This window comes from Nicotiana tomentosiformis, chromosome 9 (assembly GCF_000390325.3).
Source record: "Nicotiana tomentosiformis chromosome 9, ASM39032v3, whole genome shotgun sequence".
Lineage (NCBI taxonomy): Eukaryota > Viridiplantae > Streptophyta > Magnoliopsida > Solanales > Solanaceae > Nicotiana > Nicotiana tomentosiformis.
The window spans coordinates 60,503,904-60,575,992 of NC_090820.1; the positions used below are offsets into that span (position 1 = coordinate 60,503,904).

General features: G+C 39.4%; 2 protein-coding genes across 2 annotated transcripts; one reads left to right on the forward strand and one right to left on the reverse strand.

The window, feature by feature from the left end:
• Nucleotides 1–19,337: 19,337 nt before the first annotated feature.
• On the reverse strand, nt 19,338–22,063 carry LOC138898860 (uncharacterized). The gene is made up of 5 exons (XM_070184966.1): nt 21,883–22,063; nt 21,651–21,772; nt 20,455–20,937; nt 19,964–20,347; nt 19,338–19,787 (listed from the first exon to the last, which is right to left on the reverse strand). Exons 1-5 carry the CDS (start codon nt 22,061–22,063, stop codon nt 19,338–19,340), a joined length of 1,620 nt encoding a protein of 539 aa, XP_070041067.1.
• A 23,044-nt stretch (nt 22,064–45,107) lies between these two features.
• LOC138898861 (uncharacterized) lies at nt 45,108–46,636 on the forward strand. Its single transcript, XM_070184967.1, has 3 exons — nt 45,108–45,265; nt 45,349–46,072; nt 46,247–46,636. Exons 1-3 carry the CDS (start codon nt 45,108–45,110, stop codon nt 46,634–46,636), a joined length of 1,272 nt encoding a protein of 423 aa, XP_070041068.1.
• Nucleotides 46,637–72,089: the final 25,453 nt, after the last annotated feature.

The following is a 72,089-nucleotide window of genomic DNA, read 5'->3' on the forward strand; positions in this document are numbered from 1 at the left end:
GACCCAGCCGTTTCTATGCTATGAGGGGTCGCCAGAGTTCAGAGGTTTCTCCAGATGTTGTCATAGGTATATTGACTATTCAATCTCATGATGTGTATGCTTTTATTGATCCCGGTTCCACCTTTTCCTATGTCACTCCCTATGTTGCTATGGAATTTGGGATAGAACCGGAATAGCTCCATGAGCCATTCTCTGTATCTACTCTGGTTGTTGAGTCTATTATGGTCGCGCGGGTTTAAAGTGATTGTGTTGTCATGGTGCGTGGTCGAGACACCATGAACGACCTCATTGAATTGGGGATGGTCGATTTTGATGTAATAATGGGGATGGATTAGCTTTATTCATGTTTCGCTAAGCTTGACTGTCGAACCAGAACCGTTAGGTTTGAATTTCCAACTAAGTCAGTGATTGAATAGAAGGGGGATAATGTGGTGCTAAAGGGTAGGTTTATTTCTTATCTTAAGGCCACAAAGATGATTAACAAGGGGTGTATCTACCATTTAGTCCAAGTTACGGACACCGGCGCTGAGGTACCTACACTTGAGTCTGTGCCTGATGTGAATGAATTTCCGAAGGTCTTTCTGGATGAGATCCCTGGGATCCCGCCAGACAGGGAGATTGATTTTGGGATTGATGTGATTCCAGGCACATAACCTATACCCTACAGAATGGCACCAGCAGAATTTAAGGAGCTAAAGGAACAATTAAAAGATTTGTTAGAGAAAGGGTTCATCCGGCCGAGTGTGTCGCCTTGGGGCGCACCAGTTCTATTTGTAAGAAAAAAGGATGGGTTGCTAAGAATGTGTATTGACTATCGGCAGCTCAACAAGGTTACAATAAAAAATAAGTACCCACTGCCAAGGATAGATGACATGTTTGATCAATTGCAGGGTGCTAAGTACTTCTCCGAGATCGATTTATGATCCGGGTATCACCAATTGAAGATCAAGGAGCAGGATATTCCGAAAATAGCTTTCAGGACCCGGTATGGTCACTTTGAATATCTGGTAATGTCTTTTGGGCTAACAAATGCCCCCGCAGCTTTCATGGATCTTATGAATCGGGTCTTCAAACCTTTCCTCAACTCCTTCGTGATTGTGTTTATTGACGATATTCTTGTTTATTCACGGAGTCGAGAGGACCATGCCGATCTTATCAGGACAGTTTTGCAAACTCTGTATTAGCACCAGTTATATGTGAAGTTTTCGAACTGTGAATTTTGGCTTGAATCTGTTACGTTCTTGGGTAATGTTGTCTCTAGAGAAGGAATTGATGTTGACCCCTAGAAATTTCAGCCGTGAAGAATTGGCCTAGACCTACCACTCCAACAGAGATTCACAATTTCTTAGGCTTAGCTAGATATTACAGAAAGTTTGTGGAGGGGTTCTCTACTCTTGCCTCTCCGTTGACTAAATTGATGTAGAAGGCGGTTAAATTCCAATGGTCAGATGCTTGTGAAAGTAGCTTCCAAGAGTTGAAATCCAGATTAACTATGACACCGGTGTTGACTCTACCATAGGGTACAGATGGATTTGTGGTATATTGCGATGCTTCAAGGATCGGACTAGGGTGCGTATTAAGGCAACGTGGCAAGGTGATAGCACATGCTTCTAGGCAACTCAAGAATCGTGAAAAGAACTATCCAACACACGACTTAGAGCTTGCGGTGGTATTTACATTGAAGATTTGGCGTCATTATTTGTATGGGGTTGATGGTAGGCTATAATCATGTCTTTTAGTCGCTTATTACATTCCAATTTACTGCACTTTAATTGAGTTTGAGCGTTAATTGCTAGTGTTTTGCACTAATTGTATGCTTTATGCCTTGTAGGAGTGATTCCGAGCTATGTAGATGTTAAGGAACTAATTTGAGATAATGGAAAGCTTTGAAGTCTGAGTAAAAGCCCAAAGGAATAAGACAGAATCGTGTTCGGGGGTCGAGGATCACTTTTGGGCGTTAAAATTCAAGGAAGAATAATCCGCTAAGAAATGCACTGGTGCGGCGCACTGGGCGACGCACAATGCGACGCATCAATGTAAAAATCTGTCAGAAAATAGCAAACTTCAGAGAATGGGTTTTGGGGGTATGTCAGGAAAAAGCACTAATGATACACATCCTGATACGCACATTGCGACGCATGAAATACAATAAGTTTGCAACTTTTCCTATTTCGGCTAGGAAAGGGTGATTTCATTTGGGCCCGACCCTACTTGGTATAAATACATGAAAAATGATATTTTTCTAGACTTTTGACACATCTAAAGACCTAAGGAGGCTAGAGAGAAGGTGGAGAAGCCAAAGCACAAGGAATTCATCATTCAATCCTCACTCAAGAAAAGAGTTTGGATCGTTTAATGCTTTTATTTATATTTGTGATGAATTACTCCATATCTATGGAGTAGTTCTCTTTAGGGATTGATGGATTTGGTATTTTGATAATTGTTTGTGGATATTAACTCTAGTTTTTATATATTGAATTGTTTTGGATGATTTAATTATTGCATATATATTCACATGTTCATGTAATAGAGAGAGGCATAACTTGTGATGTTTTTGCATCATCGTGTTGGTTGAATTCATTGATTCTTCTTACTAATCGAAAGAAGCTAGTTGAATTATTGTTTAGACCTAGTTAGGAGGATAATCGAAAGAGGTTCTCCTAAAGACCATTCCACTACGAATTCGTACATATCTTTACCGAGCATGAACTGGTTCATATTGTGAGGTTGAGACTTAATCGAGAGAGGAATTTCTACTAAACGTTTGAACTAATAATTGAGTGAATTCGAGAGACTCACTTGAACATTAGAAGTGAACTAACGAGAGTTAAATCCCAGACAAATATCTTGTACCTATCCAATCAACCTCTATTTTCTCCTATTGATATCGTCTTTGCTTAATTTTGTTCAATTTTCATTAGTCAGTTAGATGTACAGTCTTAGTTAATTTTAGTTCTTTATCATATAATCTCAATTATTGATCATCTTGGATAGCAATCTAGCTACAAGCTACGAAAATACTATTTAACTCCAATCCATGTGGATACGATAACTTTCTATATTATCTTTGACTAGCGAGCTTATTTAGGTCTGTGTTTTGAGCTCATCAAATTTTGGCGTCGTTGCCGGGGATTGGCAATCAATAGTGTTTGAAATAGTTTGTAGTGCTAATTAAGGAATTTTATTCTTTTTGTTTTATTTTGTTTTTCCCTTTTTACGGTTGGTGTTCTTTGACTGTGCACAGGTTACAGGTTAGATTGGTCCACGACTCAATCTTCTAGGAAAGAATTTCTACCATACGAGCCAGAAATAGAAAAACATCTACAATAGCTGAAGAAGGAAAGAAATCTCACCGAGACATTAGAAAAGTTTGGGCAATCCTCAACCAAAGATATGGCTGGAAACGGTGAAGATCATGTGGACCTGGCTGCGAGAGAGGCAGCCCAACAAAGAGAAAAAGTGGCACGATATGCTGTAGAAGCATGTTTTAGAGATGCACAATGTATTTATAAAGAACAGAGGGGTCACAGACTTAATCAAAATCAACCTGTGGATACTGTCCAATTTAGAAACATAGCTCCCGGTGCTGGGAGACCACTTGGTGATTACTCTAGACCGGTCTACAATCAAGGTTTGTCAAGCATTCGACCACCTCCAGTTGCAACAAACAATTTTGAATTGAAGCAAGGGTTTCTTCAAACTCTGCAAAACTGTTGTGTTTTCAGAGGAAAGATGAACGAAGATCCATACAATCATCTAATGGACTTCGAGGAGATCATGAATACCTTTTAATATAATGGTGTTTCACAAGATGCAGTTTATCTAAGGGAATTCCCCTTCACACTGAAAGATGATGCGAAGCAGTGGCTTTAGATATTGCCTCAAGGATCAATTCGAATATGGGAGGAGATGATTAGAAAATTTCTTGACAAATATTTTTCCTTAGCTAAAACGGGCAAGTTTAGAAGAGAGATCCATAACTTCTTCCAGAAAGATAATGAAACAATTTTTGAAGCTTGGGAGAAGTTTAAGCAGATTGTCAGAAAGTAAGTTCTGAAAGAAGACGGGTGAATGGTGTTCACCCGGTTGATGCTAACACATCTATATAGGTACAACTTGATGCTATGACGAAGGAGATAAGGAAGCTGACCTTAGCCTCAATACAGAGTTAGACTTATGCAGTATGTAATATTTGTGGAAGAGGACACACTACTCACGAGTGTCAAGCCTCAACTAAGGAAGTTAATGTTGTTCGAAATTACAACTTTAATGCAATGGGTGAGAGGCACCTTTGTTTTTCATGGAGTTCACTGGGAGGTACAACAAATGCATGGCAACAAAATAATGTCAGACCCCAGGGACAAGGGGCGCCTATTTTCCGAAATCAGCAAAGGCAGTAGTTTCACCCTCAACAGCCAATTCAGTCTAGGTTAGAAGATCTAATGAAGTCCTTCATTGTCAAGACAGATGAGAAATTAGATGCTCATAGTGCAGCTATCAAAGAACTTTGCACATGGTTATGAAATTTGGAGAAGCAAGTGGGATAAATTGTTACCATATTGTCTGAGAGGATCCCAGGTACTTTGCCAGTAGACACTGAAAGGAACCCCAAAGAAACTGTAAATGTTGTAACTCTGAGAAGCGAGCAAGTTTTGGAAGAGCCCACTCCGGTCCAAAAAGAGAGTGTGCCTGAAAAAGAAATTGGGGAGTAGCCGAAAAATGAAGTTGATAAAAAGAAGACAAGAAAGAAGGGATGAATCTAATGAAGAGAGCAAACACATGACTGCTTTACCTTTTCCCCAAAAGCTTTATAGATAGAAGCTGGATAAACAATTTGAAAGGTTACTAGATATGCTGAGACAGGTTAATGTAAACTTGTCATTCACAGAGGTGCTTTCCCAAATACCAGCTTATGCAAAATTCTTGAAGGAGATCCTTACAAAGAAAAGGAAGGTTGAGGAGACATCAGTGGTCAAACTCACAGAGCATTGCAGTGCTATCTTGTAAAATAAACTCCTACAAAAATTTGGAGATCCTGGGAGTTTTACAATACCTTGCTCTTTAGGCTCTATTAAATTTGATAAATCTTTATGTGATTCTGGTGCCTTAATTAATTTAATGCCTTTGTCTATTTACAGGAAGTTGGAGAGTGAGATTGGAGAGATAAGGTCGGTACCAATATCGTTGCAGCTGGCTGACCAAACAACTATGATACCCGAGGGGATAGTGGAAGATGTTTTAGTGTGGGTGGATAAGTTTGTATTTTCTGGGGACTTTATTGTAGTAAATATGGAGGAGAATAAGGAGGTCCCTCTCATTTTAGGAATACCATTCTTAGCAACGGGTAGAGCAATATTAGACACACATGATAGAAAACCCATGCTTAGAGTGGGGGAGGAGACTGTAACTTTTGAGATGAATGTAGAAACTGGGGTTAAAAAGGAGATGCCAGTTGCAAGTGTTGAATGAAAAGTGAAGAGTTCAAAAGAAAAGTCTACAACGAGTGGAAAATATAAGTGTGGGTTGTACCCCAAAAAGACTAAGAAGAAGCTGTGTGCATGGATGTGTGCACTGGTTCGAGCGCGTGGAATGGAGCCCGACTTCGACCCAAACGCCGACTAGATATTCAGGGAAGTTTCCTCTACCTTATGCTTTTTAATTGTATGTCATGGGGACACGCCACGAGTTAAAGTGTGGGGTAGGGGATATTTATATGTTGTATGTTGTATGTATGTTAGTTTTAGTTTTTGTTTGTAAAATTGAAAATAAAAACCATAAAATATTTTAAAATTTTCGACTTTTCCCGACGATGGATATCATTCAACAGGTTTCTTAAGGGATTTAAGTCAAAATAAAAAGACAAAAGGATGTTCTTTTGTTAAGTAGTGTAATAATTCCCCCTTGATTTTTCTTTGTACCGCAGTTCTTTTCCAAGGGTTTTGTTTGAACCGGGTGTAGTTAGTTTTTGTTTTTAGAAGTAGGAAACCTTATGTTATGATTTGAATTGGAATTAATGTCTCTTGAGTTGATTATGCCTTGAGAATAGTGAGTGCCTTTAGTTGTGACACTTAGGCTCAGTTTTTGACTCTTGCATAGGCACCTTAAATTGTATAGGTTTAACTTTGCTTAACTGCTTTGACTAGAGAGTCTTGATCATCCAATCTTGAGTGAGTTATGTGCCATGTGTGTGTGAAGTTTTTGTGTTATTCTGTGCATTGCATTTGATGTCTAGAACTTGCCTCGTGTGTTTGCAAAGAGAAATAGTAGTTTTGTTCAGTCTAGGAAGTGATATAGGCATTTCTTTATTGGGCCAGTTATATGATTTTACCCACCTAATTGTTATGTATCTTAGTTAACCCTCCTATTTATTTTGCCAACCACATTACAAGCCTTACTCATTTGTTTGAATTGACCATCTATTTGAACCATTTACCTCTTGGGAGCACTTGAATTTGGTATGAACTTTGTAAAAGTTAAAGTGTGGGGTGTTGGTTGAGCTTTCGAGTGGAACTATTGAAACAAGGAAAAAAGTGCACTATTTTGAAAAAGTAAGAGCCACTTGAATTGAAAGAAAAAAGAGATTAATTGTATGATTGTGAAAAATATTCCTTGATAGCGGTTACTTATGATGTAACTGTACTTAAATAAGTTGGGAGTTAATGTATATTGATGTGAAGGTGGAGTTATTGTTTGACATAAGTGTGGGGTTTCGAAAAATGAAATGTATGTATTAAAGTGCTTAGGGAGGAGGTGTAGTCACTCTTATATCTAAATGTATCCTACCCGCCCCGCAGCTTACATTACAACCAATGAAAGTCCTATTTGATCCTTGACTGAATGGGCCCGATTAGTTGAGCAGTACACTATAGGCAAGCCTATGGTGAATCTTTTGTGGCATATGAATGTTGTTTCTGACAGTGAGTGAATTCTTTCTATCTTGAGTTTCTAATTATTCTTAACTTTTATTATGTGTGGAACTACTCTCTATTATTATGAGGGCACTTGATTCATGAAGAAAAGGCAATGTTGTTGACCTCTATATTAGAGTAAGTGAGTGAGTTGTAAATAATTCATGGTGCTTTTGAGTCAATTCTTGAGATGAAGATGTGACACTATTGTGTTTAGTCTATTTTAAATATTATTGGTGTAATGAGTAAGGAGAGTTGCTTAGTAAGGTTGTGTCTATATAAAGTGTGGTGTGATTGCTCGAGGACAAGAAATGGTTTAAGTGTGGGGTGTTGATGGTAGGCTATAATCTTGTGTTTTAGTCGCTTATTACATTCCAATTTACTGCACTTTAATTGAGTTTGAGCCTTAACTGCGATTGTTTTGCACTAATTATGTGTTTTATGCCTTGTAGGAGTGATTCTAAGCAATGTAGATGTTATGGAACTAATTCGAGCTAATTGGAGCTTTGAACTCTGAGTAAAATCCCAAAGGAATAAGCCGGAATCATGTTCGGGGGTCGAGGATCATTTCTGGGCGTCAAAATTCAAGGCAGAATAATCTGCTGAAAAATGCACTGGTGCGGCACACTGGGCGACGCACAGTGTGACGCATCAATGTAAAAATCTGTCAGAAAATAGCAAACTTCAGAGACTGGGTTTTTGGGGTCTGTCAGGAAAAAGCACTAATGCTACGCACCTTTCTACGCTCAGTGCGACGCATGAAATACAATAAGTTTGCAAGTTTTCCTATTTCGGCTAGGAAAGGGTGATTTTGTTTGGGGCCGGCCCTAATTGGTATAAATACATGGGAAAAACGGTATTTTCTGGATTGTTGACACATCTAAGACCTAAGGAGGTTAGAGAGAAGTTGGAGAATCCAAAGCACAAGGAATTCATCATTCAATCCTCACTCAAGACAAGAGTTTGGATCGTTTAATGCTTTTCTTTTATATTTGTGATGTATTACTCCATATCTATATAATAATTTTCTTTAGGAATTGATGAATTTCGTGTTTTGATGATTGTTTGTGGATATTAATTCTATTTTTTATGTATTTGGTGATTTAATTATTCCATCTATATTCACATGTTCATGTAATCGTGAGAGACATAACTTGTGAAGTTTTTGCATCATCTTGATGGTTGAATTCATTGATTCTTCTTAGTAATCGAAAGAGGCTAGTTGAATTATTGTTTAGACCTAGTTAGGAGGATAATCAAAAAAGCTTCTCCTAAAGACCAGTCCACTACGAATTCGTGCATATCTTCACCGAGCATAAATTGGTTCATATTGTGAGGTTGAGACTTAATCGAGAGAGGAGTTTCTACTAAACGTGTGAACTAATAATTGAATGAATTCTAGAGACTCACTTGAACATTAGAAGTGAATTAACGAGAGTTAAATCCTAGACAATTATCTTGCACCTATCCAATCAACCCCTATTTTCTCCTATTTATATCTTCTTTGCTTAATTTTATTCAATTGTCATTAGTCAATTAGATCTAGAGTCTTAGTTAATTTTAGTTCTTAATCATATAATCTCAATTGTTGATCATCTTTGATAGCAATCAAGCTACAATCTACGAAAATACTATTTAACTCCAATCCATGTGGATACTATAATTTTCTATACTATATTTGACTAGCGAGCATATTTAGGTGTGTGTTTTGAGCTCGTTAAATTTTGGCGCCGTTGCCGGGGATTGGCAATCAATAGTGTTTCAAATAGTTTTTATTGCTAATTCAGGAATTTCTTTAATATTAGACATTAAAAGAACTTCAATTTTTTTGGATAGCATTTACAGTTTTGTTTGGGGTCCATGTGGATATATTCACGGACCATAAGAGCCTTCAATATATTTTCAAACAGACAGAATTGAATTTGAGGCAGAGAAGATGGCTTGAGTTACTCAAGGATTATGACATCGACATCCTATATCATCCGAAGAAGGCTAATGTTGTAGCATATGCTCTTAGCCGAAAATCTATGGGCAGTTTGGCTCACATGGAGGCATATCAAAGGCCGATGGCCAAGGAGGCTCATCGGTTGGCTAGTTTGTGAGTTCGTCTTGCGTACTATAGTGAAGGAGGGGTGATTTTGCAAAATAGGGCTGAATCATCGCTTGTGGTGGAAGTCAAGGAGAAGAAATTCAACGATCCATTGTTGGTACAATTGAAGGAGGGGGTTCAAAAACATAAGACCATGGCCTTTTCTCTTGGCATGGATGATGGTACACTAAATTACCAAGGGTGACTATGTGTTCCAAATATGGATGATCTCCTGGAAAGAATCATGACCGAGGCTCACACTGCTAGGTATTCCGTGCACCCAAGCTCTACAAAGATGTATCATGATCTTAAGGAAGTCTATCGGTGGAACGATATGAAAAGGAATGTAGCAGACTATGTGGCGAGATGTCCAAATTATCCAAACACTAAAGGCTCGGTGGGTTGGCACAGAACATAGAAATTCCAATGTGGAAGTGGGAAATGATTAACATGGACTTTGTGGTAGGGCTACCTCGCACTTCTCACAAATTCGGCTCGATTTGGGTAATTGTGGATCGACTCACAAAATCATCACACTTCTTACCGGTTAAGGATACCGACAAAGCGGAACAGTATGCCCAGTTATACATCAAGGAAATAGTCAGGTTGCATGGCACTCTAGTTTTTGTTATCTCAGATCGAGGGGCACAGTTCACGGCTAATTTTTGGAAGAAATTTCAGCAAGGTTTGGGTACTCCGGTGAATCTTAGTACAGCCTTCCATCCACAGACCGACGGGCAAGCAGAGCGAACTATTCAGACGCTTGAGGATATGCTACGTACTTATGTTCTTGACTTCAAAGGTAGTTGGGATGATCATTTGCCTCTCATAGAATTTGCCTACAACAACATCTATCATGCTAGCATTCAGATGGCACCGTTCGAAGCTTTGAATGGTAGGAGATGTAGATCTCCCATTGGATGGTTTGATATTGGGGAAGCGGAATTGATAGGGCCAGACCCCATACATCAGGCTATGGAAAATGTTAAGATCATTAAGGAGCGGTTAAAAACTACTTAGAGTCATCAAAAGTCCTATTCGTATGTACGTCCAGGGATTTGGAGTTCAATGAAGATGATTGGGTGTTCCTAAAGGTTTCCCCTAAGAAGGGTGTAATGCGATTTGGTAAGAAAGGGAAATTGAGTCCGGGGTATGTCGGATCGTACAAAATCATTTAGAGGATTGGTCTGGTGGCTTACATGCTAGAACTACCTCCATAGATGTCTTTGGTGCACCCGATGTTTCACGTGTCCATGTTGAAAATGGTGGTTGGAGATCCGTCGCTTATTACTCCGGTTGAGACCATTGAGGTTAATGAAGAATTGACTTATAAAGAAATTCCAGTTGCTATCCTTGATAGGCAAGTCCGAAAATTGAGGAACAAAGAGATTACCTCCGTGAAAGTACTATGGCGGAACCAACAGGTTGAAGAGGCCACCTGGGAGGCCGAGGAAGAAGTGAAGAAGAAGTATCCTTATTTGTTTGAATAGCCATGTATTTATAAAGTTGAGTTCTATGAAAATTCTAAGAGTTACTTTCTATGAATTATGTATCATTTGTATCGTTGATGTTAAGGGTGTTCCTTTTCTGGTAATATATTGCTTATGAGGCCACAGTTGGTGTTGTTTATGTTATATTGCATCATCGGATTATGTATATGTTGTTAGAAGTGGTTTCTAGGAATCTCTTATAGGTGGTTAGGCCCAGTTATAGGGGAGACTCTGGCAAAATGTTTGGAAATTTAGGAAGTTAGCCAAAATTTGGAACTGCTGGTGTATGAAGTCACAATTGATCCACATTAGATGCTAATGACGGATTCTGAACCTTATTCAAGGACGAATGATCCTAAGCGGGGAAGGATGTGAGGCCCCGTAAATATTTTACTTAAAACCCGGGATTTCGTGGTGCCGAAGTAGACTATGTGTTGACGAATGTGGAGATTCTTCGCAGCAAGCATGCCTGCTGCGGTACGGACCTTTTGTGTTGGACAGTGCGCTGGGAAGTAGAGAAAAATTTTAGGCAGAAAAAGACATTTCTGAGGCCCACTATGCTGTTGCAGAATCACTATACGGGCCGCAGAATGAAGCAGAAACCTGGGTAAAGTTTGGGTGATATTGTGCGGTCACTATGCGATCGCAAAACCATTTCGCGGGTCGCGCATCGACCACGGAACCAACATGAAAATATTTCGGAGAGAGGTTCTGCGGCGTATTATGCGACCTCAGAACAGGTCTGCAGACCGCATAATGGTCGCAGAGTGGGGCAAAATTGCCCAGTTCCGGAAGACCATTTCACGGCCCATTTTGCGGACTGCAGAAGCGTTATGCGTTCACATATGCGACTGTAGATCTGTGACAGGACTCCTTTTTTCTAATTTTTTTACCCGACCCTATTTCGATATATTAGAGTAATGGACAACTTCTGAAGAAAAAACATATATTCTAGAGTGAGGGAGTGCCAAAGAGTGAAGGGGATTTCCTAAGCCCATCATCCATCGATTCTTGCTCAAAGTTGATGAAATTGTAAGAAGAATTCACTAGGTCTTCATCCTAGAGGTAATTGTTTTTTACTCCATAGCCCTTAATTTCATGATTTTAACTGAAAATAGGTAATAAGCCAAGTAAACTCTGGGGTGTGGGAAAATTGTTGAGCTCTTTTGGGTAAGCTTTGGGTAGTGGGATGATAGAATCCACCATAGGAGGACCTTAGAAACTTAATACACACCTAGTGTTTGATAAAATGCTCAAGTGAGCTAGAATTATGAACTCCTTCCTAATTTGTGTTCAATTTTGCAATATCTCTAAATAGATCGAAGTGGCTAGGATCTCCGGAACATTTTAGTAAATTAAAAGGGCTCGAGGCAAGGTATGTTGGCTAAACTTCTCTCTTAGAATTGAATTCCCATGATGATCTTGTAAGTCCCGAGTTGTCCATTATGAATTGACTTTTCTGAATAAGTTTGACGTCGGATGATGTATATATATATGAATATGTTCAAATGTATTCTGGAATGTTCTTATTATATTGTGCTATTCTTCGGGAGAGTATTTGAAGTATGAGTATGTATTAAAATGTTGTGACTTCAAGTCAAGTCCAAACAAAAGTGATCACATCAAATTGTATAAGAGATCATATGTGCCTAAGACCCTAATTTGATCAAGTATGTGTTTAAAGTCTTAATTTGAAAAGCCTTATTGTTGATTATCCATGATAATGATTGAAAATGGAATAGTGAGCTTGAATTATGAAGTACGACCAATGTGCCAAGAATGATATTGCATTATGGCCAATGATGTCAATAAAATAAATGACATGTAAAAGAATATGAAATGAGTGGTAAATACTTTTAATAACAATTGCTTTGGGAGTATCGATTAGCCACCGAGGAAGGGAAGATCGGAAAAACCTAACCCCAAAACTACACCTGCCGGTGTAGGAGTGATTGAGGGGTAAATCCCCGTATTAATGTGATGAGACTGTTTCCCCTTATATGGGATGGGATTGGTGTGTTGAGATGTTTTCCCCCTAAATAGGATGAGATTATTCCTAGCTAGATGTGATGTATTGTCGACCCACACGATATTGTGGTAAGACGGTTTATTCGATCGGGCTGAGATCGGATGCCATGCCACTCACATGGTGGTATTGTGAGTGTATGTCTCGGGTGAGACAACTTAGCCTGTCGGTCTGAGATTGAACTCCGTGCTAAAACACGGTGGAATATCGGTGCTAAAGATCTGCCAACATAAATTATCGAAACCTACTTGAAATTTACGTTTTCCCTAATGTGACACTTTGATACTGTTTGAGTCTCTTATTGATATCATGTTTTATTCTCTGTTTTGTGTTGCTCGTTCTATTGAGAGGGTGTTTAGTTTTACATACTAGTACTATTTAATATGTACTAACGTCCCTTTTGCCGGGGGCACAACATCTTTAATGGATGCAGGTGGTTCCATAGCAGGTGGTTCCATAGTAGGTGGTATTGATCAGTGATAGCAGCACACCCTCTCCTCAGCTGATTTGGTGAGCCCCACTTCATTTCGGGATCCTGTATCTTCTATCCTTTATACATAGCATTTAAAGGTATAGCCGGGGCCTTGTTGCCGGCACTGTCATAGTATTGTTTTGTTCCTGTTAGAGGCTCTGTAGACATAATGTGGGTTGTGTCTATTTTGGAAAATTTAAAACTAAAAATGTTGTAATTGTATCATCTATCCCACTTTAACTATTTATTAAGGATGTAACTAATGGAAATGAAATAGTGTTGTTCACATGACTTCTTACTGACTAATTAATTAAATGCATTCGTCTTTTTATTTGTGGGTGAGTTGGGTAGACGGAAATGTGCATGCTTGCTCGACCGGGGTAACTCTGTTAAGCACCGGTCGTGCTCCCCGAGGTCGGGGCATGACAACGGTACCTTTAACTACACCAATTCCTATCTAAATATTTCTCTAGGATTACGATGTCATATCTGCGAGAATGAATTCTGTATGTTGGGGTTCACTACATTTAACTTGTACGATCTGCTGATTTATCTGTATCCTCATGTTTAGCCATAATTAGGCTTCTCCTGAATCAACTACTAACTACTCGTTGGTCCATTCTCATATCTGTATTCTGCATAGTCTCTCCTGGGTTATGTCCTTTGTCTTAACTTATCCCTCACACTGGCTCCTTATATATCAAGTGTCCATTCACACTTATTTATCAATAATATCCTAGCTGGGAACCCTTACTGCCTCTCCCCGGCATCGTGCTTGCATAATGTTCTGGAGTAGTAACATATCTGTACGATCTGAATAAAAACAATTTCATTCTTTTTACCGCTTTCTTCCTTTACTATTTCGTAGTTACCTGAACCACTTAATTCCGACTTAATACCATATCACACCATCTTCCCCCTTTAGGGGAGTACTAACATTTAATGCTATGAAGATTTACCTATAAATATTTTGCCTCTTCATCTTCGGTGTCTTCTCACGTCTTCACAAACTCTTACTCACCTTGTGGTAACCCTTCTATACTAGGGATACCTAAATTTCTTACGCGCGAGGGTGACACCTAGTGTATCTAGCATACTTAGTCCCTTAAGCTTAACTCTTCTCATAGTGCTTGCTTTAGAGAAGCTTCTACTTGAATGACCTTTAAAGGTTATTCTTCTGTTGTCCATTTTATCATTGCCGGAACACGATCTTTGAAATTCTCATGATTCCAACTATTATCGAATCCATCGGTCCCTAAATCATGTTTGATTTTTTTCTTGTTTACAAGCCCATACTAATTTCTATTACTCTAGGTCTACCTTAGTCTTCTTGTAATCATGTTGGAGTCACCAACTCATTTCTCGAAATAAAGATATGACTTTTTGGCATATACTCTTTTATAGTCTCAAGGCATGTCTCCTCTTATCTTTTCCTTCACTTGATTATAGACTATGTCCTCTTGTCATATTTTGATTTGCCGTTATCACCCATTTATCACATCTTACTCATAATGCTTCATTTACTCTCTTCTTATTCTCCTGCTAATATCTCTCTCTATTACCTTATTCTGAAAATTTCAACAAAAATATTCTTTCACTTTTAGCTTCCCTTGCTCCATCTCACTGACTCTTTGGGTCCACTAACATTCTCCTTTTACTAGGGGCGGGAGTCATACTAAGGTAAATATTTATCCCTTTTAGGATTCAACTACATATCTTCTGAAATTTCTGAACATTCTAGTATTTATATCTGACTATACTATTCTAGAGTGCACCACCTAGATGTCTCACAAGGAGAACTATTACCACACTTGCAATATCCTTCGGAAATGTCAGCTAACACTAGCAAACCATCCACCATTTTTGGTTACTCTAGCCCCAGCTGGATCCTGATATCTCATCCTTCTCTTAAATTATATCTGTTAGCTCCTGTAGACATTAAATTGTGTCGAGAAAATAAAATCAAGACTGAAAAATATTGCAACAATCGTAGTATTTTATTTCGAATATTTGAGTGTACAATCTCTATAAATCCTCTGATTTTTCTCTTCAATAGTAAATAAATTCAAGGGCCTTTGAGCTTGATCTTGAATATGTAGTTGTTGCCACGAACGATGATCTTGTTCTTGAGCTTGATTGCTTGAACTTGACCTTGATTTGTTCTTCGTTCTTAAGCTTGAACTTGATTTCTTGAACTTGAACTTGATTGCTTGAAGCTTGAAACTTGTAGAGAAATTGCGGCGTTTGATCCACGAGCTCTCTCTTGCTTCTTGTTATAACTTTTGGTGTCTTTTCTGGGTTATAAAGACCCCTATATATAGTTGTGAAAGGGAGGAGTTGTGATAAGAACAAACTCTTTCCGACCAATCAAATTGAAGTGTGACATGGCCGCATTTGATTGGCCAGAACATGTCACTTGCACACGTAGCGCGATTCCATTAGCCTTTTAATGTGACTTGGCATGCCTTGTCATTTTGACACATGGCATGGTCCTATTGGCTCTTCAATTTGACGTGGCATGCCACGTCGTTTGACACGTGGCATTGGGCCTCTAGGAAGATGCCATCTTGGGCCTAATGAAGTGGGTTCATCGCTTGTAGACCAATTAAATTGGACTTATATACTCAATCCAATTATATTAGCCCAAAATATTTATTTGGATTAATAGATTTAAAAATGGTCCAATTTATTTTACTGAATCTAGATCCAATAAATTCTATATGCCTACAAATGCCCCATGCTTCAAGACTTGTTGAGGTATAGGCTTGTCGTAACCGGAAACGGGTCACAAAGTGTTGCTAACTTATCAAATTTGTCGCATGCCAGAGTAGAATGCAGAGTACTACCCATGTAATATGTTACATATATACCCGATCAATTACCTGAACAATGTAATAATCATTTACCTTTGAATAAGGACAAAGACAAAACCATGCAAACTATTATTTTAAAATAAGTTGTAGCGCCAGTGCATCTCCATACCTCAGTACGAAACTAAAATCAAGACTTATTGTAATGATTGGATAACATTCCTTTTTTATTGCAATGATTAGAAAACTTCACACAATATGAATGCATTTCAATTGTAAACTTCACATTCAAAACCATCAGACGTTATTTGAATACAAAACTTCACACAATTTGAATACAAGTCGTAGCCGCCAGTCATTTCAATTCTAATTAGCAATTTGAGTTGCTTTTGGATTCCTACGATAACTGCCGAGACGAGGCCAATCCTATTACAAAGTAACAATGCAGTAGTCGAATTCTATCCGGAGTGCAAAATACGCAATCCCACACTGGCAATTCACCTCCAAGTACGGCCTTATGACTTCTATAAATATAATACTCTTTATTCTATTAGTTTCACTTTCAGCGTTTGCAAACCACTTTGAGTCTACTTTTGACGATTTGAAAGCATTGACCCAAAGGTAATTTCTTCTTATTTTCTTGTGCTTTCTTTATTCTATTGTCCTTTTTTGTAGGTGAAACAAGAAGGATTTGTTCTTGTTTAACAAGATGATCCATGCATGAAGAAGACCATCATAGGGTGTTGGGGGATGAGTACTCAACCTTGCCTGAATATCGGAGAGATTACTCTCAAGGTCCAATTATCGGAGAGATTGCTCTCAAGATGACTCGACTATCGGAGAGATTACTCTTAATGTGGCTCGACTACCGGAGAGATTACTCTCAATATGGCCCGACTACCTGAGAGATTTCTCTCAATGTGGCTTGACTACCGGAGAGATTACTCTCAAAATGACCCGACTATCGGAGAGATTACTCTCAATGTGGCCCGATTATCGGAGAGATTACTATCAATGTGGGGAGAGATTACTCTTAATGTGGCCCTACTACAAGAGAGATTACTCTCAAAATATGGCTCGACTACCCAAGAGATTACTCTCAAAATGACCCGACTATCGAAGAGATTATTCTCAATGTGGCCCGACTACCGGAGAGATTACTCTCAATGAAAATTATAGTACCCACGAAGAGGCCAACTTAAGGTACAAAGGGACTTATATGTCCACCTTAAGATTGGAAAGTTATAAAGCTTCAACTCGAAGACGACATCGACTTGACGACATTGACTTGAACACTTGAAAAACTTTGAAGATTTGGCGGACTTTGCAGACTTCAACTTGGAGACTTGGAGCGCTTAAATATTTCAACTTGAAGAGTGGCGAACGTGGAAACTTCAACTTGAAGACCGACTGACTTGAAGATTTCATCTTGGAGACTTCAACTTAAAGACCGACGGACTTGAAGACTTCAACTTGGAGACTTCGAGGGCTTAAATATTTCAACTTGAAGAGTGGCGAACGTGGAGACTTCAACTTGAAGACCGACGAACTAGAAGATTTCAACTTGGAGACTTCAAATTGAAGACCGACGGACTTGAAGATTTCAACTTGGAGACTTTGAGGGCTTAAATATTTCAGCTTCTCTTTTGCTTTACATTGTCCGACTTTTATCTTAGTCGCATAATTTTCAGATTTATGCGCTTGTAACAAAAGATTCATATCTTGTCGTGGGAGAGTCCAAATAATAAACCATTTGATTTCTTGAAAATTAGATTTCAATATCTAAAATATATCCAAAACTTAGAATCAAACACTTTCAGAATCACCCAGATGATATTTTTTGAAACCAACTTTAGATTACACCATGTTAAAAAATTTAGATTTGCGCAGTCTCACCAAACAAATCATATCTTAGCGTAGAAATGTCAAAATCACGAACCGTTTAATTTTTTGAAAACGTAACTTTCAAATATATAACATATCCAAAATGCAAGATTTAATTCCCTAAGGATAGTATCAGATAATAGTTCTAATCAATATTAAATTCTGACGCGGCTACGATTTCAGATTTGTACGACTTCACCTAAACTTTTGTATCTTAATGTAGGAATGTCAAAATCATGAACCGTTTGATTTATTGGAAACTTAAATTCCAAATCTATAACATATCCAAAATGAAAAATTTAATACCTTAATGATAGTTTCAAATAATATTTTGAAGTCAATACTAAAATTTGACACACTGACAAATTTAGATTTGCGCGACTTCACCAAAGGTTTTGTGTCTTGAAGTAGGTACATCGAAATCATGAACCGTTCAATTTTTTGGAAACTAACTTCAAAATCTAAACTATATAAAAAATTTAAAATTTAATACCTTAAGAATAGTTTCAAATGATAGTTTGAAGCCGACTTGGGTTTCTGATATGCCGACAGTTCCAAATTAGCGCGACTTCACCAAATTTTTTTGTATATTGGTGTGGAAGCCCTAAGATTGTAAGACCCTTTTAATTGTCAGAAATTGAAATTCAAGAGCTTCATTCTCACCAAATATCTTGGTTTCAAGTCTTACTAAATTTGAAACGTCGCGAAGGCTCACCAAAAAAACTTGAAGGTTTGGCGAACATGAAGGCATAGCGAATCCCCGGACTTCAATGCAAATGCTTGGCAGCCTCCTAAAAGAGATTAATCATTTTATTGAAGACACCAATTTTCCATAGCGGCTTGCCCCCTTTAAATCAAATGGGATCCAAAATTTAGCAGAAGAATGGTAACTCTGCTCGATTTTCAAGTGTCGATTGAATGGAATACTTTCTATCGTACTTCATTCGGACAACGATTGGGGGATTATGTATCTTTTGAACTTATGCGACTGAACTCAGAATGAAACTCTAAGCTTCCTATGTACCTCGATGAAGAGGATAAAGTCATACCGTAGTTCAGAATGGGTGATTTGTCTTTTTCTTCTTTTTTATATGTCCTAACTTTTGCCTAGGCCGCCTCTTTCGAGGTTTTCAACCTAGCGGATTTTTTTTTTCGTGGGGGTCGTACACAGTTTAGACTCATGCAGTCCAGGAGTGTAGAAATATGCAGTTTAGGCTCATGCGCCAAGGAGCGTTGCAACTTCAAGGATAATACTTCTTCAAAAACTTGCCATTGATAGGGCCGATTCTCATGCCATCTGCATCAACTAGCTTGTAAGACCCACTTGAATAAGCTCTTTGTACGACATATGGCCCATCCCATTTTGAAGTAAACTTCCCTACAAGTTTATGGGGAGTAATTATGGGTCTTCGTACGGCAAGGACTTGATCTCCTACTTGAAAGGATCTCGGGCGAACTCTTTTATTGAAGGCGCGAGACAATCGAGCTTGATAACATTCAAGACTCTGTTGAGCTTCCAACCTCTTCTCATCAAGAGCCTCCAACTCTGCTAATCGAAGTCGAGCATTTTCTTCATTAATGATCCCTTCTTGAATAGCCAGTCGTAGTGAAGGTATTTGATGCTCGAGTGGCAAGACGGCTTCGACTCCATAAACGAGTCAATAAGGAGTCGATTGTGTTGGCGTGCGGTGAGTCGTCCTATATGCCCATAGAGATTCTTCCATACGGTCATTCCAATCTCGTTTGGATTTGGAGACGACTTTTTTTAACAAGTTGCACAGAGTTTTGTTGAATGCCTCAGCTAGACCATTAGCGGCAGCATTGTACATCGACGAGTTACGTTGCTTGAAGCCAAAAGGATCACAAATCTTGTTCATCAGCCTATTATCGAATGGCTTTCCATTATCCGTTATTATGTAACGAGGAACGCCAAAGCGATAGATTATGTTTACTCGGATAAAACTTGCAACATTCTCCTTCTTTACCACCTTAACAGCAACAACTTCAGCCCATTTTGAGAAGTAGTCAGTTGCAGCCAAGATGTATAGGTGCCCACCAGAGGACTTTGGCAGTGGTCCAACAACATCGAATCCCCAAGCGTCAAAAGGCTAGGATGCCACAGTCGGGTGCAACACTTCAGGAGGTTGATGAATAAAATTCGCATGGAATTGACAAGGCATCTGCGAGCGTAGTCCAAGAAATCTTTTACCATCGTTGTCCAATAATATCCCATCCTTTTTATATGAAAGTGGAGCTTTGGTCAAGATTAGTGTGACCCACATACCCTAGAATGTGCCTCTTGCAAAGCTTGGAGTGTTTCTTCTTCCCCTAAGCATCGCAAGAGTACTCCCTCGAATGACCTTCTGTATAGAGTATCTTTGTAGTAAAGGAAGTGAGGTGCACAACGACGGATTTCAGTCCTTCTCCTCGGATTTTTTAGATGTATCCCATAGCATAAGTAGTCGATAATGGGTTGTCTCCATTCTTCTTTCTCAACTTCAGAAATAGCGACAATATGCTTGAGTTCATTTTCTTCACTTTCAGCCTCATTTGGCGGCGGTACTACCCATATTTGGCAGACAGTAACTTGCACTTGATCAGGCAGGGTTAACAATGAAGCAAGGGCAGCTAAAGCATCAGCCTTCTTATTTTCTATCCTTGGCACATGCTGAATAGTCACATCACCTAGCCACCACATTAATTTTTTAGCGTAATCATGATATATAGGCGTAGTTCAGGCTTCTTGACCTCGTAACTACCTAAAATTTGATTGACCACTAACTGGGAGTCACCAAAGACTTGCAATGGAAATTGCTTTATATCAACGGCTATTTCAAGCCCAACTATTAATGCTTGATACTCAGCAACATTGTTGGAACAGAGTTGTGTCAAGGTAAAGGAGTAGGGCAAGACTTCAACTTGGGAAGTGACAAATACTACGCCAGCACCAGCTCTTCCACGATGTACAGCACCATCAAAGTACATCTTCCATGGAGGTTGAACTTCAACGACCATTGCGTTCTCATCAGGTAGTTCATCAATTAGCTCCCAGTCATCAGGTATCGGATGATCTATCAAGAAGTCTGCCAATGCTTGTCCTTTTACAGCCTTTTGAGGGATGTACAAAATCTCGAATTGTTGAAATTGGAGGTACCATCTCACTAGTCGATCACTAATAACAGGTTTTGACATCACGAACTTGATGGGATTTTCTTTAGAAACAAGAAGGACAACATGAGCTTGAAAGTAGTGCTTCAACTTTTGAATTGAGAAGACTAGCGCCAAACACAACTTTTCAATTGGCGAATAATTCAGCCTGTTTGGTGTCATCATCCTGCTCAAGTAGTAAAGAGAGTTTTCTTTCCCCTCACTATTTTCTTGGGCCAACAATGCTCCAATAGACCTTTCTTGCGCCGCAATGTATAGTATCAATGGCTTTCCAGGTATAGGAGCTGCTAAAACTGGAGGCTTCATCAAGTAGGTTTTGATACTTTCAAAGGCATTGCTACAAGCTTGGTCCCACTTGAAAGGAACGCTTTCTTCATGAGGGGACTAAATGGTTGGCACCTCCCAGCTAGGTTCGAGATGAATCTTCTAAGGTATGCTAGCTTTCCTTACAGACTTTTCAATTCATGAGTATCCTAGGGCTCAGGCATTTTTAAAATGACATCCACTTTGACTTGATCAATTTCGATCCCTCGATGCCGGACAATGAAACCAAGAAACTTTCCAGAAGTAACTCCAAAGGCACATTTCAATGGATTCATCCTAATTTGGTACCTCCGGAGTAACTCAAATACCATTCTCAAGTCTTTCAAGTGGTCGCCCCTCTCTTGATTTTACCACCAAGTCGTCAACATAGCATTCGAAATTCTTGTGGAGAAGATCGTCAAAAATATTCTACATAGCCCTTTGGTAAGTAGCATCAGCATTCTTCAAGCCAAAAGGCATTACCTTGTAGCAATAAATACTCTTGGGGTGCGGAATGCAGTAAGCTCTTCATCTTTTGGTGCCATGCAAATTTGGTTATAGCCAGATGAACCGTCCATGGAAGACATTGCCTTGTAACCAGTAGTAGTATCGATCATCAGCTCTAGAATAGGGAGCGGGAATTCATCTTTGGGACATGCATTGTTGAGATCCCTCAAGTCAACACATACTCAAATCTAGCCATTCTTCTTCCTTACAGGGACAATACAATACTTGAAACCCATGTTGGGTATTTAACTTCCCGAATAAATCCAACTTCAATGAGTTTGTTAACTTCGGTTTCGATCAGGGGAACCAAGTCTAGCCTAGAGCACCTTTGAGCTCGCTTAACAGGACGAGCGTCTTTCTTGACTGCAAGGTAATGGACTGCTACTTTAGGGTCCAAGCCAGGCATTTCTTTGTAACTCCAAACAAAGACATCCCTAAACTCCTTGAGTAACTCAATATAAGTTCTTTCTTCATCAACTTCTAGTAAAGCACTTAGGTAGGTGGGTCTTGGTTCTTCATCAGTGCCAAGGTACTTCTTTTAAGGCATCAATCGTTGCTTTCACACCTTCTTCAAGTTCCAGCGGAGCATCCTTTGCATCTTCATCGTCTTGAGGGTCCCTATCATTGAAAGATATGTGATAACATGGTGAAACATCCTCTAATTCTGCATTATCCTCCATTGAATATGGAACACCATTCTCACCTTGTACAGTAACATGATACGAAGAACCCACACTTTCTTCATCTTCGTCATGTTCCTTCGTGTAGACGATAGTACATGGCTTTACCTTTAGTAGTTCTTTACATAAAACCATAGGTTTTGTTTGTCGCCTCATTCTAGAAGGAACCAAACTTTGGAAGTCCTTAGAGATCTTCTGGATTTTGGGCGAAGCGATTGTTCTTATGCTTTGAAAATTTCTCTAGAACTTGTTCCCCTTCTTTAATGGACCCAATCTCTCAAACACGGAAGTCCTCATAGTTGATTTTCCAAGTCGATCAAAGACAGAAGGGTTGTTAGAAGCGGCAGATTCATCTTCTATAGTGATATAATTGTTGCTCGCCCTTCTTATAGAAATGCGCATTGGTGACGGTTGCTTGTATCCTAAACCTTCACGGGGTTGTCTCGTCGCAGCTTTTGATTGTAATTTCTCTAACTTTGATGGCTCATTAGGATTGTATCCAGTTTTTGCAAATAGCCTATTAGCGTTAGGATCAAAACCTTCATGTGTTCGCTGTGTAGGGAGTGCCATATTCTGCAAATGATTATGGGCCACAAACCTTGCAAGCGGCATTAAGGATGACTTTACTGCCATAATTTGTTTGACCTGAAGAGTTAACCCCTTTAGCATGTTAGTTTGGAGATTAGATGATTCACCTTCATCTTTCTTCTTTTTAGGGATGTATTGGAGCGGAGGAGTTACTTTCTTGCCGTGAGACACAATGTTCCCTTTATGAGACTTATTTGGGTTGGGGTGTACCTTCTCAGCAACAGCTTTGGTTTTGTCAGCAACCACCTCAGCTCTCTTAGCCGTGGACTCATCATCCTTGTCATTCATGACATCATCAACTTTTAGCTCCTTCATAGTGTGGTTGTTCAAGTAGAACTTTGCATCGGCGAAGTGTGACTTAGCCTCGGTGAATGGCTCGTCATCAACAATTATCTTCTTCTTGACTTCACCTTCATAGTATTTCAAACATTGATGGTAGGTAGATGGAACCACTTTATTCTCATGTATCCAAGGCCTTCCAAGCAAGATGTTGTATGAAGTCTTTGCATAGATCACATGCAGCCATGCACTTGATTGTATTTCTTCAATGATGATTTCCAGCCTGATCGCGTCTATGGCTCTTCGCCCCCCTTGGTTGAATCCATGGATCATCATACGACTTTATGAGAGTTAGTTCATGGGAATACCAAGTTCTTTCATAGTGCGAATTGGAAAAATATTCACTAAGGATCCTCCATCAACCAAAATTCGATTTACCCTTTCATCACGTATATAGCCAACCCAGTACAATGGGCGGTTATGAAAGTGTCACCTAGCAAAAGATCGTCATTTGTGAACGTGACTCTTTCCTCACAAGCATTAACTTTACTAGGAGTGGACTCGATGAGCTTTTCCGAAGATGGGGCCAATGGTAGGTCATCACTCTTTTCTTTCCCTTTGTCAGCATGGCAACAAGAGGCATCGATACCCCCATGGGAAATCTTTATGCGGAACCAACTTGGTAAAAACTCCTCCAAGGTCATTGGATTTCGTGGCTTTTGAGAGTGGTGCACCTCCACTTTTGCTTTCTTTAAGTGCTTAACGAGATTCCATCTCCTTGGTCTTTTTACCATCATTTTCCTTGTTGGTTGTTCTACTGATTCTTTTCATGGGCTTCTTCTGTGGTGCCTACGACGAGTCACCAACGTCCAACCTTCATCATCATCAGGTTGATTGACTTCAGCTTTGTCGTTCTCTAGTAATTCTTCATCTTTACTTTCTTTAAAACCACATAATTCATCCGGACTGAATGAGCCAAAGGTGATAGAGACTTGGTTTGCGCTTGCTTTATCATCTTCAAGCACGTTCTTCTTTTCGCGAGCCAATTCCATAACTTTGTCCTTGAAGTCAAAGCACTTCTCCATAGGGTGGCTCGCAAGTCGATGGTATTTGCAGTAATTTGGGTCATTTGTTTTCCCAGCTTTATTTGGTCGCTTCATCTCCTGAAGCTCAATGAGATTTAACTCAAGGAGTTATTCAAAAATAGCTGGCACATCAGAATCAAGAAATGGGTACTCTTTCTCTTGCATTTCTTTTAGAGTCAACTTTCAACTCTACTTATCTTGAAAATAAGTGGATTTCATACTCTGCTTCTTGCTCACCTTCATCGTGAACTTTACAGGTGATGTGTTGACATTCATAGCTTCTTTGCTTTCAGGCTTGGGTACGAACTTGCCCCACTTCCTGACTTCTTGCTAGTCGTTCCCCTTGCAAGGTTCATAGATGGGCAGCCTTTCATTTCCAGCAGAGGCCATACTCAATTCCATGTCATGAGCACAAGTTGTAAGTTCTTCAAATGTGCTAGGCTTGATACCCTGCAAGATGTAGCGCAATCCCCAATGTATGCCTTGGATGCACATCTCTATGCCCAAAGCTTCACTAAGCCTGTCTTTGCATTTGAGGCTTGCATTCCTCCAATGATTGATAAAGTCGATAACTGGTTCATCCTTTCATTGACGAGTATTTGTAAGTTCTATGATACTCACAATATGTCTCGTTCTATAAAAGCGATCGAGGAATTCTTGCTCTAGTTGATCCCATCTATCAACAGATCTAGCCTCGAGGTTAGTGTACCAATTAAAAGCATTTTATTTTAATGAGCGGACAAACTTCTTGACGAGTAATCTACATAAGTCCCAGCATTGTTGCATGTCTCAACGAAGTGCGCCACATATTGCTTTGGATTGCCTCTGCCATCGAATTGTTGAAATTTTAGAGGTTGATAGCCAGCAGGCATCTTCAACATAGTGATCCTTGAAGTGTACGGCTTTGCGTAGGTAAATGAGAACTTGGAAGCAACTTCATATTTGTTTTTTATAGTCCCTTCAATGAACTCCTTTTGTTAATTGATTGGAATCATCCCTTCGGAAGAGACTAGAATTTCCTTAGTGGATGCAACTTGTATCGGGGGAGAATCAATCTCTAGAACTTCTGGGAGCTTTCCAGGTGCATGGGTGGATTCTTCTTCCATCAAGATTCCCATCCTGTCTGTTAGCTTGTCAATTCTAGCATCTTGATTTTGCATGCACTTGGTCAAGCCAGCGATTGCTTCCGTCAAGTTTGCCAACTGCTCTTCCACAGATGAAGTGTTTGTCACCATAGCTTGCATGAGGTTTTGGTTTTCAGGTTATTCAGAATCGATTTGGAAGAATGAATTTCATGATTGAAGCTTTAAGTTGGAAGAGTTGATCAAGTTTGACTTTTTAGTTTTTTTACCTTGGATTGGATTTTTGACGGTTCCGTTAGGTCCAGATGGTGATTTTGGACTCGTGTGTATGCCCGGATTTGCATTTGGATGTTGGAAGATTTCAAAATGGGATTCCACAGGTGGGTTATCTCCTGTGAGCACGTTAGCGGTTGCGTGATGTTGATGAAGTTTCTACGAAGAGGTCTACTTACTACCCAACAAAAGGTCGAATATGCGATTGTGGCTGATAATTCAGAATGTTCATGAGAGGTTTAACAAGAGACTACAAGAAATTTGGTGGGTTGACGATGCGAGATCATGGTAATTGAGAAGGAGGAATACTTGTGGGTTCTTCATTATGTGATGGTAGCTTAAACCTAAGTGGGGGAGCCCACCATCTACGATTGTATCGTGTGGTTGTCTGCTTGTGCTATTTCTGGTTATCGGTACATTGGTGGATCATTTATGACTAAGAAAAGAAAACATCAGGGGTAATTCGAGCAAAGAACTTGATGAATGTGTGCTATATTTTGCCTTATCGATTCATGTGCAGGTTTTGGGAAGACTCAGAGTTTATGCTTCTTGTGGATGTGATGTATAAGGAAAAGAATTTAGCCGTTTGCTTCTTTGAGAGGGTGTTCATGTGCTAGCAGAGAGTTGGAGTTTGGTTGTATTCGGGACCAGGTCAGAGTGGGTGACTCTCAACAATGGTCCTAGTGGGTTCAAATATTTAAGGTGCAGCGTCTAAGGATTTTGGGGTTCATTATGTGATTGAAGATCGGGATTTTGTAGCAGAGTGTCAGGAATACTTGGGGAAATTCCTATGTTATCATCGGATATGCGAGGGAGAAATGGGAGAAACTACTTCGGATTCGTAAAAGATCTTTCAGAACGGGTGTACCAACTAGAGATGCTATTGTGCGCATAAGGAGGGTATGAGATAGTTCATGGGTATTGAGACGATGTGGTCTCGTGATTCGGGTCACTCGGGATGAGTGTTGATCGAGTTCGTTATGTTTTTGAATGGAGCTATTATTATTTCTAAGGCAAGTCAAGGGTAAGAAGTTGGGTCGGTTAGTAATGGTTTGGATCAACGTGATTGTGGCAATGATCAGTTCCTTCGGTATGTAAGCTATATAGATGATTTGTGTATGTACGTGTGGTCTTGACATCCACCGTAATTTGATTGATTTGGAGGTATTTGATTATAATAGCCTGATATATATAGATGTATCCCGAAAGAGTTATGATGGTTTAGACCATAATTTGAGGTTTGTATTTTCTGCGGTTATGGGAATTCAGTTGCGTATTATACTCGTTCCTCTGAAATGTGTTGAGTGAAAGAGGTTCCAGATGATGAAGTGTTTATTCTATTGGTGGCTCATGAGTTATGATGAGATTTTGTACTCTCGTGTATCGGCATGATATGTGCAGTGAGCGGCAAGAGAATTGGAAATTAAGGATCAAGGTTGTGGCTCGATGTTGAGAAGAATGTCAGGAGCTCAGATGAGCAGGGGAAATTTCAGATGTTTAGAGGAAGTTGGCATTATCTAATGTTGCCTGAGAACGGTGTCCTGGGTAAGAGGCATCGTGTATTGATTTACGGACTCTTGGTTGGCTTTACAGAATTAGTACGGTTGGTGGTGTGGAGTGCAGACTTTGCTACCTGGTGCGGAAGGTTGTGGGAGCGTATCCCACGGGGAAATTTGTATAAGTGTGACATGTTAGTCACTTGATTGTTAAGGATTGAAACAAAGTATGGAGATTTTGGTACTATCGCTAATGTGAGAGTTTATGCCTGAAAGGCACTTTAGCCATTTGGTTGTGGATTGTGGGAGTTGGGTCAGATTAGACGGTTATTCGTGTGTGTTAGGAATAGGGCTATCAGATTGGACGGTTGTTCGTGTACAGTCAAAATCAGCTTGAGGTCCGTTGATGGGTCTAATGTTAATGTGTGCTCTACATCAGGTCGGATGTGCTCATCCAGCATAGCGTTGCTTATGGGGGAGTCTTCAGGTGCTGATGTTATTCCTGTCGTTAGCTATTCTATGTGAAACGACTTGATTATTCACACGTGTGTTGGGATCCCGTGTAGTTTGTGGAGTTATATGAGCAAGATGTCTCTCGAGATGTAGGTCGTTATGGTACCTTAGTAGTGCTTGGCATTTTGTAGCGCATGGCACTATCTATCTCCCCAGGGTAGTGTTTATACACTTGGCGTGCTTGTGGTTGATATTCGGGCATTTCGTGGGTATGAGCATTCTAGCTCGGTAGGTATTTCCTTATAGATTGTTATGTGTGGATCGAGTGGCACACCACCATGGGTATGATATATGGGTCGGGTTGCACATTGTAACGGTATCATGTGAGTATCGGGTTGCACGCCGCAATAGTGAGATGTTGGGTACGGTCCCTTATACTTATTTTGTGTGCCTTGTTTCTCATCTCTAAGATAGGTTAATAGCATCTATTTCACCATTTTATTTGTTACGCGGCCTGGGTAGTTCTTTGCCAGAGTTCGTTCTTCCTTATGGGTCACATTCGAGTTTGTAGCTTGTTGGCGCATTGGTGTTTGAGATTCCTTGCTGCTTGAGCAGCTTGTACAGGGTGAGACGAGGTTATTGGACCTGAGATCAGTGCAATCGGATTTATATAAGGTATATTAGAGGGAAAATGTCACTATTCAGTTCAGAATGAGGCAAGAGTTTTATTGAGCGGAGGACTCCCTGAGTTATTGATTTGATAGGTGTTTATGAGTTCCTGCACATCCCTTTCATCGTTACAGTATTATGAGGATTGAGAACGGGCTTATATCTATTATTAGGTATACTATGGGCATTGGGTCGGTGAATTTGGAGCTGTAGTGCTTGGAGGAGGTTACCATGGGCAAATGAATTATATGGTGCATTGTGTGATGTCAGCATGGGTGCATAATCATGTGTGGGTTCAGCGTGTGGAGATTGATACGGTGTCCGTATGTTAGAATCAGGTCTTGTAGAGAAATTTGGAGGTTGGAATTTGGTTCTGTGGCTTGTTGGCTAAAATGAAAGGGAAAATCTTCAGTCTGACTCGAGCTAATGTGCTCAACTAGGTTGTGGTGGAATGTTAGGTGCACAAGGTGTTGAACAGTTATTTTGGACAGCTTCAGAACAATTCTTGGCACGTTCAAGGACGAACATATGTTTAAGTGGGGAGAATGTAAAGACCCGACCGATCATTTTGAGCTGTAGTGCGTCGTTCGATGGTTTGAGGCATTGGGTTGCTTCATTTCATGTATTATGATTTGTACGTTGTGGCCAGAATTTAATTTCGGGAAATTCAGAGTTGATTTGGATAGAAAATTCTAAATTTGGAAACTTTAAGTTGGAAGAGTTGACTAGGGTTTGACTTTTGAGTAAACGACCTCAGAATCGGGATTTGAAGGTTCCAAAAGGTTTGTATGATGATTTCGGACTTGGGTGTATGTTTGGATTGAGTATCGGGTGATCCGGGGGCATTTCGGCGCTTAATATGGAAAGTTGGCATTTTGAAGGTTTTAGAATTTCTTAAGTTTGATTTGAAGTGGACTGTGGTGTTATCGATGTCTGTTTGAGGTTCCGAGACTTGGAATATGTTCGTATCGTGATTTGTGACTTGTGCGTAAAGTTTGGCGTCATTCGGGAATATTTAAGTATGAATCGGATGCGTTCGTCGAAGTTTGAATATTTGGAAGTTTAATGAAAGGTTATGATAGTCGATTCGTAGTTTTGATGTTGTTTGGTGTGATTTGAGGCCTCGAGCATGTTTGTGTTAAGTTTTGGGACTGGTTTGTGTAATTGGACGGGTTCCCGGGGGCCTCGGGTGTCTTTTAGAGGTGTTTGGATTGTGTCGCGCTCTTATTTGATGTTTCGACGTCGTTTATTTAGGCATAATGGGAACTATATTGAGAAAACTACATTTGATTTGTGATTGTATTGAACCATTATATCTGTATCGTAATTACGGATCCATAGCAACAAGAATCGTTGAATTTTGATGTCCTATGAGAGGGTTATGCCAATTTCCGTGTCGGACAAAATTGCTGATTTCTGGTTCGAAGCTTTGTTCTTCGCGAACGTGAGAGACGTTACGCGAATGTGAAGAAGGATTTTTGGGTTGACCGGTCAACGCGAAAAATTTCTCTTCGCGAACGTGAAGGTCTCCCGCGAATGCGATGAAGAAAATTCATCTGGACAGTGTTTTAAACCGAGAACTTTAGTACTTTGGGCATATCTTGAGTTCTAGAGCTCCGTTTGAGGTGATTTTTGCGGCGTTGTTCTCGTCTCAACATGGGGGGTAAATATCAGACCTTTTATTTTGATATTTATCTGTTATTATTTCTGTTGGTTATTATTTTTATCTGTGTTTGGATTGTAGAAATTGGGATTTTGAGCCCCAAAGTTGAGAAATGGTAAATCCTTGATTTGAGGGTCGATCCATGGACGAAATTGGATGATTTTCTGGATATATACCATAAGAGTTATGGGTAATATTTATTTTCAATAATTTTCAAAATTCGGGCACGTGGACCCGAGGGTTGACTTTATTGACTTTTCGAGCAGAGTTGGGAATTATTATAAATTGATCTATTATGAGTATTAAAGTATATTTTTATTGGTTTGCACATTGTTTGACTAGTTTTGGAGCGACGGACATCAGTTTGAGGTGTTAGAGTGGCATTGGAGCCAGTTATAGAACTTCGGAGCGAGGTAAGTCTCATGTCTAACCTTGTGAGGGGGAAACTACCCCCTTGGTTATGAAATTGATATGTGCTACTAGTTGAGAGTGCTACGCACGTACGAGGTGACGAGAGTCCATTACGTGGCTAAAGCATGTTTATGTTCGGGTAGACTTAGGACTTTACCATGTAATATTTGAATTATTTGAACTCATTCTGCTGGCTTAATTAATTGAAATTATAATTGAACTTGATTTAGAAATTACATATTTATTAGGCCGAACCTTATCACCTTGAGTTGTTGGCAAGTTATTTAAGAATCGGTAAAGGTTATACTCACTTTGTGTTCATATACTATATCGTAAGCACGTGACTCATAATTCAAAAATTCCTTTCCTTTCTTGTGGAGCGGGTCGAACGCCTCAGCAGGATCATGTACCACACTCTTATGGGAGCGGGTTGTTTGCCTCAGCAGTATAATATATACATCTATGGTTTGTGCCGCTCGACCCTCGGCAGTGTACATGTTATGATGGGTTCGGGTCGTTTGCCTCGGCAGTATCATATTCCTTCTGGGATCGGGCCGTACGACCTTGGCATAATAGTGCGTTATATCGCTAGCAGTCCGAATATTCATGAGTTATTTCCTTGCACTGATTCCTTGCATTTTATATGGTATTTATTATTCATTTGATATTGGCAGTGGATATATTCCGAGTTGTTGATATAGGATACGAGATTGAGAAGTTTATATCGTTAAAAGAAATTTTGAGAGGTTATGCTAGTTCCTGTTTCATCCTACTATTACTGTTGTGCTTCATATCTGTTTAGGATTTAGCATACTACTTTATTGGACCTCTAGTAAGTGTCGGCATCGATCCCTCGTCACTACTTCTCCGGGGTTAGGCTAGATACTTACTGGGTACGCGTTGATTTTCGTACTCATGTTGCACGTGCTGCACTTATTATGCAGGTGTGTGTGTGTGTGTGTGTGTATATATATATATATATGTCTGGTGCTCTTTGGTCGCAAGGGCGCGGCTGTTGCGGGGACTTTAAGGTGAGATGCATTTCACGTTGGTGGTCTTCTCTCTCACGTTGGCGCCCCCAACCGTCACTGCCATTCCCTCAGTCGCCACCACCACTGCCTTTCCCTGTGCCGCCACCACCACCACTGCCAGTCTCTTTCAAAGTTAGTAATCTACCTTATTAGCTTTTTAATTTTTAATTTTTGGAATAAAACTTTATGCAATTGTGAGGGTTTTTGTCTATTTAGGATTTATGTAAATAGGTGTTTATGAGTTCCTGCACATCCCTTTCATTGTTACAGTATTATGAGGATTGAGAACGGGCTTATATCTATTATTAGGTATACTATGGGCATTGGGTCGGTGAATTTGGAGCTGTAGTGCTTGGAGGAGGTTACCATGGGCAAATGAATTATATGGTGCATTGTGTGATGTCAGCATGGGTGCATAATCATGTGTGGGTTCAGCGTGTGGAGATTGATACGGTGTCCGTATGTTAGAATCAGGTCTTGTAGAAAAATTTGGAGGTTGGAATTTGGTTCTGTGGCTTGTTGGCTAAAATGAAAGGGAAAATCTTCAGTCTGACTCGAGCTAATGTGCTCAACTAGGTTGTGGTGGAATGTTAGGTGCACAAGGTGTTGAACAGTTATTTTGGACAGCTTCAGAACAATTCTTGGCACGTTCAAGGACGAACATATGTTTAAGTGGGGAGAATGTAAAGACCCGACCGATCATTTTGAGCTGTAGTGCGTCGTTCGATGGTTTGAGGCATTGGGTTGCTTCATTTCATGTATTATGATTTGTACGTTGTGGCCAGAATTTAATTTCGGGAAATTCAGAGTTGATTTGGATAGAAAATTCTAAATTTGGAAACTTTAAGTTGGAAGAGTTGACTAGGGTTTGACTTTTGAGTAAACGACCTCAGAATCGGGATTTGAAGGTTCCAAAAGGTTTGTATGATGATTTCGGACTTGGGTGTATGTTTGGATTGAGTATCGGGTGATCCGGGGGCATTTCGGCGCTTAATATGGAAAGTTGGCATTTTGAAGGTTTTAGAATTTCTTAAGTTTGATTTGAAGTGGACTGTGGTGTTATCGATGTCTGTTTGAGGTTCCGAGACTTGGAATATGTTCGTATCGTGATTTGTGACTTGTGCGTAAAGTTTGGCGTCATTCGGGAATATTTAAGTATGAATCGGATGCGTTCGTCGAAGTTTGAATATTTGGAAGTTTAATGAAAGGTTATGATAGTCGATTCGTAGTTTTGATGTTGTTTGGTGTGATTTGAGGCCTCGAGCATGTTTGTGTTAAGTTTTGGGACTGGTTTGTGTAATTGGACGGGTTCCCGGGGGCCTCGGGTGTCTTTTAGAGGTGTTTGGATTGTGTCGCGCTCTTATTTGATGTTTCGACGTCGTTTATTTAGGCATAATGGGAACTATATTGAGAAAACTACATTTGATTTGTGATTGTATTGAACCATTATATCTGTATCGTAATTACGGATCCATAGCAACAAGAATCGTTGAATTTTGATGTCCTATGAGAGGGTTATGCCAATTTCCGTGTCGGACAAAATTGCTGATTTCTGGTTCGAAGCTTTGTTCTTCGCGAACGTGAGAGACGTTACGCGAATGTGAAGAAGGATTTTTGGGTTGACCGGTCAACGCGAAAAATTTCTCTTCGCGAACGTGAAGGTCTCCCGCGAATGCGATGAAGAAAATTCATCTGGACAGTGTTTTAAACCGAGAACTTTAGTACTTTGGGCATATCTTGAGTTCTAGAGCTCCGTTTGAGGTGATTTTTGCGGCGTTGTTCTCGTCTCAACATGGGGGGTAAATATCAGACCTTTTATTTTGATATTTATCTGTTATTATTTCTGTTGGTTATTATTTTTATCTGTGTTTGGATTGTAGAAATTGGGATTTTGAGCCCCAAAGTTGAGAAATGGTAAATCCTTGATTTGAGGGTCGATCCATGGACGAAATTGGATGATTTTCTGGATATATACCATAAGAGTTATGGGTAATATTTATTTTCAATAATTTTCAAAATTCGGGCACGTGGACCCGAGGGTTGACTTTATTGACTTTTCGAGCAGAGTTGGGAATTATTATAAATTGATCTATTATGAGTATTAAAGTATATTTTTATTGGTTTGCACATTGTTTGACTAGTTTTGGAGCGACGGACATCAGTTTGAGGTGTTAGAGTGGCATTGGAGCCAGTTATAGAACTTCGGAGCGAGGTAAGTCTCATGTCTAACCTTGTGAGGGGGAAACTACCCCCTTGGTTATGAAATTGATATGTGCTACTAGTTGAGAGTGCTACGCACGTACGAGGTGACGAGAGTCCATTACGTGGCTAAAGCATGTTTATGTTCGGGTAGACTTAGGACTTTACCATGTAATATTTGAATTATTTGAACTCATTCTGCTGGCTTAATTAATTGAAATTATAATTGAACTTGATTTAGAAATTACATATTTATTAGGCCGAACCTTATCACCTTGAGTTGTTGGCAAGTTATTTAAGAATCGGTAAAGGTTATACTCACTTTGTGTTCATATACTATATCGTAAGCACGTGACTCATAATTCAAAAATTCCTTTCCTTTCTTGTGGAGCGGGTCGAACGCCTCAGCAGGATCATGTACCACACTCTTATGGGAGCGGGTTGTTTGCCTCAGCAGTATAATATATACATCTATGGTTTGTGCCGCTCGACCCTCGGCAGTGTACATGTTATGATGGGTTCGGGTCGTTTGCCTCGGCAGTATCATATTCCTTCTGGGATCGGGCCGTACGACCTTGGCATAATAGTGCGTTATATCGCTAGCAGTCCGAATATTCATGAGTTATTTCCTTGCACTGATTCCTTGCATTTTATATGGTATTTATTATTCATTTGATATTGGCAGTGGATATATTCCGAGTTGTTGATATAGGATACGAGATTGAGAAGTTTATATCGTTAAAAGAAATTTTGAGAGGTTATGCTAGTTCCTGTTTCATCCTACTATTACTGTTGTGCTTCATATCTGTTTAGGATTTAGCATACTACTTTATTGGACCTCTAGTAAGTGTCGGCATCGATCCCTCGTCACTACTTCTCCGGGGTTAGGCTAGATACTTACTGGGTACGCGTTGATTTTCGTACTCATGTTGCACGTGCTGCACTTATTATGCAGGTGTGTGTGTGTGTGTGTGTGTATATATATATATATGTCTGGTGCTCTTTGGTCGCAAGGGCGCGGCTGTTGCGGGGACTTTAAGGTGAGATGCATTTCACGTTGGTGGTCTTCTCTCTCACGTTGGTGCCCCCAACCGTCACTGCCATTCCCTCAGTCGCCACCACCACTGCCTTTCCCTGTGCCGCCACCACCACCACTGCCAGTCTCTTTCAAAGTTAGTAATCTACCTTATTAGCTTTTTAATTTTTAATTTTTGGAATAAAACTTTATGCAATTGTGAGGGTTTTTGTCTATTTAGGATTTATGTAAATAGGTGTTTATGAGTTCCTGCACATCCCTTTCATTGTTACAGTATTATGAGGATTGAGAACGGGCTTATATCTATTATTAGGTATACTATGGGCATTGGGTCGGTGAATTTGGAGCTGTAGTGCTTGGAGGAGGTTACCATGGGCAAATGAATTATATGGTGCATTGTGTGATGTCAGCATGGGTGCATAATCATGTGTGGGTTCAGCGTGTGGAGATTGATACGGTGTCCGTATGTTAGAATCAGGTCTTGTAGAGAAATTTGGAGGTTGGAATTTGGTTCTGTGGCTTGTTGGCTAAAATGAAAGGGAAAATCTTCAGTCTGACTCGAGCTAATGTGCTCAACTAGGTTGTGGTGGAATGTTAGGTGCACAAGGTGCTGAACAGTTATTTTGGACAGCTTCAGAACAATTCTTGGCACGTTCAAGGACGAACATATGTTTAAGTGGGGAGAATGTAAAGACCCGACCGATCATTTTGAGCTGTAGTGCGTCGTTCGATGGTTTGAGGCATTGGGTTGCTTCATTTCATGTATTATGATTTGTACGTTGTGGCCAGAATTTAATTTCGGGAAATTCAGAGTTGATTTGGATAGAAAATTCTAAATTTGGAAACTTTAAGTTGGAAGAGTTGACTAGGGTTTGAATTTTGAGTAAACGACCTCAGAATCGGGATTTGAAGGTTCCAAAAGGTTTGTATGATGATTTCGGACTTGGGTGTATGTTTGGATTGAGTATCGGGTGACCCGGGGCATTTCGGCGCTTAATATGGAAAGTTGGCATTTTGAAGGTTTTAGAATTTCTTAAGTTTGATTTGAAGTGGACTGTGGTGTTATCGATGTCTGTTTGAGGTTCCGAGACTTGGAATATGTTCGTATCGTGATTTGTGACTTGTGCGTAAAGTTTGGCGTCATTCGGGAATATTTAAGTATGAATCGGATGCGTTCGTCGAAGTTTGAATATTTGGAAGTTTAATGAAAGGTTATGATAGTCGATTCGTAGTTTTGATGTTGTTTGGTGTGATTTGAGGCCTCGAGCATGTTTGTGTTAAGTTTTGGGACTGGTTTGTGTAATTGGACGGGTTCCCGGGGGCCTCGGGTGTCTTTTAGAGGTGTTTGGATTGTGTCGCGCTCTTATTTGATGTTTCGACGTCGTTTATTTAGGCATAATGGGAACTATATTGAGAAAACTACATTTGATTTGTGATTGTATTGAACCATTATATCTGTATCGTAATTACGGATCCATAGCAACAAGAATCGTTGAATTTTGATGTCCTATGAGAGGGTTATGCCAATTTCCGTGTCGGACAAAATTGCTGATTTCTGGTTCGAAGCTTTGTTCTTCGCGAACGTGAGAGACGTTACGCGAATGTGAAGAAGGATTTTTGGGTTGACCGGTCAACGCGAAAAATTTCTCTTCGCGAACGTGAAGGTCTCCCGCGAATGCGATGAAGAAAATTCATCTGGACAGTGTTTTAAACCGAGAACTTTAGTACTTTGGGCATATCTTGAGTTCTAGAGCTCCGTTTGAGGTGATTTTTGCGGCGTTGTTCTCGTCTCAACATGGGGGGTAAATATCAGACCTTTTATTTTGATATTTATCTGTTATTATTTCTGTTGGTTATTATTTTTATCTGTGTTTGGATTGTAGAAATTGGGATTTTGAGCCCCAAAGTTGAGAAATGGTAAATCCTTGATTTGAGGGTCGATCCATGGACGAAATTGGATGATTTTCTGGATATATACCATAAGAGTTATGGGTAATATTTATTTTCAATAATTTTCAAAATTCGGGCACGTGGACCCGAGGGTTGACTTTATTGACTTTTCGAGCAGAGTTGGGAATTATTATAAATTGATCTATTATGAGTATTAAAGTATATTTTTATTGGTTTGCACATTGTTTGACTAGTTTTGGAGCGACGGACATCAGTTTGAGGTGTTAGAGTGGCATTGGAGCCAGTTATAGAACTTCGGAGCGAGGTAAGTCTCATGTCTAACCTTGTGAGGGGGAAACTACCCCCTTGGTTATGAAATTGATATGTGCTACTAGTTGAGAGTGCTACGCACGTACGAGGTGACGAGAGTCCATTACGTGGCTAAAGCATGTTTATGTTCGGGTAGACTTAGGACTTTACCATGTAATATTTGAATTATTTGAACTCATTCTGCTGGCTTAATTAATTGAAATTATAATTGAACTTGATTTAGAAATTACATATTTATTAGGCCGAACCTTATCACCTTGAGTTGTTGGCAAGTTATTTAAGAATCGGTAAAGGTTATACTCACTTTGTGTTCATATACTATATCGTAAGCACGTGACTCATAATTCAAAAATTCCTTTCCTTTCTTGTGGAGCGGGTCGAACGCCTCAGCAGGATCATGTACCACACTCTTATGGGAGCGGGTTGTTTGCCTCAGCAGTATAATATATACATCTATGGTTTGTGCCGCTCGACCCTCGGCAGTGTACATGTTATGATGGGTTCGGGTCGTTTGCCTCGGCAGTATCATATTCCTTCTGGGATCGGGCCGTACGACCTTGGCATAATAGTGCGTTATATCGCTAGCAGTCCGAATATTCATGAGTTATTTCCTTGCACTGATTCCTTGCATTTTATATGGTATTTATTATTCATTTGATATTGGCAGTGGATATATTCCGAGTTGTTGATATAGGATACGAGATTGAGAAGTTTATATCGTTAAAAGAAATTTTGAGAGGTTATGCTAGTTCCTGTTTCATCCTACTATTACTGTTGTGCTTCATATCTGTTTAGGATTTAGCATACTACTTTATTGGACCTCTAGTAAGTGTCGGCATCGATCCCTCGTCACTACTTCTCCGGGGTTAGGCTAGATACTTACTGGGTACGCGTTGATTTTCGTACTCATGTTGCACGTGCTGCACTTATTATGCAGGTGTGTGTGTGTGTGTGTGTGTATATATATATATGTCTGGTGCTCTTTGGTCGCAAGGGCGCGGCTGTTGCGGGGACTTTAAGGTGAGATGCATTTCACGTTGGTGGTCTTCTCTCTCACGTTGGCGCCCCCAACCGTCACTGCCATTCCCTCAGTCGCCACCACCACTGCCTTTCCCTGTGCCGCCACCACCACCACTGCCAGTCTCTTTCAAAGTTAGTAATCTACCTTATTAGCTTTTTAATTTTTAATTTTTGGAATAAAACTTTATGCAATTGTGAGGGTTTTTGTCTATTTAGGATTTATGTAAATAGGTGTTTATGAGTTCCTGCACATCCCTTTCATTGTTACAGTATTATGAGGATTGAGAACGGGCTTATATCTATTATTAGGTATACTATGGGCATTGGGTCGGTGAATTTGGAGCTGTAGTGCTTGGAGGAGGTTACCATGGGCAAATGAATTATATGGTGCATTGTGTGATGTCAGCATGGGTGCATAATCATGTGTGGGTTCAGCGTGTGGAGATTGATACGGTGTCCGTATGTTAGAATCAGGTCTTGTAGAGAAATTTGGAGGTTGGAATTTGGTTCTGTGGCTTGTTGGCTAAAATGAAAGGGAAAATCTTCAGTCTGACTCGAGCTAATGTGCTCAACTAGGTTGTGGTGGAATGTTAGGTGCACAAGGTGTTGAACAGTTATTTTGGACAGCTTCAGAACAATTCTTGGCACGTTCAAGGACGAACATATGTTTAAGTGGGGAGAATGTAAAGACCCGACCGATCATTTTGAGCTGTAGTGCGTCGTTCGATGGTTTGAGGCATTGGGTTGCTTCATTTCATGTATTATGATTTGTACGTTGTGGCCAGAATTTAATTTCGGGAAATTCAGGGTTGATTTGGATAGAAAATTCTAAATTTGGAAACTTTAAGTTGGAAGAGTTGACTAGGGTTTGACTTTTGAGTAAACGACCTCAGAATCGGGATTTGAAGGTTCCAAAAGGTTTGTATGATGATTTCGGACTTGGGTGTATGTTTGGATTGAGTATCGGGTGATCCGGGGGCATTTCGGCGCTTAATATGGAAAGTTGGCATTTTGAAGGTTTTAGAATTTCTTAAGTTTGATTTGAAGTGGACTGTGGTGTTATCGATGTCTGTTTGAGGTTCCGAGACTTGGAATATGTTCGTATCGTGATTTGTGACTTGTGCGTAAAGTTTGGCGTCATTCGGGAATATTTAAGTATGAATCGGATGCGTTCGTCGAAGTTTGAATATTTGGAAGTTTAATGAAAGGTTATGATCGTCGATTCGTAGTTTTGATGTTGTTTGGTGTGATTTGAGGCCTCGAGCATGTTTGTGTTAAGTTTTGGGACTGGTTTGTGTAATTGGACGGGTTCCCGGGGGCCTCGGGTGTCTTTTAGAGGTGTTTGGATTGTGTCGCGCTCTTATTTGATGTTTCGACGTCGTTTATTTAGGCATAATGGGAACTATATTGAGAAAACTACATTTGATTTGTGATTGTATTGAACCATTATATCTGTATCGTAATTACGGATCCATAGCAACAAGAATCGTTGAATTTTGATGTCCTATGAGAGGGTTATGCCAATTTCCGTGTCGGACAAAATTGCTGATTTCTGGTTCGAAGCTTTGTTCTTCGCGAACGTGAGAGACGTTACGCGAATGTGAAGAAGGATTTTTGGGTTGACCGGTCAACGCGAAAAATTTCTCTTCGCGAACGTGAAGGTCTCCCGCGAATGCGATGAAGAAAATTCATCTGGACAGTGTTTTAAACCGAGAACTTTAGTACTTTGGGCATATCTTGAGTTCTAGAGCTCCGTTTGAGGTGATTTTTGCGGCGTTGTTCTCGTCTCAACATGGGGGGTAAATATCAGACCTTTTATTTTGATATTTATCTGTTATTATTTCTGTTGGTTATTATTTTTATCTGTGTTTGGATTGTAGAAATTGGGATTTTGAGCCCCAAAGTTGAGAAATGGTAAATCCTTGATTTGAGGGTCGATCCATGGACGAAATTGGATGATTTTCTGGATATATACCATAAGAGTTATGGGTAATATTTATTTTCAATAATTTTCAAAATTCGGGCACGTGGACCCGAGGGTTGACTTTATTGACTTTTCGAGCAGAGTTGGGAATTATTATAAATTGATCTATTATGAGTATTAAAGTATATTTTTATTGGTTTGCACATTGTTTGACTAGTTTTGGAGCGACGGACATCAGTTTGAGGTGTTAGAGTGGCATTGGAGCCAGTTATAGAACTTCGGAGCGAGGTAAGTCTCATGTCTAACCTTGTGAGGGGGAAACTACCCCCTTGGTTATGAAATTGATATGTGCTACTAGTTGAGAGTGCTACGCACGTACGAGGTGACGAGAGTCCATTACGTGGCTAAAGCATGTTTATGTTCGGGTAGACTTAGGACTTTACCATGTAATATTTGAATTATTTGAACTCATTCTGCTGGCTTAATTAATTGAAATTATAATTGAACTTGATTTAGAAATTACATATTTATTAGGCCGAACCTTATCACCTTGAGTTGTTGGCAAGTTATTTAAGAATCGGTAAAGGTTATACTCACTTTGTGTTCATATACTATATCGTAAGCACGTGACTCATAATTCAAAAATTCCTTTCCTTTCTTGTGGAGCGGGTCGAACGCCTCAGCAGGATCATGTACCACACTCTTATGGGAGCGGGTTGTTTGCCTCAGCAGTATAATATATACATCTATGGTTTGTGCCGCTCGACCCTCGGCAGTGTACATGTTATGATGGGTTCGGGTCGTTTGCCTCGGCAGTATCATATTCCTTCTGGGATCGGGCCGTACGACCTTGGCATAATAGTGCGTTATATCGCTAGCAGTCCGAATATTCATGAGTTATTTCCTTGCACTGATTCCTTGCATTTTATATGGTATTTATTATTCATTTGATATTGGCAGTGGATATATTCCGAGTTGTTGATATAGGATACGAGATTGAGAAGTTTATATCGTTAAAAGAAATTTTGAGAGGTTATGCTAGTTCCTGTTTCATCCTACTATTACTGTTGTGCTTCATATCTGTTTAGGATTTAGCATACTACTTTATTGGACCTCTAGTAAGTGTCGGCATCGATCCCTCGTCACTACTTCTCCGGGGTTAGGCTAGATACTTACTGGGTACGCGTTGATTTTCGTACTCATGTTGCACGTGCTGCACTTATTATGCAGGTGTGTGTGTGTGTGTGTGTATATATATATATATGTCTGGTGCTCTTTGGTCGCAAGGGCGCGGCTGTTGCGGGGACTTTAAGGTGAGATGCATTTCACGTTGGTGGTCTTCTCTCTCACGTTGGCGCCCCCAACCGTCACTGCCATTCCCTCAGTCGCCACCACCACTGCCTTTCCCTGTGCCGCCACCACCACCACTGCCAGTCTCTTTCAAAGTTAGTAATCTACCTTATTAGCTTTTTAATTTTTAATTTTTGGAATAAAACTTTATGCAATTATGAGGGTTTTTGTCTATTTAGGATTTATGTAAATAGGTGTTTATGAGTTCCTGCACATCCCTTTCATTGTTACAGTATTATGAGGATTGAGAACGGGCTTATATCTATTATTAGGTATACTATGGGCATTGGGTCGGTGAATTTGGAGCTGTAGTGCTTGGAGGAGGTTACCATGGGCAAATGAATTATATGGTGCATTGTGTGATGTCAACATGGGTGCATAATCATGTGTGGGTTCAGCGTGTGGAGATTGATACGGTGTCCGTATGTTAGAATCAGGTCTTGTAGAGAAATTTGGAGGTTGGAATTTGGTTCTGTGGCTTGTTGGCTAAAATGAAAGGGAAAATCTTCAGTCTGACTCGAGCTAATGTGCTCAACTAGGTTGTGGTGGAATGTTAGGTGCACAAGGTGTTGAACAGTTATTTTGGACAGCTTCAGAACAATTCTTGGCACGTTCAAGGACGAACATATGTTTAAGTGGGGAGAATGTAAAGACCCGACCGATCATTTTGAGCTGTAGTGCGTCGTTCGATGGTTTGAGGCATTGGGTTGCTTCATTTCATGTATTATGATTTGTACGTTGTGGCCAGAATTTAATTTCGGGAAATTCAGAGTTGATTTGGATAGAAAATTCTAAATTTGGAAACTTTAAGTTGGAAGAGTTGACTAGGGTTTGACTTTTGAGTAAACGACCTCATAATCGGGATTTGAAGGTTCCAAAAGGTTTGTATGATGATTTCGGACTTGGGTGTATGTTTGGATTGAGTATCGGGTGATCCGGGGGCATTTCGGCGCTTAATATGGAAAGTTGGCATTTTGAAGGTTTTAGAATTTCTTAAGTTTGATTTGAAGTGGACTGTGGTGTTATCGATGTCTGTTTGAGGTTCCGAGACTTGGAATATGTTCGTATCGTGATTTGTGACTTGTGCGTAAAGTTTGGCGTCATTCGGGAATATTTAAGTATGAATCGGATGCGTTCGTCGAAGTTTGAATATTTGGAAGTTTAATGAAAGGTTATGATAGTCGATTCGTAGTTTTGATGTTGTTTGGTGTGATTTGAGGCCTCGAGCATGTTTGTGTTAAGTTTTGGGACTGGTTTGTGTAATTGGACGGGTTCCCGGGGGCCTCGGGTGTCTTTTAGAGGTGTTTGGATTGTGTCGCGCTCTTATTTGATGTTTCGACGTCGTTTATTTAGGCATAATGGGAACTATATTGAGAAAACTACATTTGATTTGTGATTGTATTGAACCATTATATCTGTATCGTAATTACGGATCCATAGCAACAAGAATCGTTGAATTTTGATGTCCTATGAGAGGGTTATGCCAATTTCCGTGTCGGACAAAATTGCTGATTTCTGGTTCGAAGCTTTGTTCTTCGCGAACGTGAGAGACGTTACGCGAATGTGAAGAAGGATTTTTGGGTTGACCGGTCAACGCGAAAAATTTCTCTTCGCGAACGTGAAGGTCTCCCGCGAATGCGATGAAGAAAATTCATCTGGACAGTGTTTTAAACCGAGAACTTTAGTACTTTGGGCATATCTTGAGTTCTAGAGCTCCGTTTGAGGTGATTTTTGCGGCGTTGTTCTCGTCTCAACATGGGGGGTAAATATCAGACCTTTTATTTTGATATTTATCTGTTATTATTTCTGTTGGTTATTATTTTTATCTGTGTTTGGATTGTAGAAATTGGGATTTTGAGCCCCAAAGTTGAGAAATGGTAAATCCTTGATTTGAGGGTCGATCCATGGACGAAATTGGATGATTTTCTGGATATATACCATAAGAGTTATGGGTAATATTTATTTTCAATAATTTTCAAAATTCGGGCACGTGGACCCGAGGGTTGACTTTATTGACTTTTCGAGCAGAGTTGGGAATTATTATAAATTGATCTATTATGAGTATTAAAGTATATTTTTATTGGTTTGCACATTGTTTGACTAGTTTTGGAGCGACGGACATCAGTTTGAGGTGTTAGAGTGGCATTGGAGCCAGTTATAGAACTTCGGAGCGAGGTAAGTCTCATGTCTAACCTTGTGAGGGGGAAACTACCCCCTTGGTTATGAAATTGATATGTGCTACTAGTTGAGAGTGCTACGCACGTACGAGGTGACGAGAGTCCATTACGTGGCTAAAGCATGTTTATGTTCGGGTAGACTTAGGACTTTACCATGTAATATTTGAATTATTTGAACTCATTCTGCTGGCTTAATTAATTGAAATTATAATTGAACTTGATTTAGAAATTACATATTTATTAGGCCGAACCTTATCACCTTGAGTTGTTGGCAAGTTATTTAAGAATCGGTAAAGGTTATACTCACTTTGTGTTCATATACTATATCGTAAGCACGTGACTCATAATTCAAAAATTCCTTTCCTTTCTTGTGGAGCGGGTCGAACGCCTCAGCAGGATCATGTACCACACTCTTATGGGAGCGGGTTGTTTGCCTCAGCAGTATAATATATACATCTATGGTTTGTGCCGCTCGACCCTCGGCAGTGTACATGTTATGATGGGTTCGGGTCGTTTGCCTCGGCAGTATCATATTCCTTCTGGGATCGGGCCGTACGACCTTGGCATAATAGTGCGTTATATCGCTAGCAGTCCGAATATTCATGAGTTATTTCCTTGCACTGATTCCTTGCATTTTATATGGTATTTATTATTCATTTGATATTGGCAGTGGATATATTCCGAGTTGTTGATATAGGATACGAGATTGAGAAGTTTATATCGTTAAAAGAAATTTTGAGAGGTTATGCTAGTTCCTGTTTCATCCTACTATTACTGTTGTGCTTCATATCTGTTTAGGATTTAGCATACTACTTTATTGGACCTCTAGTAAGTGTCGGCATCGATCCCTCGTCACTACTTCTCCGGGGTTAGGCTAGATACTTACTGGGTACGCGTTGATTTTCGTACTCATGTTGCACGTGCTGCACTTATTATGCAGGTGTGTGTGTGTGTGTGTGTATATATATATATATGTCTGGTGCTCTTTGGTCGCAAGGGCGCGGCTGTTGCGGGGACTTTAAGGTGAGATGCATTTCACGTTGGTGGTCTTCTCTCTCACGTTGGCGCCCCCAACCGTCACTGCCATTCCCTCAGTCGCCACCACCACTGCCTTTCCCTGTGCCGCCACCACCACCACTGCCAGTCTCTTTCAAAGTTAGTAATCTACCTTATTAGCTTTTTAATTTTTAATTTTTGGATTAAAACTTTATGCAATTGTGAGGGTTTTTGTCTATTTAGGATTTATGTAAATAGGGTTTTTGAACTACATTAGATTTAGATTTAAATTTGAACTACCTAAAATTATAATTTTTTAGGGTTTTTGTTCGAACTACATTATATTTAGAATTAAGTACATTGTAATTAATGTTAACTACATTGTAACACTATGCACTAATAGTGGTGTATAAATTATATAAACTAGTTAATTTGTTTTGTATAAATTATATAAACTAGGGTTTAGGGAACCTTAAATTATGAACATATGGCTCTTAATAGAACTCAAATTAATGCATTTAAATTATTTGATATATAAATTAATTTAAGGTATAAATTAATTTATAACGACAATATCAATTAATCTAATTGAGTTAGTCTAATTGAATTAGTTTAATTGAATGACTTAACTAATTCATTACTCTATCGAGTCTAATTATGATTAATGATAGGGCTAGAACAATATTGTATTCAAATTAATATGCACTTAAATTATTTAAATTTACTTTATTGTTACTAAAGTTTATTATGTAACTTAAACTATAAATTAATTTGAATACTCAATTAATAAAACATATAATATTTTGTTATTTGTGTAGATGGAATATCGTAGTTGGATGTATAACAGGAATTATCCTAATTGTCAATTTTTGACGGAGGAATTTATAGAAGCGGTTAATGAATTTATTAAGCATGCAATGTCACTTGAACCATTTCAGTTTGGAGGGATGATTAGGTGTCCTTGTGTGAAGTGCAGGTTTTGAACTTTTTGGGATCGAAGGATGATAAAACTCATCTTTATAGAAAAGGGTTTCTGAATAATTATTTTGTGTGGACTAGTCATGGAGAGGTTGATGGTAGTGATGGTGTATTTCATAACATAGTTGTTGGTGAAAGTAGTAGGTCGGTGGGGAATAACGTTCAACATCCTAGATACTATAAAATGGTTGTGGATGTTTTTGGGATGCACTTCGAGTTTGAATCCCATGAAAGTGTTGAACAAACTCCTAAAGAAGAGGCAAAATATTTTTATGAACAGTTAGAGGCCGCTAGTCATCCACTATGTGAAGGGAGTATGCACTCTCAGTTGTCTGTTGCGGTTAGATTATTAAGTATCAAATCATATACCAATATTTTTCAAGCGGAAATGGATTCTTTCATTGGCCTTATGAGTGAACTAGTTAACCCAAATTTCAACATACCTGATGATTTCTATAAGGCTAATAGATTAGTTTCTAAGTTAGGACTCTCGTCTATGAGAATCGATTGTTGTGAAGATGGTTGCATGTTGTATTATAAGGGTGATGCAGATTTAGAAAGTTGTAAATTATGTAAAAAAAACCTCGTTGTAAGCGGATTTCCAGCAGGAAGAAGGTTGTATGCGTCGATTCTTTCCGTTCCTCATATGAGATGGCACTATGAAAATAGAAGGTTGTCTGGTGTTATATGTCATCCTTTAGATGGGGAAGCTTGGAAGCATTTTGATACGACGTATCCGGATTTTGCTAGTGAACCGAGGAATGTTCGATTGGGTTCGTGTGCTTATGGTTTCACGTCATTATCTGTTTCTGCAACACCATATTCATGTTGGTCAGCCTTTATTACGCCGTATAATCTTCCACCTAAAATGTATATGACTAGTCCATATATATTTTTAAATTGTGTTATTCCCGGTCCCCGTAATCCAAAGAGTTTGATTGATGTATATTTTCTACCTCTGATTGATGAGCTAAAATAGTTGTGGTATGATGGAGTTGAGACATATGACATATCAACTAAGCAAAATTTCAACTTGCGTGCTAATTTAATGTGGACCATTAATAATTTATCTGCGTATGGAATGTTGTCTGGGAGGATGACTGCTGGAAAGTTAGCTTGTCCTTACTGCATGGACAATGATAAAGCATTCACTTTAAGACATGGCCGAAAGCAGTCATGGTTTGATTGTCATCGTCAGTTATTGCCAGTTGATCGTGAGTTCAGAAGGATGAAGAATGCATTAAAAAAGAATACAGTTGAACATGATTTGCCACCTCCAATTTTGTCCGGTGAGAAAATTTGGGAGAGGGTTCAGAACTTCACTAACATTACTGAGGCTCCACCTTCTAGATTCTCTAGCGTCCATTGAAGATGCAGCCCCCCCGGCAAAAAGGACGTTAGTACATGTGTAATAGTACTAGTATGTGAAGCTAAATGTCCTCTTTAGAAATAAAATGCCAATATAAGAAAGGGAAAACCATGGAAGCAACAAGTAACAATCAATGATATCCAAATGCCAAGTTAAAACATAATAATTTTCAAAATACGAAAATAATATCATTTTTTGTTGGGAGATCATTAGCACCAATATACCATTGTGTTTTTAGCACGGAGTCCAATCACGCCCGATCGTCTAGGCCATCTCTCCACGAACAATGTGGATTGACATGTGATGCGAAATAAAGGTGTTACCAAGAGTAGGAACCACCATGCGCACGACATGGCGTCCGATCTCCACCCAATTGGCTAGGCCGCCTTCCCACATATGTCGTGTGGGTTGACTTCATCATTTTTAATTCATAGCTATCATTAATCTCATCCCAATTAAGGGAAATAATATCATCACATTAATATTTCAATCTCATCCGAAATAAAGGGAATAATCACAATCCACTCCTACACCGGCACGTGTAGTTTCGGGTGTGGGCCTTACGACCCATCCTTCCTCGGCTAGCTAATGATACTCACAAAAATATTTTGTTTTGCACACAAAGGAAGCATAAATACAAATACATTCACCTCCTGGCCTTTTACACCGTATATAGTTTTATTAATACTTTCAACCACTCACAACATCATTATTTCATTGGCTTTCTTGGCCATACATATGATTCTTCATCTAAAGCACGGTGGCCGTATCTTATATTTCACACTTTCATTTCTTTACTTTCAAGGATTATAATCACAAACATCAATATGTAGAATATTCTGGAAATCATAAATCAAATTCATTAGTAATGAAGACTTTAAACACAACGGATTTCGTTCCAAGGTATAGAGCAAAATAACTTGCAATTGAAGTTATATCGCTTTAACACATAAACCATACTTGAACATTATCCCGAAGGAGATCATGATGAGTTAGGAGTAAGTGGAACACGTTTGAGTAAATACATCTTTTGACACTTTGCCTACTCGGGATAATAATATTTATTAGGAACAACTCGGAATATGGGAATTAGGAATGTGGTCCAACCATACTTGAAACTTACGGGAACATCATGGAATTTGATTCTACGAGAGAAGTTTAGCCAACATACCTCTATTGAGCTTTTCTTAGGTTACTACAATGTCCTAACACTTCTAGCAATATCAATCTATAGAAAGATAGCGAAAATCGGATAATAATTAGAAGGATTCTCATGATATAACTCTCTTGGAATTTTGTCAAACACCTATTATGCAAAATCAACTACAAAGCTCTACAATGGTAATCCTTTTCTCCCTTAACCAATTTCAACAAGAAACTACCAGGAATAGTTTAATAAACCCACACATACTACGACTTATTAGGCGATGCATGGCCTATCTCCAACCCCACAACATACTTAAACCCATAACCTCTTTCGTGAAAGCTTAGGAGAAGGACTTACCCGGATAGATGATGGTCTAGTGAGTGGATTCCATGATTCTTGCAGATTGTGGCAAGAATGGATGATTAGAATGGTTAGGCCTTCTCCCTCTATCTCTCTAAAATACTCATACTTCTCTCTAAAATTGTCAGATATTTCCTCCAAAATGAGCCCCAAGGCTTTTAATCAAATTGGGGTCGGGTAAGAAACTTTTCAAAAATGACCCCCGAAGTAAATTATGTGGTGCAATTCTATGGTAGCAGAATGGATATGTGGCCAACAGAATAGATATGTGGCCAGGAGAATGGACACAAAATGGTTTTCTAATTCTGGGTTGGGTCTGGTCCATTCCGCGATACAATTTCGCGGTAGCATAATCTTTATGCGGCGAGCAGAATCATTATGTGGCCAGCAAATATAGGTTTCAAAATTTTCCCCTTTTCTGTTCCACTCTGCGACGGATCTGAGTAATTCTGCGGTCGCATAATGGACCGCAGAAATGCCATGTGTCTACAACAATTTTACTCCAACTCCCCAATGCATTATACAACCCAAAAAGTCCGTACTGCGGCTCGTTTTCTACAATCTTCAAACAAATTAGCCCACCTCGGCACCACGAAACCTTAAATTCGTTGGCGAATTTTTACGGGGCCTTACATCCTCTCCCGCTTAGGGTCATTTATCCTTGAATGAGGAGTTGAGTACGCCCCAAACACCTAACATAACTCTACTCTTCTTTCAAACATCTCAAGTCCCCAAATTTGACTAACTCCCAAATTTTTCAAAAATTTCGGCAGATTCTCCTCTGTAATTGGGCCTATCCACCTGTCAGAGAATTACCAAAACCATTCCTAACAATACATCCATAACTCAACAAAGCATCACAATATACCAATAACACAAATTTCAACATTATCGGCATTACATTATCTAACGATGCATCTGGACATGAACTGTACATATTTGAATCATAACATATAGAAAGTACCTTTCGAGCCACAACCATTTGGCTATACAAACAAGTGAGAATATTTTCTTTCCATAATACCCTCGGTCTTCGAGGTGACCTCCTCGACTCACAGACTTCGCCATAGCACTTAATGGAGGCAATCTCAGCTTCTAGACTTATCTAACAGGGATGACAATTAGGTACCTATTGTAAGACAATTATCCATTAACTTCACCTTCAATAGCTTCCACCGGAACCATAGACAAATGATTTCCAACTGCCTTCTTTGACATACACACATGAAGCACAAGGTGTATGGAGAACAACGATAGGGAAAAATCATACTCATAGTTTGACCTATTTCATTCAAGATTCCATAAGTCCCAATGTGAACTACACCTACTTCACCTTCCATAACAATTCACCTAATATCTTCATGGAGAAAATCTTGAGAATAACCCGTTCACTTTCTTCAACTCTAAATCTCTACGCCGAACACCCAAACTAAACCTTTGGCGATCTTCAACAATTATTCGAGGGAAAATGGCCAAATATACCCCTCTACTTTCATATATTGTCTGCATTTAACCTCCACTATACTATCGAACCAAATTTACCCCTATTGTTACACTATCAGCCCAAATTTACCCCTACAATCAGCAAACTTTTAAAAATACCCCTTGATTTGTTAAGTAATCCAAACTCTCCCAAATTCCTTTTATTTATATCACTTGTTGTCTTCTTGGTCCACCTTGACAAATTATTCATAATTTTTTTTATTACCAATGCACCATTTCGCTTTTTGTAATAAAAAGAAATATGATTGAAAAAGAGAAATGATGTGTATATGATTGAAAGATAAATAAAATTTTAAACCAATTTTATTTATTACAAAAAGAGAAATGGTGCATTAGTAATAAAACAAATTATGAATAATTTGTCAAGGGGGGCCAAGAAGAACAACAAGTGATTTAAATAAAAGGAATTTGGGAGATTTTGGATTACTTAGCAGATCAAGGGGTATTTTTAAAAGTTTGCTGATTGCAGAGGTAAATTTGGCCCGATTGTATTACGGTAGGGGTAAATTTGGTCCGATAGTATAACAGAGGTTAAATATAGACAATATATGAAAGTAGAGGGTTAAATTTGGATGCTTCTTGTTTGAAATGTTTGAACATTCAACCCCCATAGGTTTACTATAAATAGGAACAACGAGGTTTCGAGTTTGAGCTGGAATTATTCAAGAATTCATCAAGGTGTTGAGCAAGGCATTTCAGGAGGTTATATCCTAAGAGATATGAAGGTTACTACCAATAGCGCTGACATGGTTAATTATTGTGATGACATCATCGATTCGACAAATGAGTCATAGAGTTTCCTAGTAGGCATTGAAAATGTGGGAACCATGTACATGATCTTAAGATGTAAAAGAAGTGAGTCGTTTTAGACATGTGATATATGGGAGGCATGATCAGGAGGATAAAGACGTTAGCGTCAGTTATTCTTGGAATATTATGAGTTATGAAAGGGACAATAACAATTGTTTTATTCCATATGTGCCTTGTTTGGCAATAGTAAGCCTTAAGGAGAAATATCCAAGTACGTGATACCAGTCGCCTCCTTGAGTGTAGAGAAAATCAGTTTAACTTGAAACGAGAAGATTCTTGCACCATGAATGTGATAGGGGTTTCAAAATACATGAAGTTGCATTATACTCTTAACAGTATTTGACCCAAGGAATATATGCCACAAGCCCACGAGGTTGAAACAGAGGTTGAGCACTTGTGAGGTCATTACTCTGGTGGCTTAACCCTTCCCCATAGTTGATCCTGTATGAGAGGATTAGAGATAGGACAAACTTGTCTTTCAAATCAATATGCTCATGATATGTGCCAGAATTTGAAACATCCACCTGAAGAGGGGAGGGAAAGGTCGCGGTAAAGCTACTTAACTTCAACCATACACGAGTGAAACCATGTAGCTAGGACATCTTAATATTGGGATTAAGTCATGCATTGGTTGGAGAGGTGAAAATGGTTAATATGATGCTCCGAGGAGAAAGTCAAATGATTGACCCCTATCCACCTAGGGAGGTGGAAATGTTTAAGATAGTAAACTCTCCGCACATGACAATGGCATAGTAAATGATTCGAGAAGCCGAGTGTTTAAATATAACGGAACCCAGGGATGCACTATAGAATAATCATGTAAGGTTTGCGAACGTTCATAATGAGTTCGTCATGGATTTTATGACTTGAAAAGTACCCATATGCTACAAAAGGATGGGAAAACATGAGAAGAAACAATGATGTTATGATAACCCCAAAGGTGCATTCGGTCTTCACAGAGATCCTATTAAGGATCCTATGAAAAAAAAAAGTGTTAAAGCGACTCATGGAATGACGCGATATCACATGGCTATCCAACAAGTGTCGCGAGACTAGCACAATAAGTTCACTAACTAGGGATCACAATCAGAACATGTTGTAGAGTTTTAAAGAGAGAGTGGACACTTGTAGTGGGCTGGACATGTTTTTTCCATAATAACTCTTAAACTACAATACCAGACCACATGATGGGCAACTACAATACTAGGAACAAGGCGAGTTACTTACTGCAGAATGATTTAAGTGCACATGAAAGTCATACTGAGATGGGCGAACAATAGATATTCCTACGACAAATTTGTGAGGATCCCAAGTTTCAGAGAGACTTTATGCAGACAACTGACCATTTCAATTGATATGTACATATATGATAGGTGATGAGACATGCTCTTATGTTACTAGACAGTGAAAAGGTTTCATGATAACAATCCCAAATGTAGTAAAGTGATTCCTTAAATGCTATGATCCGCATACATAGGAGAGGGAGAGAGAGTGTGGCTTAAGAAAGATCTCACGTTAGGCTGCTTTACATTATATTCGATGCCATGTAGGTAAATGTTATGATGGTGCGTGTACAAGTGAGAAAATGTTATCCATTTAAATCAGAAGATTCTATAAGGAATTCATCAGGTATAGTCCCTTTATTGAGAATTTAGGGAAGCAAGTGGGAAGTGTTAACCTAGGGTTATAACTCATTTCAAGGAAATCATTACATAACTCAATTCTTCAAGAGGTTGTAAGTGAGAGAATTGTGATAAAGAGGCTTCACGAATAATGCGCCTTATACAAAGAGTAGATACATGCAATGTTTTGTGATTCATTTTCTTGTTAAGACCATGTTTATGTAGGCCCTGCAATATGGATGTACATACAACAAGGAAAATTATACGGTGTTCATAATGAGGTACTAAGGAGTGACTTACTTGGTGATTTTAGGTTGGCAGGGCAGTACCTTAACTGATGCCCCTCGACTCCACATCCATAACATACATTGGTAACATAGTGACATACCTCCGAATGATATGTCCTACACTTCTCGCAACGAGAATGAGGTTCGCTAAACTCACTCACCCCACTGACCTGATTTTTACCCTTTTTGCATACATCATAAGCATTCCCCCTATCCTTGCTCCAGACTTTTATGGCAGGAGTAACAATCTTTGTACCGGTTTGCGGTTTGGGCCTTTGGAATTTCCCAAACCTACCACCCCTAGCACGCTTTTGAGCATACTCACAACACGACGCCAAATGTTCCCGCCCGCATATTGGGCAGACTAGGCTAGGTGTACCCAACCTAGGACATTTGTTCTTCTTGTGCCCTCTCTTTTCACAACCATAACATATTTCAATAGTCATCTAACATAAACCCAAGTGGCGCTTCTTACAAATTAAACATTCTGGCTTATTGGTACCAACAACCCTCTTTCATTTCATAGGTGCTCTCACCACATGATACGGTGGCACGGTAACATTAATAGGAACAAGGAAACTTCCCTTAGCAACTGGTTCTTTCAATCCCTCCTTGCTGCCTCGAATGCGTGGGTTACTCATCTGGAAAAGGAGACATGACGAGGAAATTAGGTTCCTACCTTGAGCTCTATTGCACGATCAGGAGTATCAAACAAGGGTGACATTCCTAAATGTCAAAGTAGCCTCCTAATTATATATGTGGTTGACAACACACAGATAAGAAGGACTTTACTAGACACAGCTCCGAGACATCCTAGGACACTTTAATACCTTAGGCTCTGATATCAAGCTTGTCATGCCCCGACCTCAGGGAGCGCGACCGACGCTCAATTGAGATACCCCGATCAAGAAAGCCTACTTGATGCGTTCTACCCAACCTTACCCAATAACAATAAAAGAACCATTAACAAGAGATAAGCATGAGAAAGGTAAAATGTTCCACATTCTTTTTCCATTACTCAAAGGATATTCGTTTTACAATTTCCAAAATATTACAAGTTCATAATTACGAGGGAAAAACATATTTTCCAAATACCAAACTTCGAACTCATTACCCAATATCGTACACCACCCACAACATGTCTACGGAGCCTCTAAGTACAACAAAAGAGTAGTATGGAAGTGCCGGCGACAAGGACCCGGTTATACCTCACAACACAAATACAACGTCAAGTGACATAAGGCCCGGAATAGAGTAGGGCTCACCAAAACCTAGTGAGTAGAGAGTAACTTTCAAATTAAGATCAAAGTTGCCCACTGACTAACCACCTGCATTCATTGAAGATGCAGCGCCCCCGGCAAAAGGGACGTTAGTACATGTGGAATAGTACTAATATGTGAAGCTAAATGTTCTCTTTAGAAATAAAATGCCAATATAAGAAAGGGAAAACCATGGAAGCAACAAGTAATAATCAAAGATATCCAAATGCCAAGTTAAAACATAATAATTTTCAAAATACGAAAATAATATCATTTTTGGTTGGGAGATCATTATCACTAATATACCACCGTATTTTTAGCACGGAGTCCGATCATGCCCGATCGACTAGTCCATCTCTCAACGAACAATATGGCTTGACATATGATGCGAAGGAAATGTGTTACCAAGAGTAGGAACCACCATGTGCGCGACATGACGTCCGATCTCCACCCGATCGGCTAGGCCGCCTTCCCACATATGTCGTGTGGGTCGACTTCATCATTTCCAATTCACAGCTATCATCAATCTCATCCCAATTAAGGGGAATAATCTCATCACATCAATATTTTAATCTCATCCCAAATAAGGGGAATAATCGCAATCCACTCCTACACTGACACGTGCAGTTTTGGGTGTGGGACTTACGACCCACCCTTCCTAGGATCGCTAATGATACTCCCAAAAATATTTTATTTTTCACACAAAGGAAGCAGAAATATAAATACATTCACCTTCTGACCTTTCACAATGTATATAGTTTTATTAATACTTTCAGCCACTCACAACATCATTATTTCATTGGCTCTCTTGGCCATACATATGATTCTTCATCCAAGGCACGATGGTCGTATCTTATATTCCACACTTTTATTTCTTTACTTTCAAGGATTATCATCACAAACATCAATATGTAGAATATTCCAGAAATCATAAATTAAATTCATTAGTAATGAAGTCTTTAAACACATCGGATTTCTTTCCAAGGTATAGAGCAAAATGACTTGCAATTGAAGTTAAAATCATAACGAGTGATACACCACTTATTCTTGATTTACTTTTTCCCAAAAGGGCAATACACAATTTCAACTCATGAGTATGTAAGAACTCAAATCACATTGAAAATATTTATAAAAGAGAGCATGGTAATTTACGATTGAAACGCGAATACAAATCAAATGCACTAGTTACAAAAACCATGGCCACGTTTTACATCTCACTCTCACTTCTTTCAACTCCAAACATCATCATAGGTTACCAACAATCAAGGGTATTTGCAATCAAGACCTCAAATATGTATACGAGCAATATGAGTCTTAAGCACGTTGAGTTTTCTTTCCAAGTTAAGCTTAATAAACTTTCATTGGGATAATACATAAGTTGCACCCTAAACTTATCCCCAAAAGTCAGTTTCCAATTCAAACTTTATAGGTGTTCCTTTTCCATCCTATACTTGTCCGAAATGAATTTAATACCTCCCTAAGACATATACAACCAGTCGCATAGTGGAAGGTGTTGCACACTCTCCCTTTGTCTTGGCCACGTATTACCCCAACAGATTCAATTTGAGTTTACCTTTTCTTTTTAAACTTTTTAAAAAAAATCTCTCCTTTTTCTTACTTCTCTTTTTAAAATTTGAATCTCCTTCCTTATATTTGTTCTGAAAATCTCTTCTCGCATACTCCCTTCGTACAGTGCAATCCTTCACCCCAATTACAAAATTTAGCTTTAGATAAATTAGTTTTCAAGTTAATTGAGATTTTTGGCATTGTAATACCAACGGAAACGGGGTTGAGAAGAGAAATATGACTGTGGTTGGAGGTTGACTGAAGAAAATGGAAGATCGGCGGCACTGAAAGAAATTTTCCAGCCAACATTTGGTGGGATTTTATAGTTTAATTGAGTTTTTCCATGTTAATGTATTTTCATGGGTTTTCAATAGTCAAATGTGAGAATACAACTGATGATTTTTACAACCTTTGCTTAATTTTCCATCTTAATTTTCTGCTGGGAAGAGGAAGGGGGATAGGCAGCAATGGAGGTTTTGCTGATGGAAAAATAAAAGGAGGAGAGAGGAAAAGTTGGAGAAAGAAAAGGAAAAAGGAAAGTAAAAGAAAAGAGGGGCACGTCTAATTAAGTGTAAGGACATAATGTCCAAAAAATACTTGACACATGTACAATTTAATGAGTTTATAATATTGTTTTGGCTCTTCACTCACGTTTAAGAAGATATTATTATTTACTTTTCCATGTCATCTTTCAAGGAGGTATTAAATTTATTTCGAACAAGTATAGGATGTAAAAGGAACACCCGTAAAGGTTGAATTGGAAACTGACTTTTGGGGATAAGTTCAGGGTGCAACTTATATATTATCCCACTTTTATTTGAAACATGAATTGAAGTTATATCTCTTTAAAACATAAACCATACTTGAACACATTACCGGAGGAGATCATGATGAGTTAGGAGTAAGTGGAACACGTTTGAGTACATACATCTTTCGACACTTTGCCTACTCGGGATAATCCAATTTATTAGGAACAACTCGGAACATGGGAATTAGGAACCTGGGCCAACCATACTTGAAACTTACAGGAATATCATGGAATTCGATTCTAAGAGAGAAGTTTAGCCAACATACCTTTCTTGAGTTTTCCTTAGGTTACTACAACATCCCAAAAATTCTAGCAATATCAATCTAGAGAAACATAGTGAAAATCGGATAATAATTAGAAGGATTCTCATGATATAACTCTCTTGGGAATTTTGTCAAACACCTATTATGCAAAATCGACTACAAAGCTCTACAATGGTAATCCCTTCCTCCCTCAACCAATTTCAACAAGAAACTACCCGGAATAGTTCAATAATCCCACATACTACCACCTATTAGCACATGCATGGCCTATCTCCAACCCCACAACATACTTAACCCATAACCTCACGCATGAAAGCTTAGGAGAAGGACTTGCCAGGATAGATGATGGTTTAGTGAGTGGCTTCTATGATTCTTGAAGATTGGGGCAAGAATGGATGATTAGAATGGCTAGGCCTTCTCCCTCTCTCTCTAAAATACTCACACTTCTCTTTAAAATTGCCAGATTTTTACTCCAAAATGAGCCCAAGGGCTTTTAATCAAATTGGGTCGGGTAAGAAAATTTCTAAAAATGACCGTCGAAGTCAATTATGTGGTGCAATTCTGTGGTAGCAGAACGGATATCTGGCCAGCAAAATAGATATGTGGCCAGCAGAATAGATATATGGCAAGCAGAATGGTTATGCGGCTAGCAGAGTGGTCATGCGGCCAGCAGAATGGCCACAAAATAATTTTCAAATTCTGGGTTGGGTCAGGTCCATTCCGCGATGCAATTTTGTGGTGGCATAATCATTATGGGTCCAACAGAATCATTATGTGGCCAGCAAAAATAGTTTTCAAAATTTACCCCTTTTCTATTCCACTCCGCGGTGGATCTGCGTTCCGCAAAGTAATTCTGCGATCGAAAAATGGACCGCAGAAATGCCATGTTCTACAACAATTTTCCTCCAACTCCCCAATTCATTGTACAACCCAAAAAGTCCGTACCGCGGCTCATTTTCTACAATCTTCAAACACATTAGCCTACCTCGGCACCCCAAAACCTTAAATTCCTTGGCAAAATTTTACGGGGCCTTACACAACCACCACCTGCCACCAAAACACGCTTCGCGATTGCGACACACCAACTGCAATCGCGAAGTACACAAGAACATTAGAAAACCTGCAATTCCAAAACAAAGGAAATTAGTCTAAAACCCATCTACAACACGCCCGAGGCCCCCGTCTAAACATTCCAACCAATCTGACCTACTCAAGGTCTCAAATCACACAAAATAACATCAAAACCACGAATCATACCTCAGTTCAAGCCTAAGGAACTTATGAACTTCCAAATTCCAAAACACATACCGGACTATATCAATTCAACTCGAAATGACCTCAAATTTTGCGTACAAATCTCAACTGACACAACGGGCCGATTCCAACTCCCGAAACCATAATTTGAACCTGATATCAACAAAGTCAACTACCGGTCAAACCTATGAACTTTTCAAACCTTCAACTTTCCAACTTTCGCCGATTCAAGCCAAAATAACCTAGAAAACTCCAAATAAATTCGGACATACGCCTAGGTCTAAAATAACCATATGAACCTATTGGAACCATCAAAAAACCATTCCTGGATTGTCTACAAAAAATTCAAACTTCGGTCAACCCTCACAACTTAGGCTTCCAACCTTGAGACTAAGTGTCCCAATTCAATCTAAAACTCTCCCGAAACCAAACCAACCCCGCCCGCAAGTCACATAACGACAAATACCCATATGTAAAGCATGAATGGGGGGAACGGGTTTAAAATACTCAAAATGATCAGCCAGGTCGTTACATAGTAAGGTCGACCCCGCTCGATGCCACCAAACCCATAGTACGTAGAATGTGGCAACACTGATCTAAGAAACCATATGTATCCTTAGAAGCCCGGCCATTGAAATGAGGAGAATGATACTTCTAGTACCTCTCTAACCTCTTCTGCCCCTCAAACGATGCAACTGGCCCGGCCGTGGGCTGAACCGTAATCACAGGCTACACCGGTATAACACCTGGAGCCTGATCAGCATGAGCCCGCATCTCTGGAGTATTTGTAGTGGGAGTCTGGACTCCACCCCTAGCCTGTGAAGTAGATGGTGTAACCGAAATCAACCCCGCCTGAGCCAAAGTCCCAAACATGCTCAAAAAGTGTGACAAGGTCTCTTGAAGTCTAGGGGTAGCAACAGGCCCCTCCGGTGCCTGCTCCCCAATCGGAGCTATTAGTGGCTCCTCAGTCGCAGCCCTTGCACGGCCCCTCATTACGGTGCGTGATCCGCCTCTACCTCTGCCCCGACCTCTAGCAACACTAGCCTTGGGGGCAGTATCATTAGTAACTGAAGCTAGTGTCCTCACCATATGTGACACAATAGGAAGACAAAGGCTCAAACTCCGAAATTAATAAATATGCTCGATATGGAATGAAAGAAGTGAAATTTTCCTAATAGTTTCGTAGCCTCTCAAAGATAAGTACAGACGTCTGTGTAGCGATACACAATATTCTACTAAACTTGCTCATGACTCGTAGAACTTATGAACCTAGAGCTTTGATACCAACTTGTCATGACCCAAATCCCACCACAGGGGTCGTGATGGTACCTATTCTCAAAGACTATGTAAGCCTATGTCATATTGATGACAATAAAAATATAACGACGACAAATTTAATGAGAACTGCGAAATATGATAATATTGCCAAACGTGGATATAATAATCAACTTCCCAAAACCCGATAATATTGAGTCATAAGCTTTAAATGAATTACATAACAAGTCTCACAAAGTACAATGTTATTTGGAATACATAAACAATAGAATAAAGTAAAGAGGGTGACTCCGAGGCTTGCAAACAGAACGACAGGGATACCTTGAAGTCTCCAATAAACACAAGCATGCTTCCCTAGCGACCCGCCCGATCTGAAGTACCTGGATCTGCACAAAATGTGCAGAAGCATAGTATGAGTACACCACACTCGGTAGTAAGTATCAATACTAACCTCGGTGAAGTAGTGATGAGGTTCAAGTCATGTGATACTCACTAGTCAAATAACATATGCAATATATCAAGAGAAACTGACAACATAATATATAACGAAAACACTATCAACAACCTCTTCCGAACATGTGATATCAACTCAAACAAGTAATAATTTAGCTTGACAACAAGTCATCAAATAGAAACACAAACATATGGCACCTCATGGCCACAATTATGTCACAATAATAATATCCACATGCATCACTCCGCCCGGACAATAACAATATCTTGCCTTGTCGCTCCTGCCTGACAAATAACAATACCCTGCCTTGTCGCTCTTGTTTAACATTATCCCACTTTGTCGCTCCCTCTTGACAATATAACAATATCCCACCTTATCGCTCTGGTACAATAATACCAAAATTTCATTAAGATATAAGCTCACAACTAATCAACAAAATGCACAAGGACATGACAATAACATAAAAGTGCTTAAGGGTGTTCAACAATTAAAGCATGACTATGCCTAAGTTGAATGTAGCAATCATAATCATGTAATCACAAAGTGGTTTAAGTATGTTTCATATATGGTACATTATCAATTAAGGCATATAAATAGCCTACGGTCTAATTCGGTCATAAACCACACATAGCACCCATGTACACGCTCGTTACCTTATATACATGTCGCTTTTCACATAACACGAATAAACAATTAAGGCCAAATCCTAAGGGGTATTCCCCCACAAAAGGTTAAGCAAGATACTTACCTCAAATAAGCCAAATTAATCCCTTGCCTCTCAAATCGACCTCTGAACGGGTCAAATCTAGCACAAAAACAACTCAATAATATCAAACACGGCTATAGAAATCGATTCCGATTAATAAAGCTCTGATCTTTATCAAAAATGAAAAAGTCAACCAAAAAGTTAACCCAGGCTCGCCTACTATAACTAGACAAAAGTCATAAATTTCGAACACCTATTCGAATATGAGTCCAACCATACAAGTTTCATCCAAATTCAACTCTGAATCGAGGTTCAAATCCCCATTTTTCAATTTAGAAATGTTTTGCCAAAATACCTAATTTATTCACTTAGATTCATCATTCAAATGCTAAAATCAAGGATGGAATCATGAATTATAATCAAATCCGAGTCAAAAACACTTACCCTAATCCAAATCTTGAAAATCCCCTCAGAAAACCCCCGAATCACAGCTCCCAATCTCAAAATATGATAAAAGCCAAACTCTTGCATAGTTGCTACCCTTCTTCGCGAACGCGATGCCTACCACTGTTGAGCCTATGTGAATGCGGTCCCCCATCCACTAACGCGAAGGCTAAAAACCTAACGAACCCATCTGCCCTTCCTTTTAACACGAACGCGATGACCAAGTCACGAACGCGAAGGCCACTGTCACCATTCTCCGTGAACGCGGCAACCCCATCGCGAAGGCGAAGAGTAAGATCCACCAATCACCAAAACACACTCCGCAATCGGGATGAGCACCAAAAAATTAGAAAATCAGCAAGTCCCATCATGAGTGAAATGGTCTGAAACTCATCCAAGACACACGCGAGTTCACCGAGACCCCGCCCAATCACACCAACCAGTCCCAAAACATAACACGGACCTACTCGATGCCTCAAATCACACAAAATAATATCAAAACCACAAATTGCACCTCAATTCAAACTTAATGAACTACTCTAAATATCTGAATTCCAAACTTAGGCCGAACATGCCTAAAAAACTCAGAAATGACCTCAACTTTTACACATAAGTCACAAATCGCCATATGAACCTACTCCAAGGCTCGGAATCCCAAATATCATAACCACAAAGTCAACCATGGGTCAAACCTATGAACTTATAAACCTTCAAATTGCCAACCTTCAAAGTCCAAGAACACCATCCGGACCTAACAAAACTAACTCCGATCCGAGGTCAAATATACAAAAGTCAAATTTGGTCAATACTTATAACTTAAGCTTCCAAACTAGGAACTATGTGTTCCAATTTAATCCAAAACCTTCCTGAAACCAAACCAGCCACCCCCGAAAGCCATATACCAACAAATACACATACTAGGAGCACCAAATAAGGGAAAGGGGCTCAAACATACAAAACAACCAGTTGGGTCGTTACCAAAACTATAATAAGAATGTGTTGATAGAAAATAATCATAATAGCTAACATTGAAGGAAGGATAAAGGAGGAGTATAGAAGGCATACCAGAGAAAATGTCGGACAGGGCACAAACCAAACGTAGAGGTATGATATCACTAACAAGTAAGCAAGGTAAAAACAAGAAAAATCGGTAATGAAATAACATCTTGCGGAATCTTCGGGAGTAGATAAAAGGCAAAATGGTGACAGGGGAATTGGATAGCCGTCAAACTAAGCATCATAAGTAGAGTAAGGAACCCACGAAAAGAAAAGTTAAGGTATGATAATGGTAGACTATGCAAACATGGGAGTCCCGTTCATAAATACCTACTGCAGCATCTAATGATTATTCGAGAATAGTTGTGCAAACCGAACTTGACAGCATATTGGTAGTAGTTATGGACAAGGAAGTGAGTGGACGATCAAATAAGCGCTCGCCAGAGAGTGGTCATTTCTGGAGGAAGAGAAGGATGCTAGTGTTAGCAAGAAACTTGAGGCAAGCTAAAGCCAAATTAGGGATTTTAAAAGTTCAACAGGACTAGGTGACGTCATGATACTAAAAAGATGAACGACTTGACATTGGGAGGATACCGATAGGTAATAAAGGAATAACTATTGTAAGTGAACCAAAAGTGGGAAACATCACTAGTAAGGTTAAGGGGCAATGGGGAACTATGATGTGGAATAATCAAGGAGGGTGCATGAATATGAACAATAATATTACTAAGAAAGGAGAAATGGAAGGGGAAATGTAAGGGAACATCAAAATACTCAGAAGGTTAAGACGGTAAAGGTAAAAGTAGCCAAAAGGATGTTGACTTAAAAGAAGCTACTACGACTTTGGAGGAAGGTAAAGTGATTCAGAAGTTAGTAACATGCTAAGAAGGATCAAGTTATAGACGAGAGATTGCAGATGTGTGGGAATGGATGACAAAAAGGAAATCATGAGTCTTAATGAGTACGTTTCAGTTATCTAACTAACCACCTTCTTCATAAAGAATGCCGGTAGTCAAGGCTAACAGATAAGGAATGAAGTAAGTTCATAACAGAAGACTTCAGGACTTCGAATGCAATGACAAGCACGCATGGGGTTCCAAGAAATGTTACTACGGTAAAGAATGTGGTGAGACCATGACAAAAAGGGAGCATGATAAGTTACCTCATAACATCGCATTTCCAGAAGTGATACATACTCAATACAGAGCCAAAGTATTAACATTATTGTTGTTAAATATGTTGGTTGGGAAGTAAGAAGAAGTTGCAACATTGAGACCATGCAAAAGGATTTCCAAAGCATATGGGGACTAAAACAACTGGTGTATGTGTATAAAGAGTGTCAGCGGAAGGTCAAGCTAGGAAATCACCCAACGGATGGTGTTAAAGAAGGAACTAGAGAAGCTTACCACCTCACAGGCAGAAGCAATTATATCGTGCGTGTGTGTTAATAAAAGATGAGTCAATAAGAGTCATGGGAATTTCATCACCCTAAAATGAAGGAAGCAGGTAGCAAAATGGTAAGGCGAGGACCTGGAATGCTAGTGGAGGGTGTAAAGCACAAAATGTCTATGGAGTTTAGAACACATCGCAATCATAACTGACACCCTTGGTTGCAGTTTCAGGCAAAGGTCACCAGGTGAATAGCATGATATATAAGGAAGCTGGAGAAAAAGGAACCTACTAGGGAACTCCATTAGCTAAACAGGGAGGGGATAAGCCCTTGGATGTCATCAATATAGGAATGGTACTTTAGAAGGCAACGAAACTACCGTTGGTAGTCATAGTAAAGTAGAACAAGGGTTCGATTTTAGTGCAATGCAAGGAGGGGATTCAGTGGCATAAGACCTCAATTTCCAAATTCGAGGAAGACCGTTCTGGGATACCGAGAGATATTATGGGCATCTGATAGGATAAGGCTATAGAAAGGAAGGTCGTGATAGGAACTCATTAAATGAAGGTATTCTATAAATTCTAAGTCGACAAAGATGTATCCTGATCATAGAACAATATACTGGTGGATGCATATGGAAAAGGGTACGGAGCTCGGAGTCCGAGTTGTCAGTATGTGGAGATGGGACACCGGGGACTGGAAGATTGATTCAGGAACATGAAAATTTTTAATGTATAAGTGAGACACGGTGAAAATGGGCTTCGCTATTGGGTTGCCTCGTGATTTGGCAAGTTGATTTTATACGGGAAAGTTGGGATCAACGCACAACACCAACCCATTTCCTGTTGGTTAAGACAACTTATACAGCCAAGGATTATGTCAAATAGTACCGTAAAGAGATTTTTTGACTTCTTGGTGAGCTTGTTTTATCACATTTGATGGAGGGGCTCGATTCACGGCTACCACCTAGAAGTCATTTTAGAAAGGTTTGGGTTTCAAAGCACCGGGAATGATGCCTATCATTTATTGAATGGGTTACAACAATAGCCAGGTCCCCAGCACTAAGATGGTTCCTTATGAGAGTGGGTAACACAAAAAGTAGGCTTTCAATTGGATCGTTTGAAAATCAGGATAATGAGGTAGTACGGGTCTGGCTTAGTTCTTCAATAAGAAAAGAGAGCGAACTTGATCAACGGTCAAATTCAAGTAGCCCGGAGTTTGCAAAAATAATGTCTTGGGGGCTTGAGACTAGAGGTTGGAATGTGAGCTCGAAATCTAGAAGGTTGATCAAAGAAATCAGATCAGGAAAAAGCCCACGGTACTCCGAGCCATATTAAGCCATTAGAAAGTTGGGGCAATTGGTTAAAGAATTAAAACTCCTTCAGGGTCAAAATTGGATTATTTGGTACTCTACATATTGTTGTTATGAGATATCAGAGATCCTTCCCAAGGTGTTTCAGTTGAAGTTGTCCAAAAAGTCAGTTACTGTATTGGGATCAGCAGGTTCACAAACCTAAGGTTTAGAATATGACATCAGTGGAAATGTCGAGAAGGAATAAGAACACCAAGGAGATGACATAGGAGGTCAATGGGTGCTAAAGTTCAACGTGCTTTCGTTTACACCAAGCAAGAGGTAGTGATCGTCAGAAGACAAAAATGGAACGATCTCATAAGGTAAAAAATGTCTTAGTCGATTCTCATTTTAGGAAGGGAAGTACATGAGATATGCGTGTATGCGATGGGAAAGTAAGGCAACACAACACAAGGTATGGATGTTACTGTTAACGGGATTGGGGTAATGTTCGCGACAATATACTCATTCCATATACCCCAACATTCGAGGACGAATGTTCATGGGGGGGGGGAGAAATTGCTAACCTATGAAGTTGGAAAACATTTTTGCTCTCAAAAATCACCTCTATGTGGAGTCTAGGTCTAAAAATGGAGTAAAATGAGCTAAATCCGAAAATTCCAACTTTTTACCCAGCTGCAGATATCACAATTGCGACGTTAGCAAAAGAAAATCACTAAACTCAAATGCAAACAGTGTCTGAGCTTTCCAGATATCGCAAATGCGACCAAACCTTCACATTTTCGAAGGACCAGCTCCTCGCGAAAGAGAACCAAGCTTCGTAAATGAGAAGTTGTTCCACCACCCACCAGTGTCGCAACTGTGACACAACACTCATACTTGTGATGCCCCACCCGCTCGCTAAAGTAACTAAAACTTTGCAAATGTGAAGTTGCCCGTCCTTTCCCAACATCGCAAATGCGAGGCTCACAATTGCAAGGTCTGCAGCACCAGAAATCCTTAGCTATGTCAAAAATAGTCTGAAACTCACACAAGCCCCTCGGGATCCAATCTGAACATCCACACAAGTGTAATAACATCATACAAACTCGCTTGTATACTCAAATCATCAAAATAACATCTAAATTCAAGAATCAAACACCAAAACTCAAGAAATTTCATAATTCATATTCAAATTCTAACTTTCCACATTAAGCGCCGAAATGGCCTCGGCTCACCCGGGGTCCAATCAATTATGCGTACAAGTCCAAAATCATCATACAAACCTATCGGAATTGTCAAAACACCGATCTTAAGTCGTTTACAAAAAAAGTTGACTTTGGTCAACTCTAGCCATTTTTAAGTTCAAAAATCATGTTTCTTTAAAAGTCATATTTAGACTTTCCATTAATCAATACACACCATGCACGAAAATCATAAATCATCAAATAATGCTACAAAAGGACTAAAATTTTAAAAAGAGGAGCTAAAACTCAAAACGACCTACCGGGACATTATAGTCGTGACGGCACCTAACCTTCAGGACTTGGTAAGGCAATCACATCAACAATATTGAATAATAAAAACAAGATACAATGAGATTGAATTAACAATAAAGAGCGAAAATAGTGATAACATAAGCCAAAATGGCAATAAACAATACAATTTCCCAAAATCAGGCAATACAGAGTCATAAGCTCTAAACTGGATACATAAAGAAGTCTCAAAAATATAATACTCTTTGAATATGAAAATAACAGTATCAACATAAGGATGGGACTCCAAGGGACTGTGATGGTCATGCAGCTCTACTTTGAGTCCTCGCAATCTATCCGTATTTTTTGGCCTTTATAAATAGAAGAGCTAGGGGTTTTGTGGATCATCTTGGTGTAAAATAGGTCCTACATTTAGAGCATTGAATATTTCATTTATTTGGAGCTTTTTTGAGAGATTCCAACACTTTTTCTTCATTGTAAGCTTTTATGTCCTTCTTTAATGCATTGTTCTTGTATTTTAGCATGAGTAGCTAACTTTAAATACTAAGTTGGGGATCCAAAGTTGGTGTAATATTATTGGGTGTTTACCATTGAATATATATATATATATATATATATATATATATATATATATATATATATATATATATATATATATATATATATAATGGATTGTTAATTTCTCTTCATTTATCATGCTTCATTTATAGTTAGTGGTTGCAAACACTAACTATTGCCATTTTACTTTATCTTTCACCTAGAAAAGTGGGTTAGGGTTTGGTAGAAATGAATAGCAAGAACTCAAGGATTTAAACCTTGCTTAGTAGAATCTCTTAGGAATAAGAGGATTCTACTTGGCATATATTAGTTGCTCTTAATTGTAACTCTTTTGTGTTTGGGAAAATCATATAGAGGAAATTCTACCTCACTATTGGAAAATATTGGATAGACATTTAGGAACCATTTGCATATCAAAGGACATCGCATTAGAAATATATCATATTAACACCGATAGCATAACAGTTCATAGAAGGGGACACAACCTTGGTTTCTCAATCCAAATAGTCAAATCTCTAAACAAAATAGCATCTCTTCATAGTTTATAAATATCAAACTCTTTCCAAATTAACGAGATAGAATTACGACCTTAGTCAAGTGGCATACTAGTCAAGTAATTTTTTCACGCCTATTTCCTGTGGGATTCGACCCCAACCTAGTGGGTTTATTATATTTGACATCAGCCGCTTTATGCTATTTATATAGTGTAATTTGAGTGTATCTAATTTTTGCGCCGTTGCGGGGAATACATTTTTGAAATTACTAATTAGTATGTACTTTACTTTAAGTTTTTTTTCTACTCCATCATACTTTGCTTGTTTTGTTTGGTGCAACTAGGCAAGCATGGGGTTGCCGAAGAATGTATTTGCAAATATGGATGAGTTTATTGATGATTCAAATGCCATTGTCCCTCCTAGAGTTGACACGACTACCTTCAAAGTGGACCACAGTCTCTACCTAATGTTAAAGGCGGAAGGGTTCTTCCAAAATTCCACCGATGATGACCCAACACAACAACTCAAAAATAATTTGGGTGTGTGTTAATGCACGAGAAAAATCATGTATCAGAGGATACCTTGACATTGAGGGTGTTCAAATACTCTCTAGCCGGAGAGGCAAGGAAATAGATTCATACTCTGCCTCCAAACTCTATCCACATTTGGGACGAACTTGTGCATGTCTTCCTAGGAAAATAGTTTTCACAAAGCAAGAAGTTCGATCTCCGGGACAAAATTTTCTTCTTCAAGAAACTACTGGGGGAACAACTTCATGAAGCTTGGGTGAGATTCAAGAAATACTTGGTATGATAATCGAATCATGGGTTTTCGAAAAATATCTTGTTGGAGAAGTTTTACTGTAAGGCCTCATAAAATTTTACTAAAACCCGGGGTTTCGTGGTGCCGAGATAGGCTAGTGTGTTTGATGAAAGTTGAAGGAAAGTTTTTGCAGAACATGACGTTTCTACGGTCGATTATGCGACCGCGGAACTACTCCACGGACTCCAGATCCGCCGCAGAGTGCAGCAGAAAAATGGGTCAATTTTGGAGGTTGTTTTGGGTCAACTATGCGACCTCATAATCGTTTCGCGGGCCGTACATCCGTCGCAGAACCAGCATGAGAAAACTTCGGAGGAAGATTGTGCGGTGCACTATGTGACCGCATAACTGATCTGCGGACCGCAGATCTATCTCATACTGGACCAGGCTAGCCCATCTTTGTAGGACCATTTCGTGGTCCACTTTGCAGGCTGTAGACTTGATCTGTGGTGCACTCTGCGACCGTAGAGTTGAGTTCGGAGGGTCTATTTTCTAATTTTATAACCTGATCCTATAATTATAAAATAACCTTGGGGTTATTTTAGAAGGGTTCAAACTGTTATTTTAGAGAGAGGAATGTGCTCTAGAGTGACAAAAGGAATCCCTAAGCTATTTGTTCATCAATTCTTAGAGAATTCACAAGGAAACCATGCTAGTTGTCTTCTAAAGAGGTAAGGTTCTAGCCCTAGCTTTCCATTTTGAATTTGGGGTAGAAGATGGGTAATGGGGAGTGTGATTCTTGGGTATGAGAGTGTTATTTATGCATGGATGTACCATCAAGGTTTGTGGGAAGGTTATTGAGCTCAAATGGGTAAATATTGGATTGTGGGATAAAGGAATCTACCGTAGAAGAATCTTGAAACCATAATGCGCACCTAGCATTTGATAAAATGCTTAAATGAGCTAAACCTACGAATATATTCCTAATTATGGTTCAATTTTTATCATGTCTCTAAATAGATCGAAGTTGCTAGGATTTTTGGAACATTGTAGTAATTTAAGGAAAGCTCAAAGCAAGGTATATTGGCTAAACCTCTCTCTTAGAATAAAATCCCACGATATTCTCGTAAGTCTCAAGTATGATGGGCCAAGTTCTTATTTCTCATGTTCCGAGTTATTCATTATAAATTTGACCATTCCTTTGTGTCGAAAGATATATGTTCAAAATGTATTATGAATGCTCTTATCATATTATGTTATCCTTTGAGAATGTGTTCAAAGTATGGGTTGCGTATTAAAATATTATGACTTCAAGTCGTGTTACAAATAAAATTTATTATGCCAAATTGTGTGAGAAGACTCAATGTTCTTAAAGACTCTAAATTTCTCATATGTGTACTTAAAGTTCTTGATTAGAAATGTCGTCTTGTTGATAATCCATGATGATGTTTGAAAATGAAAGGGGTGAGCATAAAAAATGAAATACGGCCAACGTGCCAAGAATGATATTACACTTGTGGCTGGTAGTGCCAATAAAATAAAAAGGTATTGTGGTGAGACGGCCTAACCGATCGGGTCAAGATCGAATGCTATGTCGCGCACATGGTGGTAATTGTGATTGTGATTTGATGTCTTTGGGTGAGACGGCCTAGCCGATCGGGCCATGATCGGACTCCGTGCTAACATTGTAGTGGTATATCGGTACTAAAGATCTCCCAGCCTAAAATATTAAAAATTACTTGAAAATGTATCTTGCACCTAACTTGATGCTTTGGTATTATTTGAAGCTTTCATTTTGATCCTATGATTGTTTCTTCTTGTACTGTTAGTCATTCTATTGAGAGGGTGTTTAGTATTTTATACTAGCACTATTCCATATGTACTAACGTCCCTTTTTTCGGGGGCACTGCATCTTTAATGGATGCAGGTGGTTCCACAGCAGGCGGCATCAATCGGTGATAGCAGTACACCCTCCTCCCAGCTGACTTGGTGAGCCCCCACTTCATTTCGGGGTCGTGTATCTTTTGTTCCTAGTGTATTATGTTTTGAGGTATAGCGGGGCCTTGTTGCCGACACTATCATAGTACTCTTTTGTATCCGTTAGAGGCTCTATAGACGTAGTGTGGGTTGTATATTGGTGTTGGGAAAGTCAAACTAGAATGTTGTATTTGTATCGCATGTTCCACTCCTAAACTACGAATGTGTAATGTAATATTTTGGAGGCTTATAAATGACGTAACTAATGGTAATGAATTGGTGTTGCTCACATGATCTTCTCATGGCCTAATTAATGAAATATGTCTTCACTTTATTCATGGGTAAGTTCGGGTAGAAAGAATCTAGTAGGCTTGTTTGACCGGGTTATCTCGGTTGAGCACCGGTTGCGCTCCCCGAGGTCGGGGCGTGACATTTACAAGGGTTTGGATCCCATGCAATTCGTAGCTAAAAATGCGGCCAACTGATTTTTCATGGACAAAACGTTCGCAAGTGTCACTCAAATCCTCGACAAGGTAGCCGAACGTAACCAAGATTGGCATTCGGTCAATATGGAGGGTGGTGTGTCATATGGTACCCCTTCTCCGAAGGAGGTTTTGGATCTATTAGTTGAAAGTGGAAACTTGAGGAATTGGAGAATTCATAGGTTTGACCGGGAGTTGACTTTGGTATTATTGGAATCCTATTGTGGTTTTGAGACCTTGTATAGGTTCATTCAGTTGATTGGAACTTGTGTGAAAAGTTTGGTTTTTATCCGGAATGTCTAACTGTGATTTAAATGCGTTCGGCAAATGTTTGAAGGTTTAAAAGTTAAGAGAAGGATTTTGATCATCGATTCTTTATTTTGATTTTAACTATGATGTTTCGAGCCTTTGGATACGTTTGGAAGATTTATTTGGACTTGTTGGTAGGATTGGACAGGATCCCGAGGGGCTCGGGTATATTTTGAAATGATTTCAGAGCATTTGGGTGACTTTGAGCAGTTCTGGTTCTAGTGCTTCGCAGTTGCGAGAGGTGTGGTTGCAGGTGTGGACTCACTTATGCGAGGGTTTGTTTGCTTTTGCAATGTGGAGGTGGTTTGGGGGTTTGTCGCAACTGCACATAGTTGATCGCAGAAACGAGGTCACACAAGCGGAATTTTGTTTGCAGATGCGAGGATGAGGCCTGAGAGGAGAGTCCAATTTTGCAGAGCATAAGGCGCTGACGCAGAGGTTCAACTTCACATAGATATGGATGGTTATCCACAGATGTGAGGTTGGTAGCTTCAACTTAGTTCACAGATATGAGGCCGCAAGGCGGCATTTTGTCCGCTGAAGCGGAATCCTAGAAGCTTATTATATTTTGAAGGTTCATTCATATCCATTATTTTGAGTTTTTGAGCTCGGTTAGAGGCGATTTTGGAGGAGATTTTCACTACTACTTTGGGGGTATGTAATTTTCACTTGGATTTGATTACATATCTTATCTATTTAGTGAGTATCACATAACTTGAACCTCGTGCTATTTCATCGAGGTTTCTCTTGATACTTACTAAGTACATATTGTCCTGCACTCATACTACATTTCTGCATATTTTTGTGCAGATTTGGGTGTTGGAGGTAGCGGACCTCGAGAGTGAGCTTTTGACTATTCGAGAGGATTCAAGGTAGTGTTGCATAGACACCACAGACCCTTGGAGTCCCCTTCCCTTTTTTTCCATACTGTTATATTACTTTTAGATAGTATTGTACTTTTGAGCCTCCTTATGTATCCAGTTTAGAGCTCATGACTCTATATCACCTGGTTTTGGGAGTTTGGCTTATGTACCTTTGATTTGGTTTTGTTGGAGCTTTATTTCGTTATTTATGTTAAATTCATACTTATGATATCTTATTTCGATATTTTTATATCTTTGTGTGATTGGCCTACCTAGTCATAGAGGTTAGGTGTCATCAAGACCATTAGAATATCAGACTATTAGGAAACTTCAATTTCTTTCATCCATTATCGTTCAGATTTGCTTATTCTAAAGTTTGAATATTTACTCTTTTATTCTCTTATATATGGTGAGGAGACGTTCTGTTGGATCAGCTGAGCAGGCACCAGTGGTATCTATCAGAGCCGTGAGAGTCTGGGGCCGAGGTGGGGCATGCGCAGCAGCAAGGGCTCTGCTAAAGCAGCAGTTGTGGAGCCACTAGTAGCTCCAGTTGAGGAGCAGGAGATTGATCATGTTAAGCAGGTGGGACTCTCTCAGGCACCTGAGGACCTATTGCTACACCGGGGCTTCAAGAGACTTTGGCTCACTTTATGAGTATTTCGAGAGCTTGGCCCATAAAGGGTTGATTTTGGTTGCACCAGCTACTTCAAAGGTTGGGGAAGGAGCCCAGACTCCCACCACATGTACACCAGAGCATCTAGCCCATGTTTATCAAACACCAGGTGTTATGCCGGTGCAACCCATAGTTGTAGTGCAACACGAGGTAGGGCTAGTCTTGGCAGCTAAGGAGAAGAAGAGGTTGGAGAGGTTTTCAGAGACTTTGTCCTCCCCATTTCACTGGTGGGGCTTTTGAGGATGTACAGGGTTTTTTCGATCAGTGTCATCGTAATCTGTGTACTTTGGGTTTGGTTGAGTCGAACGGGGTTGACTTTCTATGGCATTTTTTTGACTTCCTTGGTTGATGATTGGCTCGTATTTGCATGATTAGAGGGCTAGAGTGAAGTTTCTATGCAATTT

Excerpts from the sequence above, each read along its gene's own strand:
- LOC138898860 (XM_070184966.1), bottom strand. The coding sequence starts at position 22,063 with ATGCCTGGCTTGGACCCTAAAGTAGCAGTCCATTACCTTGCAGTCAAG. Across the intron at positions 21,773-21,882 it reads ATACCCAACATGGGTTTCAA|AGCTGATGATCGATACTACT; the intron begins GTATTGTATTGT and ends TCCCTATTCTAG. Across the intron at positions 19,788-19,963 it reads TGCAAGAGGCACATTCTAGG|CCTTTTGACGCTTGGGGATT; the intron begins GTATGTGGGTCA and ends GTGGCATCCTAG.
- LOC138898861 (XM_070184967.1), top strand. The coding sequence starts at position 45,108 with ATGGAATATCGTAGTTGGATGTATAACAGGAATTATCCTAATTGTCAA. Across the intron at positions 45,266-45,348 it reads TGTCCTTGTGTGAAGTGCAG|TCATGGAGAGGTTGATGGTA; the intron begins GTTTTGAACTTT and ends TGTGTGGACTAG. Across the intron at positions 46,073-46,246 it reads ATGGTTTCACGTCATTATCT|TTGTGGTATGATGGAGTTGA; the intron begins GTTTCTGCAACA and ends GAGCTAAAATAG.